Source organism: Terrapene carolina, unplaced genomic scaffold (genome assembly GCF_002925995.2).
Source record: "Terrapene carolina triunguis isolate 2854851 unplaced genomic scaffold, T_m_triunguis-2.0 Scaffold85, whole genome shotgun sequence".
Taxonomy (NCBI): Eukaryota; Metazoa; Chordata; order Testudines; family Emydidae; genus Terrapene; species Terrapene triunguis.
Genome location: NW_020664436.1, coordinates 6,710,459 through 6,767,810, shown reverse-complemented (window position 1 = coordinate 6,767,810; position 57,352 = coordinate 6,710,459). Strand labels below are relative to the sequence as shown.

General features: G+C 56.5%; 2 protein-coding genes and 1 pseudogene across 6 annotated transcripts in view; 2 read left to right on the top strand and 1 right to left on the bottom strand.

The window, feature by feature from the left end:
* CAPN11 (calpain 11) overlaps positions 1–20,272 on the top strand; it is a 30,296-nt gene extending 10,024 nt beyond the window's left edge. For both annotated transcript variants that reach the window (XM_024193764.3, XM_024193765.3), the window contains exons 2-22: positions 292–583; positions 1,274–1,343; positions 5,280–5,398; positions 5,634–5,767; positions 5,967–6,135; positions 7,518–7,601; positions 7,685–7,770; positions 8,021–8,095; positions 9,053–9,213; positions 10,097–10,266; positions 10,468–10,479; positions 11,539–11,750; positions 12,281–12,320; positions 12,677–12,742; positions 13,591–13,648; positions 13,732–13,796; positions 14,946–15,014; positions 15,122–15,200; positions 15,773–15,889; positions 17,404–17,462; positions 18,076–20,272. In XM_024193764.3, the coding sequence (XP_024049532.1) occupies positions 338–583; positions 1,274–1,343; positions 5,280–5,398; positions 5,634–5,767; positions 5,967–6,135; positions 7,518–7,601; positions 7,685–7,770; positions 8,021–8,095; positions 9,053–9,213; positions 10,097–10,266; positions 10,468–10,479; positions 11,539–11,750; positions 12,281–12,320; positions 12,677–12,742; positions 13,591–13,648; positions 13,732–13,796; positions 14,946–15,014; positions 15,122–15,200; positions 15,773–15,889; positions 17,404–17,462; positions 18,076–18,102 (2,118 nt within the window). In that variant the 5' untranslated portion in view covers positions 292–337 and the 3' untranslated portion in view covers positions 18,103–20,272. The remainder of the gene's footprint in view (positions 1–291; positions 584–1,273; positions 1,344–5,279; positions 5,399–5,633; positions 5,768–5,966; positions 6,136–7,517; positions 7,602–7,684; positions 7,771–8,020; positions 8,096–9,052; positions 9,214–10,096; positions 10,267–10,467; positions 10,480–11,538; positions 11,751–12,280; positions 12,321–12,676; positions 12,743–13,590; positions 13,649–13,731; positions 13,797–14,945; positions 15,015–15,121; positions 15,201–15,772; positions 15,890–17,403; positions 17,463–18,075) is intronic.
* A 15,341-nt stretch (positions 20,273–35,613) lies between these two features.
* LOC112102456 (spectrin beta chain, non-erythrocytic 5-like) lies at positions 35,614–56,224 on the top strand. Of its 4 annotated transcripts, none has more exons than XM_024193767.1 (13): positions 35,614–35,761; positions 36,334–36,402; positions 38,782–39,332; positions 43,794–43,901; positions 49,377–49,538; positions 50,571–50,702; positions 50,948–51,139; positions 51,746–51,829; positions 52,979–53,097; positions 53,267–53,381; positions 54,277–54,363; positions 54,863–54,978; positions 55,967–56,224. In XM_024193767.1, the coding sequence occupies exons 3-13, from the start codon at positions 38,910–38,912 to the stop codon at positions 56,199–56,201; spliced, it is 1,773 nt and encodes a 590-aa protein (XP_024049535.1). In that variant the 5' UTR covers positions 35,614–35,761; positions 36,334–36,402; positions 38,782–38,909; the 3' UTR covers positions 56,202–56,224. The 4 variants fall into 4 exon arrangements, with proteins under 4 accessions (XP_024049535.1, XP_024049534.1, XP_024049537.1 ...); XM_024193766.1 differs by having other exon boundaries at positions 37,934–39,332; XM_024193769.1 differs by lacking the exon at positions 43,794–43,901 and having other exon boundaries at positions 37,934–39,332.
* Positions 40,356–42,586, bottom strand: LOC112102468 (annotated as a pseudogene).
* Positions 56,225–57,352: the final 1,128 nt, after the last annotated feature.

Here is a 57,352-nt window from a genome sequence, read left to right as displayed (position 1 = left end):
CCCCCTGCTATCCCAGCCCTGGGCTCCCCACAGACAGCTCTGCCAGGGCCCCTTACCCCTGACCTGCAGCCCCCTGCTATCCCAGCCCTGGGCTCCCCACACACAGTTCTGCCAGGGCCCCTCACCCCGAACCTGTCTCTTCTCTGCCTAGCCCAGATTCTTCTTGCAAACTCTGTTCCCATGGGGGAGTCCTGTCCCCAGCCATCCCTGAATCTCCTCTTCCCCCCCCACCCTCAGCCTCACACACACTACTGTGCCACATCTCATCTCCTGGTGCCTTTTTCATCACAGGGGGAGGTGCTGAAGCTAGCGCTGCCTGTGCCTGGCCAGCTGCACCATGATGCCCTTCGGGGGAATTGCCTCCCGGCTGCAGAGAGACCGGCTGCGAGCAGAAGGGGTGGGTGAGCACAGCAATGCCGTCAAGTACCTGAACCAGGACTACGACACCCTGAAGCAGGCGTGCCTGGAGAGTGGCGCACTCTTCGAGGACCCCCAGTTCCCACCTGTCCCCTCCGCCCTTGGCTTCAAGGAGCTGGGGCCAAACTCTGGCAAGACCCAGGGGGTGCGCTGGAAGCGCCCATCGGTAAGTGCCTGGCTCTCTCCTCTGTGGGGCCTACAACGTCCATCTGGATCCACTCGGCCAGGAGGCCCTGGACTGTGAGAGCTGCTCTGCCATGGTGACCCAGGCTGTGGCCCTGTCCCTTACACACTGGATCCCTTTGCCTGCCCTGAACCCTGGTCCCCAATCTTCCAAGCACTCCAAACCCCTCTGCCTGCCCCAGGCCCCATCTCCTTCAGACACCCTCCTTCCCCACAGGTGCCCGGAGCCAGGGGTGCCAAGGGAGTTCTGTCTCTTGCACCCTCTGAACCGGTTGCCTTCTGTAGTGAGTTCTTTTTCCCTTGGTTAGATCTGGGCATTGAAATGTGAGGGTTGGTCTCTGTATCACCCCTGCCCTTTCTGGATGGAATTGGACCTGCACAGGGGTGTGAGCACGTTGCCTTCAGTGACTGGGGGCCCTCAGTGTAAGCCCTCATACCATTGCCACTAATGAGGTTTGGGGCCTGTGGCTCTGCAGCAGAAGGTCTCAAAATGTTTCCCCACTGATCCCTTTGGAGTGGTTACAGTCAAGGCCCTTGCCCACTGCTGGTGGCAGTTGGCACCCCTCTCCCCTGAGGGTGCCACGTGGTCACTCCTGCCCCCTGAACCAGAGATCAGAGTGCAGATCCTGCTGAGAGCTTGCACCAGTATTTGAATCTTTCTGCTCCTCTGCAGGAAATCGTGGGGGACCCTCAGTTTATTGTTGGAGGCGCCACAAGGACAGATATCTGCCAGGGGGCTTTGGGTAAGTACTGTCCATCCAATCCCTGCACAGCAGCACCTAATGTTCAGTACAGGGCTGGGAGGAGGTGTTCATGTGAGGAGTGTTTGAATGGATTGAAATTGGGGGTCCCTCTCAAGTGCAAAGAGGGGATCCTGGTGGCAGAGGCTAGGGTTTTGTAAGGGTCAGTTTCCCAGCATTCTCTCCAGGAGTTGGGGGATTGACCCCAGTGCCCCCGCTGAATCAACTCTGCTATTACTTCTGTTCTTCCACCATAATCCCGCCAAGCCCTGCAGCTCTGGTTCCATCCTGAGATATCCTTCACATCTTGCCAGGATCTAAGCAGGACTTCCCTCCTGTTTAGCACTATGGAAAGGGCAGGGGCTCGCAACCCCTTCACCACTACTGTGTGTGACTGACTGTTGGTTACAGCAGTCCCTGGACGTCCCAGTCAGGAATCCAGGCCCCATTGTGCCAGGCACTGTGCATACATGTCCGTAATAAGCCAGTTCCTTCTCCAGAGAGCTTTCAACCTTGGCATGTGATGAGAGACAACAGTCAACGAACGTGGGACAGGGCAAAGTAGCAGTGCTCTGTGATCGGCGGTGGTGGCTGCTCACTTGCGTAGTGTTTTGTGGGCAGCGTGGTGGAGGTGAATTGGAAGGACTGTGTAGTGGCTCTGCTGATTTTCACAGGGAGTGCCTTCCAGGCATGAGGGGGGCAAGGTAGAAAGCACAAAGGTGGCCAGTGGTCAGCAAAGGCTGGCAGGGGTAGACGTCTGGATAATATATTACAGTTGTTAGGTAGGTGGGGCTGAGCTGTGATTAAAAACCAGTAGCTTGTGTTTGATGTCTTGGAGAAGAAGGGAGCAGGGCAGTGGAGGGACCAAAGAGGAAGGTGACACAGAGTGAGCTTAGCTGGCAAGGTAATCTTAGCAGCAGCATTTTGAATGGGCTCAAGGGAAGCAAGATGATATGGAATCATAGACATGTAGGGCTGGAAGGGACCCTGAGAATTCATCTAGTCCAGCCCCCTGTGCTGAGGCAGGACCAAGGAAACCTAGACTGTCCCTGACAGGTGTTAATCTAACCTGTTTTTAAAAACCTCCAATGATTCCACAGCCTCCCTAGGTAATCTATTCCAGTGCTGAGCTATCCTTACCATTCGAAAGCTTTCCTGACAGCTAACCCAGATCTCCCTGGTTGCAGATTAAGCCAATTACTTCTTGTTCTACCCTGAGAAAACATGGAGAACAATTGGTCACTGTCTGCTTTACAACAGCCCTTCACATATTTGAAGACTGTTATCAGAGCCCCACTCAATCTTCTTTTCTCAAGATTAAACCCCTCACCCCCCCCCGCCATTTTTTTAACCTTTCCTCATATATCATATTTTCTAGACCACTCATCATGTTTGTTGCTCTCCTCTGGCCTCTCTCCAATTTATCGACCTCTTTCCTAAAGTGTGGCACCCAGAATTGGATGCAGTACTGCAGCTTGAAACTCACCGGTACCCAAGGAGAGCTGGACAGTTACCTCCTGTGTCTTTCATACAACACTCCTGTAAATACACCCCAGCCCTACAACACCCCTGTGAACCTGGACACTTCCAAGCATTCGTCAAGGAGCAGCGATGATGCTGATTTTGGTAGTGTAGCCAGATTTTTAAGATGCTGCGTAGGAAGAAGTGGCAGGATTTAGATATGGTTTGAACATGTGGCTCTCGAGAGCAGGGTCTCCTAAAATACTGTGTGCTGATGTGTGTTAAACAGCTGCTATGTTCCACCCCAGAGATGGCTGCATTTCAATGTCTGGGGAAGTGATTACGGTGTCTAGTTTGTAGAACCCCTTGGGGGCTTTGGGAATGTCGGAACTGCCATGGGCACAGCGGCATGAACCTGCATGGGGAGCCACAGAGCCAGGCTGGGCACAGTCTTGGGAAGAGAGAGGCAGGATCCCTAACTCCCTTACAGCAGCCAAAACTGAGCCCCAAATTGCAGTTAGTACATGAGAGTCTGTCCAGGAGAGAGCCATGGCCAGCGTAGAGGTGGGAGGCTGCAGGCCAGGATCAAGAGGCATAGGCAGAGCTGGGTGGATGGGCCAAGACTGGAATGGTCCAATGGGGAGGGCTGTGGGTCAGGAATGAAGGGCATTGGTGGAGCTGGGGCTGGGGCCCCAAGACTGGAAGAGCAGGGGGAGTTGGTGGCCAGGACTGGGGGGCACTGGCACAGTGGGGGTGAGGCTGGGCCACTCTCTGGTGTCCCCATAGCATCACTGTACCTCCAGGACAGGCGTGAGTGGAGCGGGTGTTCTAGGCCTGGCCACGCCCGGGCAGGAAGTTCCTAGGGAGCTGAGTCACAAGGGGAGGGCAGCTTGTGGCTTGAGGGTTGCTGTGGTGATGGTGTGTAAGATGGTGCCGTGGCTATATTTAGAATTCCCAAGGAGATATCAAAACCAGGCCCTGCCCCCGAGTCCCGTCCAGGGCGCCCCCCGAGTCCAGTCCTGGTTCTTCTCCTGCTGGGAGCTTCCCTGTTCTGCCTCTTGGGCGCTCCCTCTGCATCCCCACCCCTGCCAGCCTGTGCCCACTCTCTGCTGCTCCCCCCACCCCTGCCAGCCTGTGCCATTTCCCTGCTGGATTTGCCAGTTACCAGAAAAATAATTTAATCTGCCAGGTTATTTTTTTTTATTTACATGGGTCTAAAGTTTTGCATTATTCTCCCAACACACTGGGATATCTACTGTTAAAAGTGTCTGTGTCCAGCTAAAGATGCTGCAGTGTTCCCACTTCTGCAGTTTAAGCAATAACCGATGAAAACGGTTAAAAATACAGCAGCTGTCTGCCCACCACCACGCAAGTGCACTGCACGCGTGTGTGAGAGAGGGTTTGAGTCACGCGAGAGTGGGCACTCACACTGCCGGGGTCCTGGCCACGGGTCTGGGGGGCTCTGCTTTTTAATGTAATTTAAAGTGAAGCTTCTTAAACATTTTAAAAAACTTATTTACTTTACAGACAACAATTGTTTAGTTATATATTATAGACTAATAGAAAGAGACCTTCTAAAAACGTTAACATGTATTACTGGCACACGAAACCTTAAATTAGAGTGAATAAATGAAGACTCGGCACACCACTTCTGAAAGGTTGCCGACCCCTGCTCTAGATACTATAAGGAGCTGTTGGGGGTGGGGGGGTTGCAGAATTGCCTTGTGGTTGGGGGTTGGGCTTGCCTCGTGTGGGAGGGGATGCCAGTTTTTTGGCATTTCAGAGGTGGTAATCCTATCTGTCTCCCTTAGCGCCCAGGCGTCTCTGCCCTCAGCCGCTTGTCACTCACTGCATGGTTCCTGCCCGCAGCAGGGCAGCCTGGCTTGTTCCCTTCTGACTGACAGGAGCACCTGGTCGTGAGGCACAAGCTGGCTGGCCTCCCAGCAGTTCCTGCCCTCCCCCATTATTTCCGGATGCTCTGGGGAGGAGTGTGAACCCCTGGGCACAGTGCCCAAAGCCTGGGGTCTGGGTGGGTCTGTGTTTCCATCCCCCTCAGTCAGTGCCACCTCACCAGGCCCTGGGTCCTTCCTGCAGACCACGTGGGAGGATGGAGGGTGCTGGGGGGGCACATCCTTCTGCTTCCACAGGGCTAACCAGGGGTGTTGTGGGGGTGGAGCATCCTGGGTCCCCCTCTGCCCAGCATCCCTGGGAGGAAGTTGCTGGGACTCCCCCACCCCACCCCACCCCTGTTAACTCCTTCGGTGCCTGGGTTCTGTGGGCCCTGGGGATGCAACTGGCTCTTGTATCATAATGGGCAGCAGGCTGGAGGATCCCATGTGGTGCTGTGCAGGGAGGGAGGGGGGTGCGATAGAGTAGGGAGGGACACAATCTCTGGTCCCAGTGACTCAGCAGGGAAGCTGTAGAGAGGGAGAGGCTGGGGGCAGGTCTGGCGGCTGATCCCAGCTCCCTGCTCTCCAGGTGACTGCTGGCTGTTGGCTGCCATTGGCTCCCTCACCCTCAACGAGGATCTCCTGCACCGCGTGGTGCCCCATGGACAGAGCTTCCAGGAGGACTATGCTGGAATCTTCCACTTCCAGGTAAGGCCCAGGGCAGGGCAGCTCCCCACCTGACTGCAGGTGCTGCAGAGCCCCTCGAGATAGGTCCAGCCTGCTGAGGGCCCAGGCCTCGGAGTGGAATCCTGGCCTGAGACCGTCTACACTGAGTGACTACTGGGCTCTGTCATGGCCCCTCTCTGCCTCAAGCTCTGCAGCTGTCCCTGTCCAGGGGAGCCTGGTCTTGCCCCACTCACCCCAGGCTCTCCTCCCTCCCCAGATCTGGCAGTTCGGCGAGTGGGTGGACGTGGTGATTGACGACCGGTTACCGACCAAGGACGGGGAGCTGGTGTTCGTGCACTCGGCAGAGTGCTCCGAGTTCTGGAGTGCCCTGCTGGAGAAGGCCTATGCCAAGTGAGTGTCAACCTGCTGGGCCTGGGGCCAGTGGGGTCAGAGAGGGCGAGGGGCTGAGCGGGGAGCACATCTCTGGGGATCCCGTCCTAGGGGTGTCTCCTCCAATGGGCTCACGCCTCTGATTTGGGGAGCAGCCGGTGAGTCCCAGTGCTGTCTGCCCTGGCGTCCCGCTCATCCGCTGGCTCTGTCTGGTATGCAGGCTGAACGGCTCCTATGAGGCCCTGTCAGGGGGCAGTACCACGGAGGGCTTTGAGGACTTCACTGGGGGCGTGTCGGAAATGTACGACCTCAAGCGGCCGCCCAGCAACCTATCTAGGATCATCCGCAAGGCGCTCGATAGAGGATCCCTGCTTGGCTGTTCCATTGACGTAAGGGGTGCCCCTCTGCCCTAAGGGGCTGTGGGGAGGTTGGGGCCCCTTCTCCACGTTCCACCTCAGGCTCTGAGGCCAGATTGCTCCCTGCATCCCCCTCCATGCCCAGTTGCCAAGGGGGAAGGTGTAAAATCCTCCTTGGCTGTGTCACAATCCCTTGGTAGAGAGGGTAACCCCCAGCTGGTGTCCCCCCAGCACCCCAGCAGGGCTGGTTGTAGCTTGAGGGGTGCCCCACCCAGATCTCCCCCACATGAGGATAGCGTGGCCCCTTGCTGAGCCCCAGCAGCGGGGGCTGGGGAGCAGAGCTGGTTCACAGTCCCTGTAGGCATCTCAGGCAGGGGATCTGGATGGGGCCAGTCTTGCTGGTGGGGAAGGCCTGTGGGTGCAGAGAAATCATTCATGCCCCTCTATCAGGTTTTGGAGCAGGCATGTGCCCCCTTGTGGTGAAAGTTTGAATCAGCACCCACTGATCTGCAATTTCCAAGGGGGCATGTCGGGGCCATAAAACCAAAATCTCCCAAACAACTGCGGGGGCAGGTCAATCCAACCTTCTGAGGAGAGGAGCAAGAGGGTCGGGGCTTCAGCATTAGCCCCCAGCCTGAAGGGTCCCAGGGGATGTACTGTGCAGTAGAGGGATTCTTTCCTCCTCCCACAACCTCTGCTCTAGGTGTGTCTGTGTCATATATATATATATATATATATAAAATAAAATATCCACTGAGCGATCCCTCTTGTACAGGGATCCGCAAAGTGGGAAGTATCCATTCATCTCCCCCTGCCCCCCCCAACGCGTCGCATTGCAGCTATCACTCCAGCAGAGCCCTCGTTGCAGCTGCTGCAGTGAGGGAGAGCAATCTCTGTCTAGTCCAGTACCACATTTGGCAGCTTGCCAGGAGCCCGAAGACCACTCCCAACATAGTGAGAGTGACTGCAACTTGCTCTTTTCATATGGAGACTATAGCTCCCAGCATGCAGTGCGCTCCACCTTGAGGTGAATGGCAGGGCTGCTGGAACAAGGCATGCTGGGGCTTGTAGTCTCCATGGACAGCATCTCCAGACAAGTGAGGGCGCTCAGGGCTTTGTTTTGGGTGCCTCAAAATGCTTTTACATAGCACTGAGTTCAGGTGTTTGCTAGGCAGGCACTCGGGGCACAAGCAGGGGCTGGGTGGCTGGCTGTCGCGGGGAGTTGAATAGATTGGCCCACATCACCAGCCCTGATCCTTTGGTTGACAGTGCCCTGCCCCTCCCCGGGGCTGGAGCAGCTTGGGATGGGGGCTGTCTGTGGGCAGGCAGCACGTGTCAGTGTCTCCTTAGCTAGAGGAGGAGGTGCTGGCTCTGGGCCGGGGGAAATGCACCAATTCCTTGTCCTCTCCCCTCAGATCACAAGTGCCTTTGATATGGAAGCAGTGACCTTCAAGAAGCTGGTAAAGGGGCATGCCTACTCTGTCACAGGCTTCACTGAGGTGAGTGGCTGCCTGGGACCAAGAGAAATTACATGGCTCAGCCAGTGACATCAGTTTAACCTTTGACCTCTGAATTTTGCCAGGTGGATTACCGAGGTCGCCAGGAACAGCTCATCCGCATCAGGAACCCCTGGGGTCAGGTGGAGTGGACTGGAGCCTGGTGTGACGGGTGGGTGAGAAACGGGTGCCATGCCAGCATTGTGTGGTCCTGATGGGAGGGAAGTCTTGTCATGTGCAGTCCAGGTGCTGTTTGCATGGCACTGTTAAGAGAGAGCTCGCAGCGCGTGATGCCCCTGCGGCAGATAAAGGTGCAGCTCCAGGGTGGGCTCTGAATTGTCTGGCACTGGGGCGTGTCAGGGAGGGTGGCACAGTTCAGTATTAGTGTCCCCTATCTCACTGCCTCTCTCCTGCTATCCCAGCTCCTCCGAGTGGGACAACGTGGACCCCACCCAGAGGGAGGAGCTGCAGCTGAAAATGGAGGATGGTGAGTTCTGGTGAGTATCAGCAGAGACAGATGGTGCCACTCTCCAGCACCCGAGAGGCAGGGCAGCCTGCACCTGTTCCAGACGGGGGGCGGGGCCATAAGATTCTGATCCTCGGGGGATCACATGTTTTGTCCTAATTGGCTGAATTCCTACCAAATCAGGAGCCTAGGAAAGTGTCTCCATCTCCCCAGTTAATAACTCTGCTCTTCTGCAGCCCTTCCACCCAGCCAGACGCTACGGAGCTGGCCAGCCCTCCAGGTGTGCGAGCGGGACCTGTCGTAGCACGTCCGCACGCCACATCCTGTTGCCCCCGTCCCAGTTGCAGGCTGTTGCCCTGGTGGTCCTGCTGTGCCTCTCACCTTCCCCAGCACACCATTGAGAGTGCCTGCTTCTTGGCCCAGAGTTGGGGTTTGTTGCCCTAAAGATGGAAATAGAGCTGGGGGATTGGCAGAGGGCTTCACTGCGTGCAGCTCTGCTTAGGGAATCTATCCTCAGGGTGGGACGCAGCCAGGCTGATGATATGAAGGACCCTAGCTGGGCTGCGTGGGGCTTAGGCCAGCAGGAGGGACACTTATTCCAGGCTGCTGCCAGTGAACCCAGATGAGCCCCCTCTGCACTCAGCCTTGTTGGGGTGGCGATTGCAAATAGGGCTGGGACAGGAATGTGAGGGAATAGCCTTTTCTGGCCCCAAGCATTGTTGGCTCAGACAGCAGTGGGGGGTGGGCCGGATGGGACCCCCTGAGTGTGCCCCCTGTACCTTCCCTTGTCTGAGAGCTCCTGAGCAGTGGGGCACAGGGAAGGGGTTAGAGCCAGGAAGGTGAGGGCCCCCTGGATGGGAGACCAGGAGCCTCCCCAGCACCACCACCCCCCGGGCCTCCCCAGCACTGTTGAAGAAACCCCCTAGTGGAGAGATCCAAGCTGTGCGGAGTCTCAATCTTTTCTCTGCCTCCCCTCCCCCATGTTCAGGATGGCTTTCAAGGACTTCATGAGGGAGTTCTCCAGGTTAGAGATCTGTAATCTGTCCCCTGATGCCCTGGACAAGGACAGCGTGAGCAAGTGGCACACAACTCTGTTCGAGGGTTCCTGGCGCAGAGGCAGCACAGCAGGGGGCTGCAGGAACCACGCAGGTACCACCCACCACCAGCCTGTTCCGTGAGGGTATGTCTACCCTGCAGTGTAAGCCTAGGGTTCGAATTCAGACTCAGGCCTAATCCCCTTTCCATCCACACACAAATCGCACTAACCCAGGGCTCGAACCCAGGGTCCCAGGACCCCAGAGGGGTGGGGGATCCAAGCCTGAGTCAATCCGGGACCCAGGGTTCAAGCCCTGTTGCTCTGCGGTGTAGACGCAGCCCCACTGGACTCATGCTCTGGGAATCTGCCAAAAGTATTCCACGGGCCAACTTCCTTTGTCCTCTGGACAGCCAGGTTTGGTGGGCAGTCAGGTTTTCCCACACTGCACCACGAATAAAGGGCTAAAGCAGCCACATTTTTGGGAGGGCACTAGGAAGTCTGGGATATGGATAGTTGGACTTGCACCTGCCTAATGCATTGTAGACGCTGGAGACCCAGATTGGGACCCAGGGTTCAACAGTTCCTAACCTGGGGTTACAAATGAGTGTAGATACTCAAGCCCTAGGTTCAGAAACTCAAGTTCTACTAACCCTGGGCTTACATTGCAGTGTAGACATACCCAAAGACTCCAGTTTTCATGTGTGTGATCAGGGAGCACGGTGATGCTCTGTGAGCTGTGAGCGGGTCTGCCATGGGGTGGGGGTTGTGGGGCCTGTCCCTGCTCTGGCAGAGGGGAACCCCTGGGCGAGGAACAAACTGTAGCCCAGCACATCTGAGCCCTGAAACAAGGAGGGAGTGGCTGGTGATCAGAGACACCGGGGGGATGCAGGAGCCTACCCCTTGCATAGCATTGGCTATGGGGAAGTGGGTGCGATGGGGGAGGAGGCTGTGAGGCCTGCTCACCCGATCCATTATCCCGCCGCCTCTTTCCTGCAGCCACGTTCTGGATTAACCCCCAGTTCAAGATCAAGCTCCTGGAGGAGGACGACGACCCCGAGGACGACGAGGTGGCCTGCAGCTTCCTGGTGGCCTTGATGCAGAAGCACCGGCGGAAGGAGCGGAAGATGGGGGGAGACATGCACACCATCGGCTTTGCCGTCTACGAGGTAACCCCCTAGGGGTGGGGAGTCCCCTATCCCAACCCACATGGGGGCGGCACTGCTGAGCTCCAGAGGGGATCCCACAAGCCCTGTTAGTGGGGTGACTTTCCCCACTCGCCCTCTATACAGCCCTGAGCTCAAGAGGCAGCGGGCAGGGGCTCCACTCCCCACACACAGGTCCTGATCTCTCCCTTCTCCTTTCCACAGGTCCCGGAGGAGGTACGTCCTGAGCTGCCAATCCCCACCGCTTGGAGTGTGTGAGAAGAGGAGTGCTAGGGCTGGCAGAAAGGGGTTAATTCAGATCCTGGGCTCCTGAGGTCCATCAGCCCTGGGGATTTCCTGCCTCAGCCTTTCATCAGTTCCATCAGCCTGCTAGGGCAACCCCTGGCCAAGCCTTCCCTGGGCTGGCAGGAGAAAGCATGCCAAAGTGTGCTTGGCAAGGGAATGCCAGGAGGAACTGGCTGATGCTCGGCCTGGCTAGTGTCACAGGAGCTCAGCACGCTCAGGTTGGGGGCAGGAAGATCCCCACCCCCTGGAGCAGGGGTGGCCAACCTGTGGCTCCAAAGACACATGCGGCTCTTCAGAAGTTAATATGCGGCTCCTTGTATAGGCACCGACTCTGGGGCTGGAGCTACAGGCGCCAACTTTCCAATGTGCCAGGGGGTGCTCACTGCTCAACCCCTGGCTCTGCCACAAGCCCTGCCCCAACTCCACCCCTTCCCGCCCCCTCCCCTGAGCCTGCCGTGCCCTCGCTCCTCTCCCCTCCCCCCCAGAGCCTCCTGCATGCCACAAAACAGCTGATCTGGAGGTGTGAGGAGGGAGGGGGAGGTGCTGATTGCCAGGGCTGCTGGTGGGTGGGAGATGCTGGGAGCAGGTGGGGGAAGCTGCTGGGGGGTTGCTGACATATTACTGTGGCTCTTTGGCAACATACATTGATAAATTCTGGCTCCTACTCAGGCTCTTGTTGGCCACCCCTGCCCTGTAGTAATCACTCACTGCAGTGTGTGCATGCGCACATGGGGCGGGGGCTATCTCCTTGCCTCCAGAAGCTGCAGCATTGGTCTGTGTTGAGAGACCAGACATTGGATTAGCTGGGCCGGGCTAATCTAACTTCCTGGAGATGGTCTGTCCAGGGTGGGTAGGTTTGATGGGTGCCCTCCACCCCAGAGCCGTGAGTCTGCAGCTGTGTTGGTATTCAGTGTCCAGTGCCCAGGGCCCTGGGCAGCTCCCTCCCTGCCCGTGGCTGGGCTGTTACCCATGGGTGTGTCTGGTCCCCAGGCCCAGGGCTGCCAGAATGTGCATCTGAAGAAGGAGTTCTTCCTGCGGAACCAGTCCCGGGCACGCTCAGAGACCTTCATCAACCTCCGGGAGGTGAGCAACAAGATCCGGCTGCCCCCGGGCGAGTACCTCATCGTGCCCTCCACCTTTGAGCCGCACAAGGAGGCCGACTTTGTCCTGCGCGTCTTCACTGAGAAGCAGTCTGACACAGAGTGAGTCCACATGTGAGATAAGCGGCCGGGTCTCAGCTCAGGCTCTGGGGACACGATAGCCCAGCTCAGGCCTGGCGTGGCTCAGGTGGTCCCTGGGCAGATCCGGCTGAGTGGGAAGCTTCTCCAGAACATACTGACATGGGGGTGGGGGAGGGCAGTCCCCTCCTCAGGTTTGGGCATTGGGATCGGAGCCCCACACAGCTGCAGGGGAGAGGCCTGACCCTTCCCTGCCCATCACTCCATGTCTGTGTTGTCATGTGTCTCAGTGCTTTGTATCCCCTGGGTGTCTGGTTCCCCCCCAGATCAGGTGTAGGACAGGGTCCCCAGGTCATATTCCTTGGGCCCCTCTCCCCAGGGGTCTCAGAGCTAGGGTTTCTCTCCCCAAACCTCCTGGCCTGTCTGATCTAGCCGCACTAGGGGGTACGCCATGCTCACCGCCCCCACAGCCCACCACGCCTATCAGGACCCCGCTCCTCTCCCAGCTGGCATGCTGCCCCCTCACTCACTGTGTCTCCCTCTTGTGTCCTCAGGGAGCTAGATGAGGAGATCACCGCGGATCTGCCGGATGAGGTAAGAGGCCACCAAACCCAAGCCAGTGGGGGTGCAGGGCAGCACAGTGGGGTATGGGGGAAAGAGCTCCAGCTGGGGGCTGGCTGCGTTCATGTGCCCAATGCTGGTTTGAAATGGCCCCTCGGCCAGAGGACAGACTGGGCTGAGGAGCGGAGAAGGGGGCACAATTGAGGGAGGAGGGCAGGTGACAGTAGCGAACAGGTGGGGAGCTGAAGGGCAGCTGGAGGAGGGATGCAGAGAGCTCCCCCTGCTGGCTCTTTTCAATAGGAGCCTAGGTGTGATGGCAGCTCAGCTTTAGTGGGAGGGGAAAGTCCAGAGCTTGTTTAATAACCTGCCCCTGGTTTGTGTCACCCCAGGAAGAGCTCTCGGAGGACGACGTGGACAGCGCCTTCAGGAACATGTTCCAGCAGCTTGCAGGAGAGGTGGGTGCTGCCGCTCTGGGCTCTGTTAATGCCCCCCGCCCCGGGGCCCTTCGCGCCAGCAGCAGGCTGGGAGCATTCTGTGAATCAGAAATGCGGGAGGGGCCATTGTTGTCTGTATCCCTGTCAGGATCAGGCCCCGTTGTGCTGGGCACTGAGCACGCACGGTTGAGACGCTCCCTGCCCTGAACAGCCCCCAGGCTCCGCAGCAGGGGTGTGGACATCAGTCTCAGAGGTGTAAGGGGGACAACCCTCACTGCGGCAAGGCTGGGATGCTCTGTACCCAGCTGGGGGCCACGTCACTCAATGGCTCAGCCCCTCCTCCCCTCTGGGTGTGGGGCACAACCCGGCTCCATAAGTACTGGGCCTGAGCGTTTATGCCTCACTTCATTAGAGGGCAAGACCCTGCCCCCCGCCACTGCAGCTTCCCATGGAGACCCCGCAGGCTGCGGGTGGGGAAGTCCTGCTTCACCAATGCTCCTAAGTCTTTTCCTGCTCCCGCTTCGTACCTCCTGCTGCCTCAGTGGAGCTGGGGTGGGGGGTCCTGGCCGCAAGACTGGCTCTGGCCTATAACCTGGTTTCCTTGGCTGGCAATGAGGTGCTGCAAACCAGCAGGTCTCCTTCACCGACAGCAGAGAGCAGACATGGGCCATCACGCAGCACTTGGGGGGAGGGAGAAAATCCCTGCTTGGGGGGTGATTTGATGGGGTCAGAAAGGGGTCCAGGCGCTGCCTGAACCACGCCTGGCACCAGGGAAACCCACCACCCTGGTGTCTTGTGAGCGAGTCTGGGGGAGGTGTCCAGCTGAGTGGAGTGGATGGGGCGTCGCTAATCCTCTGCCCTCTCGCCAGGACATGGAAATCAGTGTCTTCGAGCTCAGGACTATTCTGAACAGAGTCGTCACCAGACGTAAGTGCTGCCCCCTCGCTCGCTCACTCCCCTGCTCTGTGACTCATTCTCCCAATAACAGCGTCTCCTTCCCCCACCCCCAGACAAAGACCTGAAGACGGACGGGTTCAGCATGGAGTCCTGCCGCAACATGATCAACCTGATGGACGTATCCTGCTCTGTGCTGGGGGGAGGGGGAGCCTCTCCCGTGGGGACCCACCCTTCTGGCAGAGACCCCTTTTCCCGAGGTGGGGGTGTGGGGTGGGTTTGGTTTGGGGCTGACACTCCCAACCCAGGTAGTTTCAATAGAGGCCCAGCCCAGCATGGCAACCCAGATGTCTACTCTGTACCCCTCACCAAGGCTCATTTCTTGGGGGGATGTTCGATCCCGGCTGTAGCAGCACCCTGGGCCCCTGCTCCAATGCCTCTGACCCGGCCCGTTGGCCACGGTGCAGGCTGGAGCAGCAGGCTTTCTGGAACAAGCTTTCACTTCCTCTCCATGCCCGTTGCCCAGGGAGCTGTGCCTGCTCCAGCCCAGAGCCTGGCCACACCCTAAGTTTCTCTTCTGCCTCCCACTTTGCGAGAGGAAGCGCTCCGCCGCTCAGTTCCCTCTATTAGTACACTCTCACGCACCAGGCCTGGGACCCTTTGCTGCCCAGCAGTGACCTGCTCCATCTCTGGGCCGGGGGCAGACACAGGGAGACCCCTGGCCCCAAGTGGGACTGAGTAAGGGTATACCAGGTTCTCACCCAAACTCCTTCAGTGGAGCAGCATCCCCCCCTTCCTCTCCCCCATTGTTCTGTCTGACTGCTGGGGATGGAGTGGGGAATCGACAGCCACTGGTCTGTGCTCCCGGCTCACACTGAGAGCCACTAGGGCAGTGCCAGGGAGTCACGATCACTGGGGAGCAAGAATTAAACACCACCACAGCCCCCCTTCCACTGCACACTGAGATGGATGGGAGCACATGCCAGCCCAGCTCTTAGAGCCACTCTGATCCCAGAGCGCTTCACAAATTGTGTGTACACAGTGCCTCAGAAATGCAGCCACCTCTGGGGTGGGGCCAACAGCTATTTAACTGCTGCACAGCACAGCAGCGTGAGGGGATCCTGTGCCCATTTCATGCAGCAGGGGAGCGAGAGGGGCCAAATGGAACTGAGCCAGTTAGAATTTGGCCTGGCTAAAAGCCCTGTTCTTGCCACAAGTACCCTGGGATCTTGGATGAACACAAGTGGCCAGGGCCTCTCCCTTCCCAACCTCTTCCTGCCTCTCCCTGCACTCAGGGAGTGGTCACTTTCTCCTTGACGCTGCTCCCCAGAAAGATGGCAGTGCCCGCCTTGGCCTTGTGGAATTCCAGATCCTGTGGAACAAGATCCGGAGCTGGCTGGTAAGGGGGTGACTTGTGGAGCGCTGGAGCAAGACACACTCCTCCGTGCTGGGGTGGGGGGAAGGAAGCGCCAGCCTGGTCTTCACTCCCCCATGGTGTCATTGCAGACAATCTTCCGCAACCATGACCTGGATTCGTCAGGCACCATGAGCGCCTATGAGATGCGCATGGCTCTGGAATCAGCTGGTAAATCAGGAGGGGATGGGGGACTGGGCTGGGATAGGGAGATATGTTGAGCTTGGGCCCTGCATGAAAGTCCCTGGCAGCTGGATCAAGCCTGATACCCTCCTGGTGCCATCAGCTCAGAGTCCACCAGCCATGGCATTAGGGTCACACCTGAGATCTGTCCTGGCTTCCCTGCACCCAGTGCCTGGGTTCTGCTGACTGCTCTGCACTGTCCGTACTGTCTGTAATCCTGTGGTCACAGCAGTGCTAGTCTGAGTGCCTTGAGACTAGATGAGTCTGGGATCCAGGCAGGGCAGGCCTGACCTGCAGCCACTCTGTTGTGGGGCTGGCTTCCTGGCAGAGGGGAATCCAGGCAACCGAGCGGGCTACGTGTCCCAGCTACGGATTGGGGGAGCGAGCTGTAAGCAGAGGGCTAGTATTCTCCAGCCCATCGGCCTCTTATTCCAGGATGGGCCGGACTCTGTTTCCACCTCCCAGCTGTCACTGAAACCCAACGAGTATGACCCCCTCTTTCTATAGCCCATCCCATGCTCCCCTGGGGACTAACGGCTTCCCCCATCTCTGCCCTCCAGGCTTCAAGCTGAATAACAAGCTGCACCAGGTGGTGGTGGCGCGCTATGCCGATGCAGACCTGGGCATAGACTTCGATAACTTTGTCTGCTGCCTAGTCAAGCTGGAGGCCATGTTCAGTAAGTGCCATCTGTAGGGCGCAGGAGCACCCAGCAACCGCCAGGCAGGGGGTGCAGAGGAAATCTCGCCTGCGACCGAAACTAGCAGGAGGTCAGGGAAACCAAGTGGCATTGCCTGGGCTGGGGGTGGGTTAACACCTCTGTTCCTACTGGAGCCTGGAGGAAAACTTTGATTTTAAGCTTCATCTGAAAGATAGCATTTCCCCTAGTGGGGCTGATGGAGTCAGAGGGGAGAGCGCCCCCTATTGAGTCACTGACATCACCCCCAGCAGCAGAGCCCCCTGAAGATGCGACTGTGCGTTAGGACTGACTTGCTGTCACGGATCCGCAGGATTGGTGCTACGTCACCAACTTTGGAACGGTCTCTCAGAGGAGCCCCTTCAGTGTACCAGGCCCCCCAGGGGCCTCACTCTTCCTCCCCGGGGAAGCCACCGGGCCTCACTGCCTCCTTAGACTGGACGTCTGGGTCTTCAGCACTCCTGCTTCACCCAGTGATCTCTGTTCAGCAAGTCCAGTGAAGATAGACTCCACCAAGCATTTGCATTGACACACAGACAGCATGGTCAAAACAGTCGGGTTTATTAGTCCACTGGAGCACAGCAAAGGAAGTCCTGGGGGTAGCCTAGAGAGCTGAAGCATAGTCCATTCTGGTTAGCCCAGCCAAGCTGGAGTGAACCCCTTTGTTCAAGCTCTGTCCAGGTGAGAGCTCTGACTCCTTCCAGCAGCCAACTCTTATCCTCCCACATCTCCAATCCTTTGTTGGCAGTGGGGACACACTTCCTCCCTCCCTCTGGGTGGTTGGCTGCTAGGTGTCGATGTCCCGGTGAGTGCATTTCATAGAATCATAGAATATCAGGGTTGGAAGGGACCTCAGGAGGTCATCTAGTCCAACCCCCTGCTCAAAGCAGGACCAATCCCCAGACAGATTTTTACCCCAGTTCCCAAAGTGGCCCCCTCAAGGATTGAATTCACAACCCTGGGTTTAGCAGGCCAATGCTCAAACCACTGAGCCATTTGCCATTGTCTTCTCAGATGCTCCATTGACCTGGGAACTAATGCCCTTCACTTAAGCGCTACAGCTGTGCCGATGCAGCGTTTTAAGTGTAGACCTGCCCTTAGCCTGCTCTGAGAGTCCTTTTCCACCCACTGGGTTACAGTGCAGCATAAAGGGGAAACTGAGGCATAAACAGGACTCATAAAAATATTCCCACTTTGTCACAAAGTGCACCCTGGGTTTTCAGGGAGGTCTCCCATCCAATTCCTGATTCAGTCTGACCCTGTTTAGCTTGCAGAGCTGGGCTGGTATCAAGTGTGGGGTGGCTGTCCATATTGAGGTGCAGCTGTGACATATTGCAATTGCCCATAATCAGTGGTTCCCACACCACATGATGTGGCTGCATAGCTGCTAACCCAGGGGCTGGGCATTCAGGGGAGGATTCATGGCTGAGAGGGAAAAGGAAAAGCTTGTGCCAACTGCCCCATGAGCAGCTCTTGCACCTTCTGCCCCCCCACAGGATTCTTCCGCAGCATGGACGCCGAAGGCACCGGCACAGCAGTGATGAACCTGACCGAGGTGAGAGCGAGCCCTGGGGAGCCAGAGGCGAGGGCAAAGGGAGCTCTCCAGTGGAGCTGCAGAAGCTGGGTGGATCCTGGGGTGTAAGGGGGATCTGAATTAGAGAAGGGGGAGCCCTCCAGACTTCTGGGGTAGGGGAGGGAAAGGAAGTCCTAACCCAAAAAATGGTGGGGAAGGGGATGGTGGACCCCCTCCCGTCCACATCCTCCCTCAGCCAGCTCTCTGCAACTGTGCTGGCTGCTGGGCAGCATTCCTAGCTCAGTGAAATCCCCAATAGGAACAGATCCTGCCTAGGGCCTGGTTTCCTCACCACCCCCATCCCCTGCATCTGGGGATGTGCCCAGCCCTGGTGCCCATCTGATCCCCTGAAACAGAACAACCAAGGCTTTAACTCCGACTGAGTTGTGGACCAAGCTAGTGGGCTGGGGGAGGACCATTACTGTAACCCCTGCCCCTCCAATCCTAGCCCCAGTGTTAGTTCACTGTCCCCCTACTGGTGGCTCAGTCCAGGTGGAAGCCCAGGCTTTGGACCCCCCTCTGTTGCAGCCTGGTGGGGCAGCGGTTTGTGGCTCCCTTTCCCCACCAGCCCGTTCACTCTTTCCTCTCCCCACAGTGGTTGCTGCTGACGATGTGTGGCTAGGAGCAGAGACGGACCCGTGCAGGCTGAAACACCCCGATGGGCTGGGACACCCCACAGTGCCTCCCCCTCGGATTTACAGACATGAAATGTCCATCATCACCCCCGCTCCTTGCCTCTCTGTCCCTCTCCCTCCCCATCCCACACTGAGCCCATGGCCCTCACCCCACCTCCCAGCAGGACACACTCCAGCGTCATGTTGCCCCTTTTCGACCCAAGTGGCTAATCCGTTTGGGGCCCTGCGGGTGTTCCAGCTGGGAGGAGAAGTTGGCGATAGGCCAATCTCTCTTTGATGCAGTTTTGTTTATTTGCAAAGAATGTACAAAGTCCTGTGTCTGTGAAGGCAGAGGGCATCGAATAGCAGGAACCAGTTTCTTTGGTTCACAGCACCAAGATTTGTCTTTTCACCTGCACCCCTGACCCAAAAACCTCTGCCCAGGTTTCTTCCGGGGTCAGCCACCATGCTTTTCCTTCCGCCCGTCTCTCTCATTCAGTCTGCCACCCAGTTTGTGTTATTCCCCCATACCCACACACGCACACCTGATGACCATACCCAGTCGTACCTTCTGCCCACCAAGTGCTAGTTTCTGGGCAGACTATTAGGTTTTGTTTCAGGTGTGACCCCTTAGCTGTCTCTTATGATGGACTTAAACGAGGGACTTATTCACACATCAGTTAGAAGTTTTAACTCAATCCGTAACAAGGTTTCACCCAGCTTGTAACAGTCCCAATGGCCAAGCCTCTCTAGCTCATTCCCGATTGTGGGCATGGCTTGTACCCCGCAATAGGAGGAGGTTGGGGAGGGCACATGGGAGTATGCTGCATGTCAAGTCATTGCACATGGTCTTCAGACCAGCAACTCTAGCTGCATGTAGCGGGGCGCCAGTAAGGGATGGAACTTGACTGCAGGGTGCAGAGGACCTGGCCCCCAGCGGGAGGGGGTGAGATCTGTGTCACTTCCTGGGGGACTGCTCTGGCCCACGCTGGCCATTGGTGCCAGTTTGATTTTGTGAGTGAATCCCACCAGGACTCAGCACTGGGAATCGCGACCCAGCATCTTTGCTAGGGGCTAGGCAGTGAGCTCTGGGGCTGAGCTGCAGCCAGGATGGGGGTTGCCTCTGGTTAAAACCAAGCAGAGGCATTTGAGAGGAGGAGAAAGATCTAGTGGTTCAGAACCAGGCAGTGGGAGTCCTGTGTCCTGTTCCTGGCTCTGGGAGTGGAGTTTGATTTAGGAGTTGGAGGAAGGAGCTAGGAGTCAGGACTCCTGGCTGCTGAGCTGTTCTAAGCACTTACATGTTCATCACCATAATGCCTGAGCACCTTCTAAACATGGCCATGACCAAAGTATAAAGCCCCCTCGTGGGACAGGAGTCTTGGGTCCTAGCCCCACCTGTCACTGACTCGTGTGGCCTTGGGCAAGTCTCTTCGGCCACTCTGAGCCTTAGCCCATGTCTGCACTAGAGAGCTTACAGCAGCACTGCTGTAAGCTCTCTCGTGTAGCCGCTCTGTGCTGACAGGAGAGAGCTCTCCCGTCAGCATCATAAAACCACCCCCACGTGGCAGCAGGAGAAGCTCTCTTGCCAATATAGCGCTGTGCACACTGGCACTTCTGCTGGTGTAACTTATATCGTGCGGGGGGGGAGGTTCTTCACACTCCTGAGTGACATAAGTTACACCCACAAAAGTGGTCATGTAGACGAGCCCGCAGTCTCTTCACCCCAGGATTGCTGAGTGCAAGAAGTTTGTGGTGAGTGTTACTCTTCTGCCCCCTGCTGTTGTGGAAGGGGCAGTACACCCTCTATCTTCCCTAGAGAGAAGTTTAGGGGTTTCTCTCTCCTGTACCACCCCCTGGTGTCTTGACAGGAACAGGGCTGTGATTTCCTCCCCCAGGGGTGAGTTCCTTTCTTGCCCCCTCACTTCATGGCCCCTGTGCTGCTGCTGCAGTGGGGTGGCCCTAGCTGGGGCTCTGTCCAAAGCCCCTGCCCTCAGGCAGGGGTGTGGGCAGCAGCACTAGCACTTGGCCCTCCACCCCACCCCTTGCCTATGCATTTCTGGAGGATATGGCTGTGGAAATAACCACTTCTGCTCGGCTGACAGAGCTGCCTCCCCAGCCCCTGCTCACCGTGTAGCCTGGATAATAAATAGAGATCTGTACAAACACAGCCTCTGCAGTGAGTGATTGGGGGCATAAACCTCTCGCAGGGGCATGGATCTAAAGCCAGCCCCTGTGCACAGCCTGGGCTGCTGGGCCAAGTAGGGGAGTAGCCCCCGTCTGCACTAGAGCAGAGCAAAGGGTCTGTCCCTCCCCAACAGTGTCTGGGGATAGGGCCTGGGAATTAGCCCTTGAGCAGTAGGGTGGTGGCACTGCTCCCTCCCTGCCCAGTGTGCTACAGCATAGTGGGTGCTGTCAGAAAACGCCCCCGCCCTCATCTCTGCTGAATTGCGGTGGAGGCCGGGGCAGGGGACTGGGCAAGTGGTGCAGTGTTCTGAGTGAGGTGGCCAGTCTGTGCCAGGGCCCAGCTGCCGCAGGGATGAGACACGCAGCTGAGTCAAGGAGAGGCTGAATGGAGCCCAAGTTGCAAGGGGATCCTGCTTTCCAGGGTGCGTGGGAAGGTACAGCTACCTCCTCTTGGGCACACGCAGAGGGGCAGTGCTGTCTGTGGGAGTGCCAGGAGGGAGCTGGGGCCTAAGGGGCCATTAGCCTTCTCTCCCCCTGCCCCCAAATTGGGGGGGCAGCCGTGTTCCCCCGGGAGGCTCTGTGGACCAACAGGCAGGGCTGGGCTGGAAGGAATCCCCAAGCCCTGACCACAGCTACTGAGGGGAAACCCAGCATCTGCCCTAGAGGGCTCTATTGGTGGGGACTAGGGCCACAGATGGCATTTCTGGGGGTGAAGTGACTCTACTGGGTTTTGGCTTTGTGCCCTGCTGTCCCCTGTGTGTGCTGCTGGGGGTGCTGTCCCAGCTCTGGGTGGGGGAGGCTGCAGGCCTACTGTTGCATTAGAAGGGTAATTAGCTAGGTCCCTGCCCTAAAGCACTGCCTGCCCTATGCCCTGGGTATAATTTCCTGAGGCATTTCTGCCTGGCAATCACTAGGGGGAAGTACAGCTCTTCTCCGCAGCCCGCCTGGCAAAGTGCTCAAGTGCCAGAGGGCCGTGCTCCAGGCTCCAGAGTGGTGCTGCTGGCTCCGGGCCTGGAAGGATCCCATGTTGAAGTCAGCAGCGGGGCTCTGGGTTTGGGAGGCCGGGAAGCATTTGGCGAGTCAGGCTGGCTGGGCAGCACCACCCTCCTGTGCTGGGAGCCCAGCCCAGCCGCCATCCGGTGCAGCCATTTCTCACCCACGGGAGTCACTGGAGGGGAAACACAGGGCTGAGGTGCAGCTCTTGAGCGAGTGCCCTAGGGAGCCTGCCAAGTCGCTGCAGCATTTCTTCGGGAGGGTTGGGAACCAAACCAAGCTTCCTACTCTGATAAGCCCACTGGGCCAACAGCCCATGAATTGAAACCCAGGCTCCATGTATGTTTCCATATAGATGTCTGGGTCAACGTCCCACCCCATCCTGGACGCTTGGGTGCAGAGCACTAATGTAGCAGCCATTCACCTCCAGGGAGCAAGAATCCTGTGCAGCTGAAGTGACAGTCAGTGTCTGGGTAACACGTGTTGGATTGTCCGCCCCAAAGAGACCTCAAGCAGGAATAGCAGAGAGGGCTGCAGGTCAGGGATGAGGGGTGTTGGCAGACCTGGGGGTGGGGGGAGCCCCAGGCTGGAATAGCAGGGGGCTACAGGGCTGGCTAAGGGAACATAAAGCAGGATTCACCGTTTCCCCTGAAGCAGCTGGCGCCCTGGACTAGGAAGAGGCTGGGCTCCAGGCCATTTCTGCATGCTGTGTGTCAGTGTGGCGGTCACTGTTTATTCCTGAGAGACAAGGTGGGTGAGGTCATATCTTTTAGTGGAACAACGTCTGTTGGTGGAAGAGACAAGCGAGTCTCTCTCAGCACCAGAAGTTGTTCCACTAAAAGCTATGACCTCACCCACCTTGTCTCGCTCCTATCCTGGGCCCAATACAGCTACAACAACTGTTTATTCCTGGCATTCGTCAGCACAGAAAAAGTCAGTGCTTGCCACATGCAAGTCTGAGCTCGGGGGGCGGGGGAAGGATGGGGATGGATAACACATCCCTGGGTGGCTAATGTGGGTCAGGGTTGGCTCTAGCCCCCCAATAAATAGACATTGCACAACTTCTCTGGCTTCAAACAGCCTGGCCACCTGAAAAAGCCCTCATATAGCCCAGGGCTACCAGGCACATCACAGGGTGCCCATGTGTTTTGTGAGGAGGGGCTGTTCCTTCAGCTTCTCTTGGCATTTCCATCCATTGTGCTTATGGGGGCAGAGGGGAATGCTCATACAGGATGGGGTTAAACGTGCAGGGGGAGGTATGCTGTGGAGACTAGCCTGCAGCTCTGGGCCTCTGGCCCTGGAAAGGAGACCACACAAGGCATGGCACTTGACCCTGGGTAAGGATTGTGGGAGGCCAGAGAATGCTGCTGCTTCCTTTGAGATGGCGCAGGTCACAGCTGGATGCAAAGAGCTTCCAGACAATCTGCACGAAGGAAGGAGATGGGGAGGAGGTCCTTAGCCTGTATTGCTCAAAGCAGAGTCCGTGCTTGGCTTCTGCTGGTAGAATGGCTGCTAGTACACAGAGAGGGAGTCCTGGCCCAGCCCTCCTTGGAGCAACCCTCACTGGGTGTGGGTGAGGTTAGCACTTGGGAAAGGAGGAGCTAAGAGCGCTTGCAGGGGCTGCTTTCCCTTGGGCTCCCCACCCCCAATATTCAAGTTGTGCCGGACTAGTGCACACAGCTTGGTGGGGTTTGTTCACTGAGCGAGCCGCGGGCTCTTGTGCACTGTGTTGGGAGGCGCAGCCTGAGAAACGAGTGTCCCGTCCACAGCTTCCTCCCCTACCCCAGCTTTCCTCACGGCTTGGAGCTGAGCACCTCCGGGAAGGTTCCCTTTGCCTGCAGTGCAGCTACCTGACTGGCCGAGCTCCCTGTGCGTGCATGTAAGGGGCAGCACTGGCCTGGAACCCCCCCGCACCCCTGTGGCACGGGCCATGCTGTCTCTGTACAGGGCTCAAAGGGGCCTCTCAGCTAGGCCTCCTTGGTGGGGGGGAGGGGACAATGGGGGCTGGGGTTTGAGCAACAGTGATTGGCTGACAAGCAGGAGAAAATCAGAAGCAGAAGTGGCTTTTGTTGTTCTCCCAGCTGTGGGGACTCATCACTGACACAAAGGGCCCAATTGTGGGGCACCCTCTGCCATTGGGCTGACAGGTGCCCCAGGCTTAGCCTCATTGACCAGGCCTTCTGGGCAGCAACTGGTGGATCATTCCCCATGCTGCAGCTAGCCAGTCCCCGGGGAGGGCAGCTGATGTCTCACTAGCCCAGAGGCTCATGTTCCAAAGGGGGCAACAGGGAGGCCCAGCTGGGCCCTGGACTCCCCTCCCACCCCATAGCACTTCCAGTGCATAGGGACCAGGGTGTGAGCCACCCCTTGATGGATTCAACCCACAGGGCTCCCTTAGCCATCGCTAACACAGAGCCGTCACTCCCAGCTAGAGGTGGCATTCACACTCCTGCCTCCCCCTGCACCTTGGGGACTGCCACGTGCAGGTGTAGGGCAGACAACTCGTGCCCAGCCTGCTCTGAGATCAGCCAGCAGGGGGCACTGTGGGGCATCTGGGCGGTCAGAGCTGTTCAGCGGGCAAGGAGAGCGAGGTGTGGCAGGAGGTGATTGGAGCCACTGAGCGGGCAGAGTGCGACGGGGTGTCTGGAGCTGCTCAGCAGGTAGGGAGCACTGCAGCAGTAGCGGGCAGTGAGAGCTGCGTAGCTGGCAGGGGATGCCATGGGGCGGTCAGTGGGCAGGGAGCATTAGGGGGGCAGCTTGCGGGCAGCACGTGGAGCCCCCTGCCCCTCCCCAGGGCCGTGCCAGCTGCTTCTGGGAGTAGTGCGGGGCCAGGGTAGGTAGGGAGCCTGCCTTAGCCCCGCTGCACCGCCGACTGGGAGCCGCCTCAGGTAAGTGCCTCCCAGCCAGAGCTTGCACCCCACACCCCCTCCTGCCCTCCAGCCAGGAGCCCCCTCCTGCACCCAAACTCCGTCCCAGAGCCTGCACCCCACACCCCCTCCCACACCCCAGCCGGGAGCCCCTTCCTGCACCCAAACTCCCTCCCAGAGCCTGCACCCCTCACCCCCTCCCAAACCCCAAACCCCTACCCCAGCCCTGAGCCCCCTCCCACACCCAAACTCCTTCCCAGAGCCTGCACCCCACACCCTCTCCTGCATCCCAACACCCTGCCCTAGGCTCTGTCCAGAGCCCCCTCCCATACTCTGAACCCCTCGGCCCCAGCCCACACCCCCTCCCAAACCCCTGCTCCAGCCCGGTGAAAGTCAGGGAGGGTGGGGGAGAGCGAGCGACAGAAGGAGGGGGGATGGAATGAGTGGGGCAGGACATCAGAGAGGGGTGGGGCAGGGGTGGGGCCTCAGGGAAGGGGTAGGGCGGGGCAAAGGTGTTTGGATTTGTGTGATGAGACAGTTGGCAACCCTAATTACTAATTACTGCCATTACTAATCCTTAATCCTGCCATGAGTGCAGGGGACTGGACTAGAAGACCTCATGAATGACGTCCCTTCCAGAACTACGATGCTATGATTTGGAAATGACAGAAAAGGGGAACTTACCTTCTGTGGCCTGAGGCGGGGTGGTGCTCCCAGAGGCCAGGATTCCCCCAGGTTGCGGGGGGTGCTCCCATGGGTTGGGATTCCCCTGTCTACCCTGTATGCACCAACAGTCTGCACTGGGATCAGATGGCGATGGGGGACTCCTCCCTAAGGTCAGGATTCCTCTGGGGAGGGGGCTGTTTCTTAGCTATTCCCTCCTACAGTCCCCTCTTCCCAGCCCCCTTGCCCCTGTGTCCCTTGTGGGGGCTATCAGTGCCTCTCCTGAGTGACTCCCTCCCTGGGCCCAGCTTGGCCCAGAGCCTAGCTCAGTTTTGGGCCCATCACTGGCAGCCGAGGCCTTCCCAGTCCCGTGAGCATTAAGCCTGCACGGTCGCTGTGCCACTTCCTCTGGCGGGGCCCTGGGCCAGGAGCTGCCTGAGGGTCTTTTTTTTTGGAGCCAGCAGCTTGCCCTGCTGGCTGGGGTCAGGCCGTGCTTCAGAATCTGCCCTGCCCTTAGGGGCTGGCTGCCCCATCAGGTCCCTAGCATTTGTTTTCAGTCCCAGCTGCTCCTGTCTATCCTGCCCCCCCCCCCCCCCCCCCCCAGCCCATCGGGTGCCTCTGAGTGAGGGGAAGGCGTGGGGGATTTGCAATCCATGCCCACCTGGCCCTACCAGCTGCTGCTGCCCATAGTAGGCAGGCTCTCTGGCCCGCTCTCCCCATCAGATGTGGGTTTCACTCTCCTCCCAGGCCCACGGCTGCAGGAATTCCAGACCCGCTGGCACAAAGGGGCCTTTGTTGGGGGGAAGCACCCTGGATGCTGGCTGCTGCTTCTCAGAGCTCAGCCGCTGCTTCTGGCAATCATCTCACGACAGTCAGGCTGGGGAGAACTGCTTGGGGGGCGGGGGGACGACAGACTGGAGCCTGGGAGCCTCTGTATACCCAGAGCAGGCACAGCCCAGGCAGCAGCAGGACAAGCTTCATTGCCACCCTGCAAATGTGCCTCAGCCCTGCCCTGGAGGGGAAGATGGGGGTTCAGTGTCTATGGTCCAACTGGTCCTTGGTTTCTTTGCAGGGGCTGCCCATAAATGACAATAATGGTGGGTTTTGTCATGGGGATTCCTGGTCACCAAATATCCATCATGTGCTACCAGCTTGGGGGGGCCTTGGGCCTGGTGCTCTATATGGGAAAGGCTCGGTGTCCCAACCCCCTGAGCCTTCTGGTCCCCTCTCCACCCCCCTCCTGTTCCCAGAGCCTCGCCAGCCTGTGCCAGGGGATGGGTTCATCACATTGGGATAGAACCATCACTGGGACAGCAGCTAAATGAAAATACAAGAGCAGCCCCGCCCCCTCCCCCGCCAGTCCCTCGGGAAACACCAGCAGCTCCCAGGGGGCCTGCCACATCCCTCGCACCGCTCAGAGCGGCACTGTTTGTGTTCTGTGGGCTAGGGGGTAGCAATGGGCCCAGGCCCCCTGTGCGGAGAGGCTGGCTGGTGGGAGAGTTTGAGTACAGCATTTTGGGGGGATGTCTGGAGGGAGGGATGTGGTCCAGATGGCAGGAGAAAAGGAGTCTGGCTGCAGCACTGGGGATGGATGGGAGGCAGGGTTTCTGGGAGGCAGCAGAGGAGGCTGCAGGCTGTAGGGATGGAGAGAAGAGCCCTGCTTTGGTGACCGCGTCTGGAGCGCAGGATGGTGGGCAGCTGTCAGACCCTGCCCACACCAAACAACTGCCATCTCGGTACCAGCAAAGCAGGGGGAACGTGGGGCCTGGCTCCCTCCAAGCCTCCCGACACACTCCATTATCCAAACTATAGTCAGAAAACCCCCTCCCCAAGAATGACTATCTCACATTCTTCCTGCTCAGGGGGCTGTGGACTCAGTTGTCACTGCCCCGCCTTTCCCCTTCCCCCTCTCCCCCCGCAGCACAGCACTGCTAAGGTCTGCCAGCAGCTGCTGCCCAGGAGAATTCCCCCATCAGCTCTCAAGAAAGGCTTGGATCTCAAAGAGAAGCCTCCCTCTCCTCCCAGGAGCCAGGAGACACAACCCCTGAGACGGTCTGGGGAATCTTGCCAAGCTTCCCTGCTAGGGGACTGGCAGCATGGAGCTGAGCAAACCCTGTGCCAGTCTCCAGTGGAGGTTGGGCTTGCTGGTGGGGATTCATCCCGCTGGATGTCTCCCCTGCACAACAAGAAAAACTCTGCTCAGGCCAGTCAACTGCCCACAGGAACTGAGGACTGGAGCAGGCCCTTGCTCATCCCATGCCACAAATCCCAGAATTCCCCACTTGCCACGCTCCCACATCTCGCCTGCCCATGTGCAGGGAGCAGAACTGTATAGAGTCTTGCTACATGATTTCTGACAGGCAAGGGCTGGGGCCACTGAAGAGCCAGCAGGTTCTCACTCCCCTCTACGCACGCTACCTTGGCCTTCCTTCCCCACCTCAAGCCAGCTTCCCCCAGCCCTGTAGGGTCAGTGACACCACCTGCCATCTGCTTTGTGTCTCATCTCCTGAAGTGCCTCCTATTGGGGTCTGATGCAGATCATTCATCTTGTCGCTTTGTTGTTCCCTCCACTAATGGCATCTCCCTTCTGCTTTCTGTGTCTATCACCACTGTTTCTGCAAAGGCAATGGTATCAGGGGCAAAGGTCAATGTTTTGGACTAGCCAGCCTCCTCCACACCTTCCTTGCCTGATCCCTGAGTCCAGCTCCTGCTTTGTCTGTACAGATTGTACTCACTCTACTTGCATGAGTCTAGCCTGCTATGTCCACTCCCAGCCGGAGAGGTTCCTTTGGGGGTTAGTGGCAGTCTGGTATCTGGAGTCAATGAGAGCAACTCAGGCTATGATCTGTTCCTTTCCAATGTGCTGAATTCTGCAGCACTGGCCCTTTAAGTGTGCCTTCTTAGAGGCCGCAGGCCAGGAACTTTCTCCCTGGGGAGCATTTCTCACTGTCCCTTGGGCCTGCTGTTTCTGCACATGGCTTGTGGGCTGTGACCTCACCCTTATCCGGCAGGAAGAGGGGTTGGGCTGTGGGCAGTCCAGTTCTCTTGGAATTTTGGATTCTTTCCTGTGGTTGGGGTTACATCTGTCCTGCCCCAGCCACCCTCACTCCCAAAGGAAGCTGCTCCCAGCAGCAGGCATAGGAATGGGCACATTGCTCTGGGGACAGCCATCTGCTCTGATGGACAAAGGGACGTTCTCTCCATTCCTGTCGATGTGTCACTGCACAGGCATTCCCATCAGATTGGCCACAACGTGCTGTTATATGGAGTGAGATGCTCAGACTTCCATCTCTCGCTGGAGCCCTGCAGATTCACACCCTCCCTGCCCTGTCCTAGCACCTTCCATCTGAGGCTCTCAAGGCACTTTGAAAACATGAGTGAATTCTGCCTCCCACTCTCCTGGAGGCAGGGAAGTATCGTTTTCCCTATGGTACAGATGGAGAAACCAAGGCACAGAGAGGTCAGTGACTTGCTCAAGGTCACACAGTGAGTCAGTGACAGAGCTGGGAACAGAACCTAGGACAGGCATCCTAACCTATAGCCCCTCTGCTCTAACTCTACCAGAACGGGAACCCTGGAGTCCTGATTCCTACTCCTCTGCTCCAGCCTCTAGCTCATGTTCCCTTCATCATCACGTTAGTATGCTCTTGGGTGAATTTACCGCTCTGAATAGGAAAGGTATGGACACTGCCACGCCAAACCCTGAGAAACAAGAGCCCCAGGCCCTAAATACACCCCAAAGTGTGTGTGTAGGGAGATGGGGGACACCTGACACCTACATTCCTGCTACTCAGAATCCTCCACACATGACACCCGGACTTGCTGCAGTGGGGACAACTGTGCTGGGACCCAGAGAGGATCCTGAGCTCAAGGGGAATTAACTGCAGGGGCAGCTGGTGAAACTCCAGCCTTTTTTCTTGCCAAAGCCCATGGTCCTAAAGAAGGAGGGGGAAGAAATACAGGCAGTGGCTGGTGCAGAAAGAGCATTGTCTCTCTCTGGCAAAGATCCCAGCCTTTCGAGCAGCCTATGGCCCCTGCACTCCTCACCCCAGCATAGGTAGGGTCAATGTAACCCTGGGCAGAGATAGATCCATGGAGTGGCAGTGAGCACAGCACATCCCCAGTAGGAGGCACTCACAATACCTAAGGCAGTGCCAAACCCTCCCCCAGCAGAAGAGCAGGGACAATCTGGGGCAGCCTGTGCTTTTTGGTCTGTGCACAGAGAAGGGGTCATTCTCTAGGCTGCACGGCCCTATTCTCCAGAGGTGAGGAAGGGGAGATGTCATCAAGCAGTGCAACTATTTGGACGTGGGGAGGAGGTGAGGGAGCAATATAGATGTACGGAGTCAAATGACAGGCCCACTAGGGCGGGGGTTAGAGCAGGAGGCTGGGAGTCAGGACTCCATTCCCAGCATGGCTGAGGAAAAGCAGGAGACTAGGAGGCAAGGGAGTTGAGTTCTGTTCCCAGCTTTGTCAGTGGCTCACCGTGTGACCTTGAGCAATGCCCTTCCTCGCTGTTTGCCCCCTTGTAAAATGAGGGTAATGATCCTGACCTCCCTGATAGGGGAAGGGGGCTCGGAGGGTGGTTTGGCAAATGTTTAACTGCTCCAGATCCTTGGAGCAAAGCAGCTATAATCAGGCAAAGCGTTATTAGCATTATTACTAGTCCCAGCAGCTTGGCAAACAAACCCTGCCCCACTTCATCTGATCTCTGGTATTTGACAAGCCCCTTTCCTGGGGGTCTCTGAGCAACCTGGGCCTTCCACTGGAGCAAGGTACAAGCAAGTTATTTCTGCTAGTCCCTGCCCTTGTTACCTTTCGGGCTTGACACTCATAGCCTGACAATAAACAGATTTCTACAAATTGTATTCGCGAAAGACCCTTTGTTCCACAGGGCGTCTCCCCGCACTGTGTGTATCTCTATAGGTTGGGTAACCTGCATACACAATACAACTAGGAATGTACTGAAATATTTTTGCTCTTGGCTGGAGTTTCTCATTCTCCCATCATGACGTGGAAACCCTCAGCACAGCCATGCAGGGTGTTAGTTCACTCCCACTCAGGCAGGGCTTGCAGTGTGCTTTGGCACAGGGAGATGCAGGCTGTCTGGCAAGATCTCTGGCTGCTTCCATCCACGCAACACCTTGCATGGGTTGGCATCGACAATCTTTTACTCTTTCTGTAAGCCAGTCCACCTTGGTCTGACGCTAATCGATGAAGCTGCAAAACTCCTCGGTACGATAGGGGAATATTCTTACATTGTGTTGATGGGGAAACTGAGGCACAGAGGGGGCAGTGACTTGTCCAAGGTCACCACTGTAAGTCAGTAATAGAACCCAGGAGTCCTGACTCCCAGTCAAGTGCTGTAACCACTGCCTCTCCCATACAAGGTGAAAACCTCCCAGCTGGGAGAGTATAAACCCTAAATGGCTTCATTTGCTGCATGTTCTGGGCCGAAGGTTGCTCCCACTACACTCATGCAACCCTGCTGACGCCAGTGGGGAGGAGGGTTGGCGGTGGGCAAATACTGGTATTAGGGGTGTACAACATGGCATGCCGGGGTGTGTGTGTGTGTGTGTGTGTGAGAGAGACAGAGAGAGAAAGCAAGCGAGTTCATTCCAGGCCTAGGACACAGAAAGCCTGGCAGGCCCAGGAACGTCTAGTAGGCAAGTTCCAGGAGGGTTACGTCACTGCTGACCCTTGCAGCTCTCATGCCTGTGACAGAGCTGTTGAGTGACTGTTTCTGCTTTAGGAGCAGAATGTCTCCGTGCTGGGGCTGGGCCAGCCCCTTCATCCCAGTGTTCATCTCTAGCTCCCCGTGAGAAAGCTGCAGGGCTGGGAAAGGTCATGGCAGCTGAGCTCACTGCAGTGGCTTTCCTCTGGGACCGTCTGGGCAATGGATGGGCCGCCTCAGGACGGGCTGCAAAGAAAGGCGAGGCGTGCTTTCGGTCTCAGCGCCCCTGGCCCCCTGCAGCATTTTGAAATGAGGTGACAAGCTCCAATCTTTACACTGCCCATTCCCACCCGCTTCGTGACTCCCCAGTCCAATGCCTAGTCCAGTGCGTTCCCAGGCTCTGAGTATGTTAGCCCCACCCTGGGCACCTGGGCAGGCACTGTGTGGCTCAGGACAGAGAGGCAGCTGGAGCCAGGGCATTCTTTCAGTGGAGGCAAGTGGGGGTGGGCTTGTCTGGGAGGAGGAGGAGGAGGAGTTGGGGAGATGGCAGGGCTCAGCTGCAGGGATGAAGGCAAACGAGATCCTAGGCACAATGGACAGAGGGACAGAGAAATGAGTGCTGGGAGTAAATAAGGCCCTAGTGAGACTCCACCTGGAATGCTGTGGGAGGGCTGGGCCTACCTCACCAGGGAGGATTACTCTGGAGAAGGGGCAGAGGAGGGCACCAAAGCTGATGCTGGCCCTGAAGGGTTTGGAGGAAAGGTTGGGGGGCAGCGGTTTGGGATTCTGCCTGGAGAGGAGACGATTCTGCAGGGAGATTTGAGGTTTGCACAGTTCTCAAAGGGATCGAGTGAGTCAATTGAGAGAAACCATCCCCCAGGGGAGGGAATGTGACCTGAACCTCAGCAGTCACCTCCTCAGAGGGGAATGAGCAGACTGGGCCAGTTAACAGGGTAGGCAGTTGGAACGGGGTGTATGAAAGAGTATGAGGCAGCTTAATCTGCATCTTGGACAGGAAGGACCGAGTGGGGCAATGGAAGGTGGGATTCTGGTAAATGTGAAGAGTGGGATTGAACAGGTGCTAGTTAGGGGCTAGAACTGGGGGATCTCAGTGCCAGAGAGAATGCCACTGAGACACAGGGCTCTTTTCGCCAGGCTCTATGGCCCCTGCTTTATTGTTCTCATCAGCCCATGTGTAAATCTGTATGTATGTGTCGGTATGAAAGCTCAGTGCTGTGGGGCTAGGACTTCTCAGAGCTTCTCCCTCAGTCCCTATATGGGTGTTTAGCTAGAATCTGACCTTTAGATTCATAGATTCCAAGCAGGGGTGCTGGAGCAATTCTTATAGTGGGAGTGCTGAGAGCCATTGAACCAAACTGTAAACCCTGTATACGCTGGAAGGCAGGGGGTGCAGCAGCACACCTAGTTCCAGCACCTATGATTCCAAGGCCAGAAGAGACCATTGTGATCATCTGGCCTGACCTCCTGTATAACACATAGAACTACCCCCAAAATAATTCCCAGAGCTGATCTTTAAGAGAAACATCCAATCTTGATTTAAAAATTGCCAGTGATGGAGAATCCACCATGACCTTTGGTACATTGTTCCAGCGGCTAATTACTCTGTGTCAAAATTTTACATCTGAATTTGTCTAGCTTCAGCATCCAGCCGTTGGATTGTGTTGTACCTTTCTCTGCTAGATTGAAGAGCCCATTATTAACTATTTGTTCCACATGTAGAGGTAGATGTAGATGTAGATGCTTATAGATTGTGATTGAGTCACTCCTTAACCTTCTCTTTGCTAAGCTAAATAGATTAAGCTTGTGAAGTCTATCTCTATAAGGTAGGGTTACCATACGTCCGGATTTTCCCGGACACGTCCGGCTTTTTGGTCCTCAAATCCCCGTCCGGGATCCCTGCCCCAGTCCCCTGCTTACCTTAGAGCGGCTCCGCCAGGCTGCGAGCTGCAGGTGGATTCCCCCACCGCCGCGGCTGCTGCTCCCCCCAGACATCTCAGCTCTGTGCAGCTGAAGAGCCAAGCTGCCCCAGCGCTACCGGCTTCACGGTTTGCCGGGCAGCCCCCAGACCTCCAGACCCTGAGCCCCCGGCTGGGCACTTCCCCTCCCAGGCTCCAGCTGCGCTGGGGAAGCGCCCGGCCGGGGGCGCAGGGTCTGGAGGTCTGGGGGCTGCCCGGCAAACCGTTGAGCCGGTAGTGCTTGGGCAGCTGATTCACGTGGCTGGGAGGGAGGAGGGGGAATGCGGGGCGCTCAGGGGAGGGGGCAGAGTTGGGGCGGGGACTTTGGGGAAGGGGCGGAGTTGGGGTGGGAAGGGGCGGGACCAGGGCCCCGTGGAGTGTCCTCTTTTTTTAATGTTTAAATATGGTAACCCTACTATAAGGCATGTTTTATAATCCTTTCATCATTCTCACGACTCTTCTCTGAACCCTCTCCAATTTATCAACATCCTTCTTGAACTGTAGGCACGAGAACTGGACACAATATTCCAGCAGCAGTTGCACAAGTGCCAAATACAGAGGTAAAATAACCTCTCTACACCTATTCAAGATTCCTGTTTCTGCATCCCAGGATCGCATTAGCTCTTTGGCCACAGTGTCACATTGGGAGCTCCTGTTTAGCTGATTATCCACCATGATCCTCCAATCTTTTTCAGAGTCACTGGATAGAGCATAGAGTCCTCCATCCTGTAAGAATGTCCTACATTCTTTGTTCCCAGATGTATACATTTACATTTAACCATATTAAAATGCATATTGCTTGCTTGTGCTCAGTTTATCAAGTGATCTTGATTACTCTGTATCAGTGACCTGTCCTCTGCACTAATCCTCTGCCCCAATTTTTGTGTCATCTGTAAACTTTATCAGTGATGATTTTATGTTTTCTTCCAGGTAATCGATAAAGACGTTAAATAGCATAGGGCCAAGAACTGATCCCTGCAGGACTCGACTGGAAACAGACTGCTTGATGACGATTCCCTGTTTACGGTTACATTTGATGACCCGCCAGTTTTTAATCCATTTAATATGTGCCATGCTAATTTTATATCATGATAGTTTTTTAATCAACACGCCATGCGGCACCAAGTCAAACACTTTACAGAAGTCTACGTCTATTATGTGAGCACTATTACTTTTATCAACCAAACTTTTAATCTCAGCAAAAAAAGATATCAACTTAGTTTGACCAGCTCTATTTTCCGTAAACCCATGTTGATTTGCTTTAATTACATTACCCTCCTTAAGGTTGTTATTAATAGAGTCCCATATCAACCACTCCATTATCTTGCTTGGGGTCAATGTAAGGCTGACAGGTCTATAATTACTCAGGTCATCCTGTGTACCCTTTTTAAAAATTGGCACAACATTAGCTTTCTTCCAGTCTTCCCCAGTGCTCCAAGACTTATTGAAAATCAACGTTAACAGGCCAGCAAGCTCCTCAGTCAGTTCTTTGAAAATCTTGGATGCAAGTTATCCAGCTGATTTAAAAATGTATAACTTTAATAGCTTCTCTTTAACATCCTCCAGAGATACAAGTGGAGTGGGAAGAGTGTTATCATCACCATATGATGAGACTGCATCACCTGTTTTTCCCCAATATTAGAACAGAAATATTTATTGAATACCTGTGCCTTTTCTGCATTATTTTTGATAATTTTACCATTTCCATCTAGCAATGGACCAATTCTTTGCCAGGATTCTTTTTGTTCCTAATATATTTTAAAAACTTCTTTTGCCCTTAAGTCTGCTGGCCATAGATTTCTCCTTGTATCCCTTGGCTTCCCTTATCAATTTTATACAATTTCTAACTTCTGATTTATATTCATTATATTGTGGCTTTTGGGGCATCTAGTAAGGTGTTCTTAAACGATTCCCAATGATTATTCATGTTTTGGAGACAGCAAGAAAGAAAAAGCCTCATGTTTCCACATAGCAATTTGCATGAGTGCAATAGTGTTCTTACCTGACACTAGAATGTAAGTGGCATCAATACCCAAAAGTAGCACTCCCCACTACGATCTACATGGCACCAATACCCATCGCTAGCATCCAAGTGGATGGAAATTGCTCAGGACCCCAGATCCTGTGGCACATTTTGCATGAATGGGCAGGTCTGCAGGGGGAACTAAATTTGGAACACAGGTTCTCATCCTCAGCTTGGTCCTTCACTCCCCTGGTTGATGGCCGCATGGAGACTGAGCACCTTGAAATGCTTAAAAAGGACCCAATCTGGCCAGTGCTTGGAACAGGGTTGTTGGGCTGTAGCTCTCTTGGGCCAGAGTGAAAGGTTGGATTTTTGAGGGGTAGGGGTATAACAAAGGGAGAATGGGAGAACACCGAGCAAGGCCCCTTTTCTACCAAAGTATAAATATCTTCCCTATTGGACAGCTAGCGGGAACCAAAATAAAGTAGGTAGCACTGGCTAAGGTTCCCAGAGTTTTCATGCAGGACACCCTTAGGTTACAGCAGAGCTCGCGAACAGCTGCCAGGTGGCCTTAGAAACTATAGTTACTACACCCTCGGAGGGCCAGCCTCATAGCCTCTGGAGCCCCCAATGACACCAGATTACAGTGCCTCTTATGGGCTGTGGTCAACTTGCTCTTAACACCCCTAAAGATTACTTCTGCTGCTGAGTCCTCCATTCCTTCTGAGAGCTATGGACCAGCTCTGAATGCCAGTGGCTATGTCCCCCCACTCCCCATGCCCACTTTCTCCTAGGCTGAAGCACAAGTGCCTGTGTTATTTGGATATATTACTCTCCCCAGGGGAAGCAGCAGACAGTGAGGAGCAGGGTGTGGGTGACAGGGCAGCAGTTGCTGTGGGGGGTTGGCTGTATTTTTAACTCAGCCGCCTGTTTGGGGTTTCAATAGGGCCTTGTACTGAAACAGAGCCCTGCACTGCTGCTGCTGCCAAACTGTGTTATTGTGCAGGACAGATGTTGTTAATGCAATCCCCTCCTTCTGCCCCCAGCGCTAACCGCCCTGCATGTGCCAGGAGCCAGCACGACCATCCCGACAGATGGGGTCATGGGGTCGAGCACTATCGCTTACACCGAGCATGTGCCTTCCCCCCCTCCCCGAAGCGAGAGTTTAAAGGGGCAGCTGGTGAGGAGGGGAATTTTTGTTGTTTCTCATTGCTGGGGACATTATTTCTGTTTGTGCTGGAGACAGGTCAGGTTGTCAGGGGGAGCTGGGGCAGTGAAGGCTCCTCTTTGGGGAAAGATCCAGGGACGTTCCCTGAGAATCCCGGAGAAGGAAGGATCCCAACAACTGTAAGAGCCATTTGGGTTATATGGGTCCTCTCTTAGGGCTGATTTCCATTTGGAATCTGTGCTGGGGCCCCAGAGCTCAAGGGTGCATCCCAAGACAGGGTTGATCCATGGGGGCACCTTTCTCCCTCAGCAGCATTTGGCACCCTTGTTCCATGGGACACTCAGAAGCTGCGGGCTAGGGCTGTTTGTTTGGGGGGCAGGGTCACATTTCTCTGCTACAATAACCTCGCCCTGGTCTAATCATGAAGAGGTGCTGTTTGGAGCTGGGCATTTTCATTGCTCTGAGAACGGGGATGCAAGCAGACAGTGCGCGCCAGAGCGGGGGAGGACAAAGATGGGGACAGGAGACAGTTAAGATCAAGACTGCTGGCAGTGAGCTATTAAAGAAGCCATTGCTCTGTATAAAATTCAACCCTTGGACTGAATCCTTCCTTGGGTTACTCCACTGGCTGCGATAGGGCTACTCAAGATAGCAAAGTGTTTGCTGGAGCAGGCCCACAAATCTACCCATGCCTCCTTGGCTGCATGAAAGGGGGACTATTTTACCATGAGTATTTTTCTTGTCTTCCTAGATTTTTCCCAGGTACAGGCCATCTTGAGCGTGAGAGCTGCCCAAGGGGAAAACTGTTGCTGAGCTTGTGGTAAGAAGGCTGAGTGTAATATACACAGTCCAAGGCAGAGCTACTGTTAGCTGAGCTCCTCTTGCTGGTGGTGTAGGGTCGGATCCTCCAGCTTCTCTTGGGCAGGCACTAGCATGTATCCCAATTCATAAATATAGAGGGTGCTTTACTAAGCTGGCATGTTCCCTGCTATTCATAACAGATAGTGAGACTTGCCTGAGGCTGCGCACCTCCAATATGCAGCTTTCAGTCACAGGTGACCACTTTTAAAGGCAGCCTCAGGAAGGATGGTCCAGGGGCTGGGATACTGGCCAAGGACTAAGGAGACATAGGTGCAGTTCCCACAGACTTCCTGTGTGTTCTTCAACTTTAGTCTCTCTGTTCCCCATTTATAATGTGGGGATGATAGCTCTGCCCCACAGGGTGTTGTGAGGATCAATACACTAAAGATTGTGATGTGCTCAAAACCTATGGTGATGGAGGCCACAGAAATATATCAGACGGCTGGACAAAGAGCCAGTCCTACTAGGTAGCTTTTCCTAGTTCCCCATGGACAGATTTCCCCATGCATTGCATTAGAAAATCTATTGTCACCTCTGCCACTATGCTGCATGCTGTGGCCATGGGAAATTTCACTGGGGCAGCAAGAATAGAACTCTTGCTGTAAGAGCCCAGGCACCTACTACTAGACCTAACGATTTCCCATGAGCTGCTGGCAGTATGGGGCCTATGACTCACAGCAGAACAGTTCTGAGTCCACCCCCTAGATCTGGCTCACACTGGCACTCAGGAGTTTGCTACCCTATTATATAACACAGGCACCTGACCAGAGTATCCCCTTGCTGAGACCTCAGCCCCTGCAGAGGTGAGGCTGAGCCCCGCTAGGGTGCTGCTGCTGCCAAGGAGCCAGGGCCAGGCGGCGGGCAGTTCCCGGGGGGAAGGCGCCTGGCTGGGGCAAGGGGCCAGCAGAGGTGGTGGTCCTGGCCCTGCAGAGCGGACGGGAGCCGGAGGGCTGGCCCAGCAGCGCCCCCTCCCCCGTTGCCATGGCGCTAAGAGAAGTTTCCTTGCCGAGGGCCGCTCCGCCGCCCATCCCGGTGGAATTCAATTGCATCATCGCCTCCGGCGGTCGGTTGCCTGGACAACGCCGGGCACATTCGGAGATGATGTTCCCTCGCCGGCCCCAGTCCGCGCGCTGCGCCAGGGGGCAGCAGAGAGCCGCGGGGCAGGGCGGCGCGCGGGCCGCAGTTGGGATCCCGGCCCCTGCCGCGCGGCGGGCTGCAGTGCCGGGCAGCGCCCCGGGCCCCCGCTACAGCCCCGGGGAACGGGGCTGGAAGTGAGCTCGGGAGCCGCATGACCTCATGCTCAGGAATTGCCTGCCGGACGGGCTGGGCTCGCGCGGGGGAGAGGGAGCCGGGCCGAGGGAGGGGGACGGACGCCGCGGGGCGGGCAGGGCTGGAGAGGCGTGAGCCCCGCGGGGCTGGATCCCCGCTGCGGGCGGGCAGGATGCACCGCCCGCCCGGGCTGCTGACCCCACTGTGCGTCTGCCCCGCAGAGCCCGGCCCGGCGCCCTGAGCGCAGCATGCCCGCCCCGCTGCTCCTGCTGCCGCTGCTGCGCACCCTCCTCGCCCGCCTGCTGCTCCTGGCTCGCAAGCGCCTCCTGCCGCTGCTCCGGCGCCTGGGGGCCCGTTTGGGCTCTCGGGAGTCCCGCGAGGCGGTGCTCACCTGCCTGCTCTGCATCCTCAACCTGCGCAAGAAGGCAGACGACTGAGACCTGGAGCCTCCCCCGGCGCTGGGGGGACAGCGCCGTGCACCCAGCCAGGGAGGGGGAGCGCAGTCTGCCAGCAGAGGAGAGAGAGCACCCTGCGCCTGCTCTGGCCAGCCCAGGGGAGAACACGGAGCCCACCGAGGGGGGAGGAGAGACCCCAGCAGCCAGCCTGGGAGTGGGGGAAGGTCTCTCAACACCCTGCGGGAGACAGGCCTGCCCCCTGGGAGCAGACTCATCACTCCCCATCTCAGCTCTGCAGAGCTGCCCCTTTCCAGCCTTTTCCTGGGAGGATCATTTTCATCATCTTGATCTGAAGATGGGATCCATCCGCCCCCTCACCTCCCTTCTTCTCTCCTGCTCTTCAGCTCCGGTTTTCTGACAGCCCCTCTGGAAGGGGATCCCTCCCCTTTGCCCCCCCCCAGGGGCCTGGGATGGTTATTTTGTGACTTTCGCCTTTCGGAGCGGTTGGAAGCCCTACGTTTTGGGCCATTTCAAAGGAGGCTGGACAGAGGCCTGGGGAGTGATCTGGCCCTGGGCCCTGGGGGACGGACTAGACGGCACCAACTGGGGCTTCTCTATCTCTGTTTCTGGAGGCGGAGTTCAGCTGAAATCCTGTGTCGTTTCCTTGCCTCGAGGTTTGCAGGCTGCTGGCTGGATCCTTCTCTGCCTCACCTCTCCTTTGGCAGCCGCGGGTGGGGAGTTTGGGGTTGTGATATCCCCCACAATCTCCTGGGGACTCCACAAGGCTGATGTTTGGGGGAGGATGTCCGGCAGCACGGCGAGGAAAATCCAGCCCTTCACCATCAGCACCAAGCTCTCCCTGCCCAAGTGCACGGTGGACTTCCCTGGGGACTCCTGCCCTGATGACACCATGGCTGGCCTGGATAACCGTGCCCTGCGCCAGAACCTCAATGAGTGTGTCCCCCTGTACTTGGCTCGGGCCCAGTCCAGCCCTGTGCCCACTGGAGGTGGGTTCCGGAGCACCAGCCCAACTGAGGAGGGCATCACCGACGAGGACCAGCTCAACCGCAACTCACTAGCCCGCTCCATTAAGAAGATCACGCTATCTAACTGGCATGGGGAGCCTGGCCCTGGCAAGGAAGGGGTGTCTAAGGGCCCAGTCCGGACCAGCTGTGAGAGGAACCACAACAACAACAACAGCAGACCAGGGAAGGCTCAGTTCAAGGTAAGGACTCCTTGTACCCTGGCCCCAGGACCCTGCATAGACACGGTCCTTTGCTGTGCTCTGTTGCTCTGCATTCTGCCTCTCTGTTACATCAGGGCTAGATCTGTCCCCTGCCCCCCCCCAATCCTCAGCTATGGGAGTCTCCATGTCTGCTGCTCTCTTTCCTTCCCAGTGAGAGGAGATAGCACAGGCAATGTGTGGAGGGAGACAAACATGGGTCTCTCTCGGGGAAGGACGTCCCTTCTTGTAAAGGGCCTCTGGAGCTTGGTTGCTTCTCTGTTTGTCCTGTTATTGAAGACCAGTAGGAGCACCAACCACATGAGCCTGTAGAGGCAACATTACCCCCACCCCCAGGGAGAAGAAACCCACAGTGAGGGCGAGGGGGAGTTTGGAGACAAGAAGATGAGCATGCCTTTGGGGATACATCTGCATTCAAGTCCTCCTGAGGGCTCCTCTCTCTGAATCACTGTGGTAATCCCCACACCTCTCCTTTGGGGCCCTCACAGCAATTTTGGGGGGGGCAGTATCATTATCCCCCTTTTACAGTTGGAGAAGCTGAGGCTCAGAGGGGAAGGTCTCTTCCAGGGATCACACATTATGTCAGAGTCAGGAACAGAACCCAGGAGTCCTGACAGCCAGTCACCTGTGCTCTAACAACTCGAACACATGTCTCTTCTAATTGCTTGCTGCTTGAGCTCAGAAGACCCCCTTGGTGGCCTAAGGCTGGTGTTGGGAGAAAGCAGCTGAGATCTCAAGTAGAAACTCCCCATGATTTACCCCAAAACAGCTGCTTTCATAGTGGGGCAAGACTGGGAAGAGAGCAGAATACGTGATCGCCAAACCTCTGAGCTTCAGTGCCAGTAAAGGCCAGACAGCCTCACACAAGCCTCTGGTGTGCTCAGCACACAGGCAGATCTTTTTTTTTGGCTAATGCCAAGCTTTTATTCAATGCCAGTTACAGACTTTGGAGGGGGCAGGTCACCCCGTGATCGGCAGGCGGGGGGGAGGGGGCTCCGGCTGGGCAGCAGGATTTAAAGGGCCGGCACCGCGGGCAGCTCGGGGCTCAGCTGCTGTCGCCCAGGGTGAGCCGGTCGAAGAGATACTCGCCCAGCCCCGCCTTGGGCGCCCCCACACGCCGCAGGTTGGTCACGTGGTTGCCCAGCTTCTTGAGGAGCTTCACCTCCTCGTCCAGGTAGTGGGTCTCCAGGAAATCGCACATGTGTGGGTCTGCGTGGCTCGTGGCCACCTTGTGCAGGTCCAGCAGTGCCTGGTTGACGGTTTTCTCCAGCTTCAGGGCGAAGTCCATGGTGGCCTCCCCATCCCCCCGCTCGTCCTGCTCCGGTTTCTGGATGGCCTGCAGGAGGATGCGGCCCCCCGGCGGTTCTGGAAACCCAGCAGCCACTCAGCCTGTTCCCACCTCTCGCTAGGCAGCTTGACTGAGCAGTCCCCAGCTCGGGCAATGAAAGGGGGATTCTCATAGATCCTTTGCCTCCTCTTTTTTGGGTGGGGAGGGGACGTGCAATAATTGCTTTTTTCCCCCCTGTTATTTGGGACTCGGGAGATTGAGTGAGTGGGTCAGCCCCCACAGAAGGGGGCGGGATGGGAGGGGAGGCCTGCGAAATAGGGCTTTGTGAGAGAGGGAAGGACAGAGGGCTGACAGGGCGTCAGGACATGTTAGAAGGAGTACAGTGCGCTGGAGTGGAAGCTGGGTTAGAAGAGAAGGAACTATAATATCCAGACAGGGTGAGTGGGGCTGGAAGAGAGAGAGAACAACATGTTAGTACACACTCATTCTTGGCCTGCAGCCCCCACTGCTATCCCAGCCCTGGGCTCTGTCCGTGCCCTTTACTCCTGGCCTGCGGTCCCCTCTCCCTACTATTCCAGTCCTTGGCTCCCCACGCATAGTTCTGCTGATGCGCCTCACTCCTGGCCTGCAGCCCTGCTGTTATTCCCATCCTGGACTTCCGACACACAGCTCTTTCAATGCCCTTTGATCCTGAATTGTAGCCCCCTGGCCCCTCCCATCTCTCCCCGCTGTTCCAGCCCTCATGCATGCAAACGGATATGCCAAATTAACATTGTGGTTTGTGATGCAGAGAAGCATCTTCTGGAGGGTAAACTGAGGCCACTAAGCTCATTTCACTTGAGTGAAATCAGGATTGATGTCCAGGTTCTCAGTGGTGACCCACTAACACATTACCTCACTGCACTATCTCATTAGACCCCAAGGAAGAGTCCTTTAAGATGACCCTGAATCCTCAGCCAAGAACATGTGTGTGCGTGTGCACACGCGTGTCTCCCTAGCATTGAGCCCTATGGGGTCTGTGCTGGTTCCTCCTCTGGGTGGCTCTGGTTTACATGGTAGTGGCTGGCAGTGAAAGTCCCAGCCAGTCAGGGGCACCAGCCTCTCATTTGCAGCCTCCAGTCCCCAAAGCAAGGCGAGGCCTAACTTAGTTCTTCATTTCACGTGCACTCCGGAGCTGTCTGCTGGAGGGGCTGGGGCTGGGCAAGCGCGCAGCAGTTCGGCAGGAAGGATGAGGTCATCGCATGCTGACAGCCCTGTTTTCCTGAAGCTGGTGGATTGCGAGGCACAGTGTGTATAACGTGCCTGTGTCACCTGCAGGCTTATCTCCCATTGCTGAGCGCTGGGTGGGGAAGGGCCGAGCAGGCCACAATGGGCGTGGGGACAGGACTGCCCATGAGTGGTTCCCAGGATACTGTGCCTGGCACAGCAGCAGCCACTTAGTGTCTCTAACCACCTGCCGTTCCACAAACAGGATAGACGCTAATGTACATATGTGTCCGTCACCTCTGGGGGGGATCAGACCTGTGGGTATTGGCTGGGCAGGGAGGGCCCTGCTCCCTGTGACATCTGCTCATCCCACAGCTCCCAGGATGGTTCTGTCTGGGAGTGTTCAGCTCAGTTAGACTTTTCTGCTGTTTCTGATCATCCATTGCCGCCTCATGTCCCCTTTCCTGCTCAGGGTGGGCTGCCTCCTCCAGTGAAGATGAGGTAGATAGTGCTGCTGCAGGGCTGCTTGAGCCTGCCAGAGGCAGTACAGGGTGTGCGTGTAGCGTAGGTGCCAGGGAAATGGTAGCGAGAGGACTCCCAGGGTGTGTCAGCTACAGCGATTCCTGGGACGTTTGCTGCTGCCTGACACTTACAGCATATAGCTAGAGCCCTGCAAATCTGCGCATAGCCGCATGATATCTGCAGATATCCGAATCTGCTCACGCAGATTTCCGTGGACCATGTTTGCAGATCGGATGCAGATACAGATTCTGTATCCGCACAGGGCTCTATATATAGCCATCCCGACAGGGCCAAGCCAGGATGACTGCAGCAGTGGCACTAAAGGCTGGGGAGGGAATGGGTTCAGAGCCCGAGTGGGAACATCTACACAGCTGTTTTTAGCTCTGTGAGCCTGAGTCTCTAGACCTGGGCTCTGAGACTCGCTGCCAGGGGGTTTGTTTTGAAGCATAGACATACCCATGGGGTCCAGACCTGCATGCCTCACTCCCATGAGGAGCCCCATTGAAGCCTATTCCTGTGAGGGAAGGTGGTGAGCAAGACTTGGCCTAGAATGGCTTTCGCAGGGAAGGAGTATTATCTATTGGTTAGAGCAGGTGTGACCAGGAATCCTGGGTTCTATTCCCCGCTCTGCCACAAATGTGTTGTGTATCCTTGGGCAAGTCTTTCCTCTTCCCTGTTTGTAAAATGGGGCTAACAGTATTGACCCACCTCCGAGGGGGCTGTGTGAGGCGGAGCTAATGTTTGCAGAGTGCTTTGAGCCCCTCGGATGGCAGGAGCTCAGGACGTGGGCGGTGTTATGGTGCTGTGATTCCCAAAGGGACGATATGAAAGATAGGGAGTGACTAGCACATACCCCAAGGACTCTCTCTGCACAGTAAGCGAGCCCCTATTACTGGCTTCTCTTCCAGCTGTTGTCCCCTGTACTATAAGAGCAGAAGTGACTCCAGATGTTAAAGATGACCCGTCTCTCTGCCAGATGGGAGCATTGCAAGCATCCAGTATCCTAGAAGTCCTGGGTATACTTCCCAGCCTGCTCTGAAACACAGTCCACACACTGCAGAGTCCAACCAATCCCACACCCCTCTCTTTCTGGCTCTATTAACAGTAACAAGGTAACAACATGGGCCAGCTCAGCCCACACCCTAGATCTTCTCTCCCCAAACAGGTGGGGTGCTGAGCCACCTGCCTCAGAGAGGCAGCCAAGCCCACTTAACCCTTTCCTAGCAGGATCAACAGCCGCTAACAGGAGGGTGGTGGGGGTTCAGGCAAACACAGGCAGCATGTCACTGTGACCTTCAGGGGGTCTACACCTGAATGCCCCTATCCAAGGAGCCCAGGCTTTGGCTGCTCGGCGAAGAGGTCTCCAGACCTCTCTTGGTGAATGGGTGAGACTCAGCCCTTACAGACTGCTGCTTCTCCACCTCTAGGTCTTTCTCAGAAAGGAAGTGGATGTGGAGGAAGAAAAGCAGGAGGCCAGGAGCCCCCATGCTGGTGATTTCTGCTCTCCGGTGGACAAAGGTCCTCCCTTCCATATGGTACGTCCCTGGTTCTCTTGATTTATAAGGGCCTGTGTGGGTCTTGTACTGGGGTGGGATATTCTGGGTTGGTTTGGTGCTGTGTGAATGTGGTCTACAGGGGACATTTCCTGAGCACAAGGGTAGCTGGGAAAAGTGAGATCCCTCCTTCCAGGCCTGCGGTTGTGATGAAAAGCCAGTGGAACAGGGGCTAACGAAGACTCTCATTTAGGGGCCTCATGGCAAACCTGGCCCAATGGGGCAACATGCTTGCCAGCTCTCGGGTTTGAGGCCGAGTTTTGTACATAGGCCAATCCCTATAACTGAGCGAGCTTGTCATGTCTGTAAAGCAGGCCCAGCGGGCTCAGCTGTGAGCCGCCTCTGTCCAGGGCAGGGCAGGAGGGTGCATCAGATCCTGCTCTGAAAAGTGCATGACTGGTGCAGACACATCCTGGGCTTCCAGCCATTTGAATGGCCTAGTGTGGGGAGGGCTGCAGCAGCAAAGGGAACGGGCTGAGCGTTTAAACAGGAAGGTGAGGGGGGCTGGAGAGTCCAGGGATGGATACCTGAAAGGAAGCAGCATCCCACTCCTCCCTCCTCAGGCTTCCATTCCTCATTGGCCTCCCTGTGTCCTGCTTCTGGTCTCCTGGGGAAGCAGTAACAGTGTTAGCAGAGTCTGTGCTGGCTGTAGCCCTGTCGCTGAGCATCCCCGCGCACAAATGTTGCTGCTGCTTATTTAAGCAAGGCTGCATGAAGGTACCATGGGCTGTGCCCAGAGCCCCGGCTCCTGGAGTCGCATGACAGCATCAGAATCTCTTTCCAGGGTTTTTTTTAAACTATTTTTCTAGCCCTCGGGGTTGTGCAGAAAAGCTGGAAAAACGTGGCCCACGTGTAACGAGCGCAGTGAGATCTGCCAAGAGCCTGAAACGAGTGCTCTGAGGGGGGTACGCTGCGGCTGCCCCATCTGTATCCGGTAACTCCGCTGCTCCAGGTCATCCCCACTGTCTGACACCATCCCAGCAGAACACTCTGTGTGTTGGGGAGACCCTCATTGCTAGGGTGGTGTTGCAAATTCCCTCTCCCCCAAGTCCTCTGCTACAGTGGCTGAGGGCAGAATCTTCCCTTCCCAGGGATGGATCCCAGTCCACCTGAAGACAGGGAGCAGTGATTCAGGGAGGGTGGGGCTTCCCACCAGCCCAGCCTAGGGCTCTGGTACAGGTGACCCAAGTGGGGTTGGGGCCAGGTGCAGAGCCATGCATGCCCATGGCATGGTGACCTCCATAGGGGGCGTGTCTAGGGCCCTGGATTGCCTTAGTCCAGCCCTGATGTAAGGGCAGGTTTGGTAAGAGGGCTAGGTGAGGGTTGCAGGTTTGTTGAAGGAGGCAGTGAGCAGAGTGCCTGCTGGCTTGGTTTGGGGTTGTATGGGGGAGGGGTTTGTCCACCCAATGTGGCTCAAGCCTCATTTTCCAGCTGTTTTATTCTTTCCCTGGGTCCTGTTGCTGGAGCTCCGAGCTTGAGTCTCCTGTGGACAGTGCTGGCTGTCATACCACTCCTGCCTTCTCTCGCCAAAGCGCTGGGGTGATGGCCAGGATGTCTGGTCCCCCATTCAAACAGAATTTGAGCCCCCAGAGGCTGTTGGAGGCTTCCTGGGAGCAGAATGGGGCACCCCACAATGAGGCACAGAGAGGGTCAGGAGAGCCCCTTGGCACTGGCCATAGAGCAATAAGGTCCTGGGCCCAAGGGACCCGGGACATGGAAGTCTGGCCAGAGTTCTTCAACCAGTGTGTGCCACAGGCTGCATGGCTGCTGCTGTGTTCTAGGGAGAGGCTGCTGCTGTAACCTGGCTGCGTCCTGGTTTGGCCTTGACCCCTTGGCAGGGGGTGTATGTCCTTTACATGAACTAATCTCCAGATTTTTCTTGCCTTCTGCAGCAGGGCTGCTCAGGAGGCCTGGCTCAGCAAGCAGTCCCGCTGGGGCTGGGGGGAATTGTCCTGCAAGAATACAGCTGTTGATAAGCTGCCCAACTCACCACCCACAGTGCAGCCTTTTTCCACCTCTCCCTACTCCGTGCCAAGTGCTGCGCCTTGATCTGCCCCTTCCCAACCTGATCCACCAGGCCCTACGTTCCCTCCTCAGGGTGTGCACACAACCCTCACTAGTAAAACCATGGCACATCACACTCTACTGACTGGCCACTGCCTGATCCCTGTCCTTGTGCCTCCTGTGCCCGGACTGTAAGATCTGTGGGGCATGCCCGTAGCTGGTACAATGCCAGGTTTCTCGGTCTGCTCCGTCTCCCAGGAGAGGCTGGCACTGAGCTCCCTCCATGCAGCAGGACATGAGATCCTCACAACCCCGGCCCTCCGCAGGGGTTTGTGCAGCTGGACCTTGGGCTGAGCTTGGAGGAAGGCCAGTTCCGTCTCTGGCTGACCTTAGCTGTCGCCCCCGTTGGAGCTGGATCCCGGACAGAACATTCCGTCAGTGCGGACCACGAGAGCGAAACCCCAGAGGAAATGCAGAGCTTCTCCCCCTTGATGAGTTACTTCAAATAAGAATCTCCAGATGCCCCTAGAGGAGCTGTGGGCTGAGCTCCTGGGGAACGAAGAAGCACCATGTGGGGAGGGAGGGAGACAGGCGGGCGAATCGCCCTTTTCTTTCAGTTGCTGTCTTGCTTTGGAGCTCTGTTCATCACTGAAGGGCACTGGATGTTCGGGCGAGGAAAACCCTGTCCCCAGGGCCCTCCGAGTCTGGTGGGGGCAGGCATGGGTGTGGGACCAGGGCACTGCAGCCCCTTCCCCAGGAGGACAGAGCTCCAGAACCATTTCTCTATTGGGTGAATTTTATTCCTTTTAGCAGGAGGCAGCTGAAAGTAAGAGAACCAGGCAATACTCAGAGAGATGGTACTAAGCAAACTTCCTCCTGATGCAGGTCTGCTAATGCCTTTCATTTCTGGTCCTCCCCTCCACCCCCCACTATTCCTGTCCTGGGCTCACACAGCTCTGCCAGCGCCCCTCACTCCTGACCTGCAGCCCCCCTGCTATTTCCACTCCTTGAGCAGAAAGCACAACATTTGTCACATTGCAAAGTAGCTTAAATATGTGGAGAGAGATCCTTTGGGGCAGGGGTGATCCCCATTCCTGCCATGGCCATGCTAGAGGGCACTGGGCTCCCAGGCTGCTCCACTCCATTTTCTGGCTGAGTGCAATTGACACAATGCTGATGGCTCCCTGTGCTGTGTGGGAGGAGTAGAGGGAAACTTCCAAGATAACTGTGCTTTGATGTTGTGCTTGAGGGCTAGGGATTGGGGCCAGGCTTGAGAAGGAGGAGGAGGCAGCTGGGGCAGGGTGTGTGGGGGGGGAGAATGGGGTTGCCGAGAGAGTGCAACAAATGTCTGAGCGCCTCACAAAAATATTCAGTTTCACTAAAATCAGCTACTTACCAGAGGACAGAAGAGCAGCACATGTTGTCCCTGCCTCTAAATAGGAAGAAGGGTGATGCTGGGAATTACAGCCCACCTTATTGCCATCATATGATGATTAAAGGTAGGAATTATAAACCACATATCTAATCATGGGGACTAACCAGCTTGGCTTCTGCTGAGGAGAATCCGATCTATCAAAACTCTTTGAACATGTCAATAAAATAGTGGATAAAGGCAAAGTGGTTGACATAAGTTATTTGGACTTCCAAAAAGCCTTTGATTAAGTCCTGCACAGGAGGCTATTAAGAAAACTATGTAGCCATGGGGCGAGAGGCAAAATACCATCACAGATCGCAGACTGGCGGAGACAGAAAACAGAGAGTCAGAATAACTGGTTGATTTTCAACATGGCGAAGGTTAGCAGTGAGGTGAGCCAAGGCTCCAGACTGAGACCAGCGCTGTTTGACAGATGTGTTCATCTGGAAAAGGGAGTGAGTCGGGAAGTGGGAACATCTGCAGCTAGCACAAAATTATTTAAGTTAGTCAACTCCAGAGAAGAGTGTGAGGAACTTCAGAGGGATCTAACCAAGCTAGGTAAATAGGCACCACGATGGTGGGTGAGAGTGAGTGGTGACAAATACAAAGTAATGCACATTGGAGGGAATAGTTTGAACTACTCATACACCTTACAGGGCATAGGTGCTGGAAGTAGGAGTGTGGGGGGTGCTGCTGCACCCCCGGCTTGAAACGATTTCCATCATATACAGGGCTTACAGTTTGGTTTGATGGCTGTCAGCATCCCCACTATACAAATTGTTCTAGAACCCCTGTTACGGGGTTCTAAATTAACTGGGTGAGCTCAGGAAAAAGACCTGAGCATCATTGAGGACAGCTCAATAAAGACTGCTCAGTAGGGAGCTGCTGTCCAAAAAGGGAACCAATGTTCAGATGCGTGAGGAATGGGATGGAGAATGATACAGAACATATAAAAATGTCATTGTACAAGTCTGTATTATGCCCGTTCTGCTCATCCATCTCACAAAGAAACTAGACGAAATAGAGATGGGCCATAAGATTGATTAGAGACCTGGAAACACTTCAGAGTGAAGAGAGATTGAAAAAATTGGCATTGTTTATTTTAGAGAGGAGATAAATAGATGTATCAAAGGATACATGCTAATGAAGTGTAGAGAAAGTAGATCAGGCCATTCTGTTCATAACACTAGAATAAGGCACATCCAGGGAATTTGAAAGGTGGTATGTTTGAAACTAACCAAAGTAAACCCCTCTTCATGCAGTGCACAATTGGGCTGTGGAACTCATTGCCACTAGATACCATTGAAGTCAAAAGCCAAGAACTTAGCAGGATTCAACAAAGACTGGAGATTTGTCTGGAGAATGAGAATGTCCAGAGATACAATAATAAGGATTTTTAAGAGAGAGAAAGTTTTGGAAGGGTTGTGAACTCTTCTGCTTCTAGACGTAAGCCAACCTCTAACTGATGGGTGTTAGGGGGAAACTTTTCACAGGAGCAGGTTCTCTTACAACTCCCTACTGTAGGGTTTCTTTCACTTTCCTCTGAAGCATGGGCTACTGGCAACTGTCAGAGACCCTATCTGGATATAGCTCAGGGCTGATCCAGTAAAGCAATTCCTGTGTAACGTAAGGGAGAGGAAATGTACTGAACCAAGAGGAAGCAAATGGAGATGGTTGCATTTTACATTGTCTGTCTATTTAGATTGCAAACTTTTTGCAGCAAGGATTGTGCCTAGGACTAGCCGAGTGCAAAGACCCATGTGTGTTTGTGATGCCACGACAAATTCTGTGAACGACACGTGACTTCCGTCTCAGAAAAACACAGGACTAGAAACTCAGCTGGTGTAAATCATTGAAGTCAGTGAGCCAGATCCTCAGCTGGAGTGTCTTGGCACAGAGCTATTGAAGCCAATGGATAGTATTTAATGTTTGTGGGAACAAACCAGGCTGCCATCCCCTTTCATGTGTGTGTTTGGGTTGGCTCAGGTTTCCACCCCCAGGTAAGTGCACTAAGTCTTTCCATTCTTTGACTCCCTTAGATTTCAGGATGCCATGCAGCAGCCCCCTGGAAGGAAAGTGTCAAGAACAAGGAGCCAAGTGGAGTGGCTGGGCTGAAAACTGGCATCCGAAGCAGTGCAGGGCAGGCAAATGTCCCTAACCAGAGCCCTCTCATAGTCCAGTTCAACCGAGAGATAATGCAGGTAGAGTCCGGGGATCCCTGGAGGAAGGTTTGGGAGCAGGGAGCTCAGTGAATGTCTGGTTAATGGAGCAATTGCCCACGATGCTGCCCCACCATGCTGTGCCTCTACATTGAGGGTGGTGGGTTTGGCCCCTGGGGGGAGCAGTGATGGTAGGAGAGAGCTCCTTCCTTCCAGCTCCAGTGGAGGAATGAAGCGGGGATGTGTCCATGGCCGGAAGCCTTTCATCTGAGCAGCAGGAGTGTGAGGGGGAGTGAACGCTCAGCCCGAGCGAAGCCATTGTTGTGGCATAACGTCATATTTGGCTGCCTTTCTCCAGGCCGTCTGCCCCAGGGAGCGTGGGTCAGCCCGCATAGGGGCCCAGTTTCCTCCTCCCCCCACCCCCAGCAGCAGAGGCAGCACAGGAAAAGGGGTCACGAAAAAGGGGTGTCTCTGTCTGCTCTGCAGGGGGATGGGCTGGCAGCGGGGGGAGAGAGAATGAAAGGAGAACAGACTCCTCACACGGCGGGTAGAGAGATTGCCTGTGAGGCCTGCCCGCCTGGCTATGTCCTCTCCACTCAGCCTGCAAAGGACCTTGGCTGCCAGGCGAGGGGGACGTGGCCCAGCCAGACTGCAAGGCTCTCCAGAGGCAGCCAGAAATTCTGGGCTTTAGCATTTCAGTCTCCTTCTCCCAGGGGCTGTGCTCAGAGCCCCATTCCAGGGGACTCACGAGTGCAGACTGTTCTTGTTCTGACAAATCAGGAGCTCCTGCGCCAGGTCAGCCCAATGGACCCATCTCCCCAGTATCCCCACCTGCACCACCTGAGACCGACGGGACATCTAGCCCAGTATCCCCTGCTGCCTGCTACGCCAGCTCAGACCAATGGGCCATCTCCCTGTCATACCAGGTTGTCAGACCAATGGCCCCATGTATCCCTGTCTGGGATGGGCCCATTTACCCAGCTGTCACGCCAACTCCTGGAAGAAGTGGCTCAGTGCCGTCCCCAGGCCTGTTTCAGTGGCATTCCCAGATCAGAGCTCCTCCCTGTGTTCCAGGCCGAGAGCTGGGTGCGAGGGAAGCTGCGGGATCTGAAGGATGGCTGCAATATCCAGGACTGGGAACGGGTGGCACAGGCCCTGCAAAGAGACATGAAGGATTTTGAGAACACGCTGATCAAACTGAACCAGGTATGGTGGGGGCTCCGGGACAGACCCACTCCCATTCCAGCCTCCTTCGCAGCAACCCCCTGGCGTCCAGCCTGAATCCTGCTTGAATTGACCCGATTGGGTCCGTGCTGTCCTCTCCTGCACCCAGGCAGTGCCTGGCTAGCCCCGTGTCTTTGTGCTCCTCCATGCCCAGTCAGTACCCCAACAGGCCAGTGGATTCAAGGCTTAGGTTCTCTGAGCTGCTTCCCTTCCCTTCCTCTCCCCAGATGGGTGAGCAGCTCATGGGCCGGCCCAGCCCCAGTGTGGAAACTGTCAGGAAGCAGCTGCTGGCCCTGAAGGAGCAGTGGCAGCTGCTGAAGCAGACAGCCGGGAATCAGAACAAAGCGCTGGGCGGGCTGCGGAACCTGCAGGAGTTCAACAGGAGAGCGGAGCGGCTGGAGGCTTGGATCAGGCAGAAGGTATGGGGAGTGGGAGAGCAGGCTGGATGGGACCTCATCAGCTGTCTCCCAACTGCCTGGTGATGCATTAGGAATGTGCCCCACCCCCTGCAATGTCCAGGGGGCCCTGCCCCTGCAGTGGGGTCTCTGAGCCTTGCCACTGACTCTTGAGCAGAGACCTGCCGCTTGGAAAGGGCAGGGCAGCAGCCTGGGGCCCAGGATGGGACTGTAGGGCGGGGGGAGGTGGGGCCAGGGCACTAACAGGGAAAATGCCACTTGATTAAAAATGGTATCGTCATACTCTCAGCCTGTAGGCAAATTGCATTTGCCATGGCAACCAGGAGCTAGCTGCCTGCGTAACGTAGAGGGTGGCTGAGATCACTCCTGGACAGGGTGGTGGTGCTCCAGGGCATTTATCCCCATTACAGAAGGCAAAACTGAGGCCGGGAGGGGAAGGGACTTGCCCAAATTCACACATTGAGCTGGGAGTGGGACCCAGGAGTGCTGACTCCCAGTTGCCCTGCCCTCACCCTAGACCTCCTGCTTCAGGTTCAGTCTGGGGCCGTTTCTCTGTAGATCTCTTGGCTTCCTCTGCCCTCTCTGTGTTCTAACCCCCATCTGTCCCAGGAAGAGAAGCCCGCGCTGACTGCCCTTCTGCAAGAGAGCATGGACAAGATCCAGCTCACCCGCTGCATCCTTGACTTAAAACAGGTGAGAGTCCCTCCCCTTGCCTGGCTCGGGCTTGGTCCCTGTCACCCCTCTCCCAGGGGATGTCTTGCGTTTCTCAGCTGTTGCTCGGCCCCCAGGGGACACCTCGGACTTCCTAGCCAGGGCTCCATCTCAGCTCCTTGCTGGCTTGATGTTATAACCAGAGCAATGACTGATTGACCCGGGGTGAGCCAGAACATCTCGATAACACCCAGCTATCCGTTGGGGAGGCCTCTGCATGTTCACACTGTTGAGCCTAGCGCCCCCTGGTGCCACAAGCGTCAGAACGTTCTTTGAAGCCATGCCCATCAGCCACAGAGTCCATTGTGCTGGGGAACCCAGACCCAGCTGGGCAGTGGCTCCTGCCCAAGTCTCAGCAGCCAGTGCTGGGGCATCTGGAATGAAGCACATAGACTTTAAGGCTTGAAGGGACCATCATTATCATTTAGCCTGACTTCTGCACCCTGCAGGCCACAGAACTCTCCCACCCACTCCTATAACAGACTCATAATCTCTGGCTGAGTTACTGAAGCCCGCAAATCATGGTTTAAATACTTCAAGTTACAGAGAACCCACCATTTAGACTAGTTTAAACCTGCAAGTGACCTGTGCCCCATGCTGCAGAGGAAGGCAAAATAACCCCCGGGGTCTCTGCCAATCTGACCGGAGGAAAATTCCTTCCCGACCCCAAAATGGTGATCAGTTAGACCCTGAGCATGTGGGTAAGACCCCCCGCCAGACACCTGGGAAATAATTCTCTGTAGTAACTCCGAGCCCTTACCAGCTAGTGTCCCATCACCAACGATTGGAGATATTTGCTGCTAGCAGTCGCAGATCAGCTACATGCCAGTCCCATCATACTATCCCCTCCATAAACTTATCAAGCTCAGCCTTGAAACTAGTTAGGTTTTTTTCTCCCCACTGCTCCCCTCGGAAGGCGGTTCCAGAACTTCACTCCTCTGATGAGTAGAAACCTTCACCTAATTTCAAGCCTAAGCTTGTTGATGGCCCATTTATATCCATTTGTTCTTGTGTCCACATTGGCTCTTAACTGGAGCTGGAGCCAGGAGCTGATCTCTCCCATGGAGACTGGCTCGTTGTGCTGGGCCAGGGGAGTTGGTGGGATTTCTCTCTTTCTCTGTCTGAGCCCAGGAGGAGCAGCAGTTCCAGGGCCTGCATGAGGAGATGAACAGCCTGGCCCAGAAACTGGAGAAGCACGGCAAGAGTGAGAGCAGGAGCATCTCCGCCCGGCGCAAGCACCTCAATAAAATGTGAGTGGGGAGGAGTCACAGCCGCCTGGGGGCTGCAGAGCCAGGCAGGCTGGGCACAGGGAGGACTTGGCCTGTGAGTCACGTGACTGTGGGAATGGCTGGGGAGGCCGTGGGAGCCTGCACCGGGCAGCACGATCTGCAATAACCTCCTCCTGCTTTCTCCACCCAGGTGGCTGCGGCTTCAGGGGACCCTGAAGGAACATCATGAGACCCTGCAGCTGGCCCTGGAGGTAGCTGCCTTCCTCCAGCAAGCGGACACGCTCCTCAGAGCCATCCACGCCAAGGTACCGCTGAGGGCTCAGAGCAGGATCAGCTCCGGCCCCATCGATGGTTTGAGGGGCGCCGGGTGCCAGGATGGGAAGTTTTCACGCCAGGCTATCAGGCAGTTTGGAGAAAAGCCCACTCCTCTCTCAGCCCCTGACACCTGGGCTAGCACAGGGCTGGGGAGGTTGTGGAAGGAGTATTCTCCCCACCAGGAGGCTGGGGAGAAAGCCCCTTGTTTTGCTCTACAGCCACCCCCAGCCAGCCCCCGAGCGGCTTGATGAGCAGTTTCTGCTCCTCCATGGCCACCAGCTCTGCAGCTGCAGGCAGGGTATCAAGGGAGTTAAGGATGGAGAGGGGGACCCCCAACTCAGCGTAGAGGAAAAGAGCTTGGCTCTCCTGGCCAGTCAGAGTGTGAGCTATCCCACTGCCTGTGCCCTATCCCTATCAGACACTTGGAACTGAGCTGAAGCGAGGCCTCTCCCCAGCCCCAGGGTGTGAGCAGAGCCCAAAGTGAGAAGGAGGCCATGCGGGGCCCGATGAGGGAATATCACACTCGGCCTCTTCTTCCCTGGGGCCTGTCTGTACTCCCAGGAAATGATGGACATTCCCTAGCACCTCTGGGAAGGTGACATTCTGGGGACTCCCTGCTCTAGGGCTGAGTCACCAGCTCCCCTGCCTGCTATGGAGTGGCCGCCCCTCTCAGCCAGACCCCTGAGTTACATCATTGCTGGTGCTGCGAGGGGTGATGGCCCCTGTCATTGGGGAGCAGGATTGGAGGAGGGGACTCCTGTGTGACATGGGGTGGGGACTAGGATCACTCAGAGGGGATCCAAATGGCTCAGAGGCACTGCAGAGAGCAGGGCCCTGTCCCCACCTTCCCCTAAGGGGTACAATGATTGCTGCTTCTTCTTGCAGTGGAGGAACCTCTGTGGCGTGGGGAAGCAGGGGGACCCCGAGTCCGGCCGGGACCGAGACGTCAGGGATATTGCTAGCCAGGTCATGGTAAGTGTTGGCATTGCGCTGTCCCAAACTCACCCGAAATGGCTCACCTGAGAGGCAAGGCGTACTGCGCGTGCCCTGACGGGACGTCTCCCCCCATCATCCGGCTTGGACATGGACGTTACAGCCCCTAGCAGGGTGTGGCATGGGCAGAATGGCCTGGAGTCAAACCCTCACCTGGCCGAACTGCCAGCATCAAGGGGTTCGGCGTACGTCATGCCCTGAATCCTCTGTAACGGGGGGGCTGCATCCAGGGCTGCCTTCAGCTGCCAGACTGGCATCTCAGAGGGCCTGGATCTTGGGCAGGATTTGGTGTGTGGAGCGGAGGGATCAGTGGGAGGGCTTGTTAGAAGGGAGCTGGGACCCTGTGTCCTGCTGTTCACCTGCCCCTGGAGGGCTAACCCAGCATTCCCAAGGTGGCCTCTGTGCTCAGCTCTGCTCTCTGGAGGGGCACCCTCAGCCAGCCCCATTAGCTCACTTTGTGCCCCTCTCGCTCCTCCAGATGTTGGATGTGACCGTGTCCCAGCTCATCAGCCTCCATCCCAGCCTGGCAGCACGAGTCCTGCACAAACACCGAGACGTCAAGGAGAGCTGGGCCCAGCTTCAGCAGGTGCTGAGGTACAGCAGAGCCTAATAGCAACACACCCACCAGCATCCCCCCTAAACACAGAGCAAGCCCAGGGCTGAATTTAGCAATGCGTGTGCGTTCACAGGGGTCACTTGTTGCCCACTCCTGCCTCAAGACCTGGTGAGCAGAAGGGCGTGTGACTTAAAGCATGAGGGAGCCAGGACTCCTGGGTTCTATTCCCAGCTCTGCACTGGACTCATTGTGTGGCCCTGGAGGTGTGCCTCAGTGCTCTTCTGTACACTGGGGAGAATGCTCCAGACGCCTTCGTTACAGGGGTGCAGGTGGGAGGAGGCCTGAGGGCAGATAGAGTGACCTATGAGATGCCCCAGAGTAACCTCTGCCCTTTGAGCTATTATTTGATTGACTTGGAGAGTGGGCTGCTTGAGTGTCTCAGCCAATCACAGGAGAGCGTAGCCAGAAACAGGCAGGGTGGCTTTGGGTTTACACACATGTTGGTTCCTGAGTGGCTGAAGTTGCTCTTCCCCAAGCCACAGAATCTGAATCCGTGGCCACGGCTGATCCCCACAAGCTTGGTGGCGTGGGAAAGGCGTTGGCTTGGCCCATTCTATGGATATGTTCAAATCTGAGCTGCCTGCCATTGGGCAGTGGGGCGCTGGAGCTGGGGTTTCAGCTCTGGGAAACAAGAGCTGGACTTTCCAAAGAGCTCAGCTCCCGTTACACAGGTAGGGTCAGGCTATTGGGAGCTGCTGGGTGTACAGTGCTTTTGAAAATCTGGCCCCACATCTCCATCATCTGCTGGATTCCCCGGTATTGAGGGTCCCCACGCCTGGCTGGAGCGGGGTCCTTGGGGCAGAACCCACATCAGCTATGGCTGCAGTGAGCCAGACTCTGCTCCTGAGTCAATCCCAGAGGACTCACGGGGCCAGAACAGCTTAGGGCTCTCTTCCCCATTCGCTCTCCTCTTGCCTCTCACTCCCCTCCCCTCCCATTGTCCTGTGTGTGCTCCCCATCTCCCAGGAACGAGACGTCACCATTGCTGGCCCTGGTGAGCAGTTTGCCGATGGGAGAGACCGATGCCCTGAGCCCCGAGCAGACAGAAGCCAGCAGTGGGGGAGTTGCGGGGAAGGAAGCCGCAGACAAGCGGAGGAGGGTCCCATTAAGTGTGGTGAGTATGGTAGCTGGGGCCCCTCCCTCTCCCCAGCCCTCCCCTTCCCTGCAACAAGAGCAGCCAAACCAGAGCCACTTCCCTTAGACACCCAGCACATGGGGAAAGAGTTTGAGCCCGTGAACCCTAAGTGACAGCTGTGTGACCCCTCCTGTGACCCCAGGGCCGGCTCCAGGCACCAGCTTAACAAGCAGGTGCTTGGGGCGGCCAAGGGAGAGGGGCGGCACCTGCGGCAATTCGGGGGCGGCAGGTCCCTCACTCCCTCTAGGAGCAAAGGACCTGCCGCTGAACTGCCGCCGCCGATCGCGGCTGTTTTTTTTTTTTTTTTGCTTGGGGCGGCAGAAATGCTGGAGCCGGCCCTGTGTGACCCCCTCTCCAAACCTTGGGATCCCCTCTATGAACCCTGAGTGACAAGCATGTGACCACGTAAACCTGGAACCTGTTTGCAGTGCCCCAGGTGACCTGCGTGTGGCTCTGAACACCGGCCTGTGGGATGGTCTGGGAGTGCTGTATGTGCCCCACCTCTGCACACACCTGCCCCTTCATGCACCCCACACACCGGCTCAGATCCCCCCTCCCAATAACCTTTGCCCAGGCCAGCTTAGCACATGTTTCTGTGTCCGCCTCTGGGCTCTGACCTGTGTCAGTCTGTGATGTCGCCCTGGCACCTGGAATTCTAGAGAGGTGGCACAGCTGCACCTGCCCCACCCACAGCCCCAGGGACCTGTCACCAGGCTTTGCTTGGGACCCTGTGCTGCTGCCAGGATCATGGGCGGCGAGTTATATACCCACGTGGTGCTCGGGCACCAGCAATATTCGGAGCCCAGGGGCCCAGCTTCACCAATGCTTGGGGCCGGGTCTCCCCTCCGGCCCCACCTGCTGCCCCCCCCCCGTGCCTCCCCCGAGTGTCCCCCGGTCCCCCCTTGCTGCCCCCGTGCAGTGCAGGTCCCTGGGCCCTGGAGGGAGCAGAGCTTCCCTGCCTCTTCCGTTGCCTCCCTGCAGCAACTGCTGCCGCAGGGTCCTAGTGCCCTCCGCCCATCTCCACTGCCAGGGCAGATTGACTCTGAGCCTGCCCTTCCCCCTCAGACCCTTTCATTTTCCAATGCGACTCTCCAGCAGGGCCGGCTCCAGGCACCAACCTGGCAAGCAGGTGCTTGGGGCGGCCGCTGCGGAGAGGGGCGGCATGTCCAGGTATTCGGCGGCAATTCGGCGGACGGTCCCTCACTCCCGCTGGGAGC

Coding starts and splice junctions, on each gene's coding strand:
- LOC112102456 (XM_024193767.1), top strand. CDS start 38,910: ATGTCCGGCAGCACGGCGAGGAAAATCCAGCCCTTCACCATCAGCACC. Junction 51,830..52,978: donor GCATCCTTGACTTAAAACAG/GTGAGAGTCCCT, acceptor GTCTGAGCCCAG/GAGGAGCAGCAGTTCCAGGG. Junction 53,382..54,276: donor TCAGAGCCATCCACGCCAAG/GTACCGCTGAGG, acceptor TTCTTCTTGCAG/TGGAGGAACCTCTGTGGCGT.